This window comes from Protopterus annectens, chromosome 4.part0 (genome assembly GCF_019279795.1).
Source record: "Protopterus annectens isolate FY-2018-M chromosome 4.part0, PAN1.0, whole genome shotgun sequence".
NCBI classification, from domain to species: domain Eukaryota; kingdom Metazoa; phylum Chordata; order Ceratodontiformes; family Protopteridae; genus Protopterus; species Protopterus annectens.
The window spans coordinates 1072054115-1072126203 of NC_056733.1; positions in this window are offsets into that span (position 1 = coordinate 1072054115).

Here is a 72089-nt window from a genome sequence, read left to right on the forward strand (position 1 = left end):
AAGGACATAGTTAAGAAATCACATTGCTTTGCAATGGACGGTCTGCACCTGTCTCTCTTAGGCATCCAAATATTGGTTAAAACTTTATCCACTCCCTTAGGGAGCCTTTTTTAGGTAATTCCAAATTGACACATCTACCTACTCAGCAAATAAAACCCAAAGAAACCTAAAGTTTTTTACTGCTAAATCCTAAGAATCTAAACGGTTTACTATCAATTAGTTGACTGTAACACAGTTGAAAACTGATATTGTTGAACCAAAATGTTGAGTCGCACAACATCGAATGACGAAAATGCCAAACCAGATGTCCAAAAATGTCAATGTCGACATTTTCAAACTAAAAGCAAACTCAGAGACTGTCTGCCTCTCAAAGTTGCCAGACTACATTTCATTTTTGATGGGGGGCAAGCCCTCCCCCTGCACCCCCATGTGGGGGGGCTGTGCACCCCACACACCCCCTACCTATATATACAAACTCCGAGATCGCACTACAGTGAGGGTAAGGGTACATTTCCGATCACCACTATAGTGTGATCTGGCTTGTAATGTCGGAATTCACAACAGCGAATGCTGTATTGCATTCGCTGATGTAAGTTCCGACATTTCTTGTGTCAATGTTTTGAGTGGACATACGGCTCACTCGACATTTTGTAAATCGCACAAGTTGCGATAGAAAAATTGATAGTAAACCATCTAAACAATAATCTCCACACCCTACAAGCTCTAATCACTCTGGAGAATATAGACATCTGTGCTGTTACTAAGACATGGTTTAAATCTCCAGAAAGTACTCCCACAGTGCAAGATATCCATATCTTGCACAGAAAGGGATAAATGCGGGTGATGTCTCAATCTATATTAGTGACAAGCAAAGCACTTTGTTGGTTAGCAGGATGATGCCCTGGAATTTATCCACATGCAAATCACCATAGACAAAGTCTCACACCATATCCTAGTAAGCAATAGGTCACCCTGTATATTTCTAGAAACTTGCAGCTCATACCTAGACTTACTGGAGAAACTCACCAATAAACAAAACATCTTATTCATGGGAGACTTTAACAACCTCTCCATTGACTATGCACTGCCTCACACTCACAGGCACAATGATTCCTGGAGCTTATTAACAAACATACCCCTGACCAGATGGTGCACAAACTCACCAAAGGTTCACAAATATTGGACCTGGTACTCTCCAATATGGGAGAGTACTGCATCCACCCTCCCCCCAGTGTCATGTCCTCACCGGTGAGGTTGAACCACAAAGTTGCCTCTTTCAGAATAAAAATCAACTTGGTAAGCCCAGCAAACCCTGTTCACTTTCTACCCATCCAGAGATATCCTCACAGAGTGCTAGTACCTGTCCTGTAGGCAACCTTGTACATGGTGACCTCACAGACCATGGGCTTTTGAACTTAGTTGAGAATGTGGTGAAGCAGGTAGTGGAGAGACATCTTCAGCCTGTCCAGGATTCTCTTCATTGGGTTCAAGACTTGCAGCCCACATTTCCACCAAATGCTATACTACCACAGGCTTCCACCCACTCAATACCGGAGTCCTCCACTGAAAACTATGAGACAGTGAAAATGTCTAAGTTCCTGTGGACTGTGTGCCTCCGAAGCTCAACTCTTCTTCACCCTTACCTTCCCTAATCCTCTCTCCTACACCCGCTACCTACTTCCTACCAAGACTAATATCTTATACAAAAATATTTGAAAAATGCAGAGGGTCTATCCCCTGCCAAAAACATAATACCCCTCCTCTCCCACCTCCTCCAGCACAACTATATTGATGTGTTCCTCCTGTATTTCCTACTTTGTAATTTCTCTCCTTTTTCAATATTTCCAGTTTCCCATTTTTGCTTTTTACAAGAAGCCAACAAGGTGATCAAATAAGGAGACTCTTTATATAAAACATATAAAACCTTTACTTCTTTAAAAGTTAATAAAACTAGCTGCACTGCATGCTGTTTGCCATAAATCCTTCAAACATGATTGAGCATAGCTGCATTCATTCATAATACCAAAAAAAACTTCTGCAATTATATGAGCATTTAAGTTTTCATGTAGTAGTCTCTTACTTCATATCGTATTACTGTTTGTATTACGCTAACTTAATTTCTCAAAAATTGGTCAGTATTTCTACAAATATTAAATCATTGTCATGTATCTTGTATTTATTCTTAACCAATTTTTTCATGTTATATCTAATTTGGTATAGTTAATCAAACTGTATATGTGCTTGTATTATTTTTGAAATTTGTAAAATTGTTATTCTTAAAATGTTTTTGTAATACTTCGGAGTTTTTTCTCTCTGAGCCTCCATTGAAACTGGACTGTTACCTGTAATCAAATGTAAATAAATAAATATTTCACACATAGTTAAGGATTAACTTCAGCAGGTTTATGCATTTAGCAGACATTTTGAAACTGTTGCATTTGGTTTTCCAGCATGAATAACCTTTGATCACTGAATTTGCATACAGGTGAAGCGGCGGCCTTTGTAAATAACCACAACTAAAGTTCAAACCTTGTGCTTGCGCTACTGACTTAAATGCAGTCAGGAGAACTTTGGTTGAATAAATGCATATCAATAATTAATTTAAATGTAATGTTCATAGGTTCATAGGTTCATACTAGGCTATCTGCCCTAGGGCATTTATAAGCCTAGCCAGAATGTGTTTGGCTTTCGCCACCCATTTTAAATTTATTTTGCTATGCCCTTTTTCGAGGTTAGTATACTGTGCCTCTATCTAACAGTGACACAGAAGTGATACCCGGGGTAAACCTACGATCTCCCATCCACTCATCAAGATTCCTCTTGAAGAGAGTCAATGAGGGACTCTGCCTAACCTGGACTGGGATTTTATTCCAGAGTGAAGGGAGCCTCTGGGTTATGAATCTGTCCCTCCAGCATGTCCTATTTATTTCAGTGCTGAGGTTCAAGTCTCTCGGCCGTGGCTCGATGGGATTTGGATTTTCTGAGGTGCAGCATGTCCATTAATTCCGGGTTGGACATGGCTTTATACATCAGGCACAGATCGCCTCTGAACAGGAAGTATGCCACTGAGTAGAGCTGGAGTTTCTTTAACCGGGCAGCATATGGTATCTGTTTGAGCCCTTTGATCCTCTTGGTGAGGTACTTTTGGGGTCTTTCCAGTTGCTGCAGGTGTCTGGTAAGGTACATCCCAAAAGGGGCATTGTACTCAATTATGGGCCTGATGAGGGATGAGTAAAGAGGCACGATGACCTCCCCTGATCTAGATGTGAATCCCTTCATGATTAGGTGGGCTATATAAAATGTTTTTCTAACCACTTTGGCCACGTGGTTGTCAAATGAGAGATTGCTATCAACTTGGGTCCTCAGGTCCCTAATTACTTCTTCTGTACTTAATGGATTTCCACCTATGTGGTAATTTGTGGGCACTTTGTTTTTGCCAAAGGGGATGACTATACACTTTTGGCATTTAGCTTGAGGCCATGGCTCTGGCACCAGTTGTCTGTTTCTTTGAGGCCCTTTTGGAGGATGCTTGTGTCGGCTGGAGAGTCGATTATGGCCCAGTTTGCAGTCATCTGCGAACTTGGTCAGCCACAGTCCTTCCGTGTTGGCCTGTACCTCCGAGAAATATATACCGAACAAGAGAGGTCCCAGGACTGAGCCTTGTGGGACACCACTTGTAACTGGTTTGGAGTCCGACATGGCTCCAGCAATTCTAACCATGTGGGTTCTGTCCTTGAGCCAGTTTGCAATCCATCTAGTGACATAGGGGTTTATATTTAAGCTGGTGAGCTTATCTATAATGCCCGAGTGGGGTATTGTATCGAAGGCTTTTGCGAGGTCCAGGTAGGCTGTGTGGACCACCTTCCCTCGTCAATGGCCTTGGTGACTGTTTCAAAGAAATCAACCAGGTTTAAGAGGCAGGATCTGCCCTTAACAAAGCCGAACTGGGTAGGATCCAGTGTTTGTAGGTCCCCAATATCTTTATTTATGAGGTCCATGATGATCCTTTCCATAGCTTTGCAGACCAAGCTAGTCAGGCTTATGGGGCAATAGTTTCCAGGATCCGTTGAGGCACCACCTTTATGGAGAGGGACCACTGTTGCTGTACGCCACTCTTTGGGCACATATCCTGTAGTAAGGCTGAGATTGAACAGTAGTTTTATGTTTGGGTTTAGCTCTTCTTTGAGTTCATGTAGGACGCAGCCGGGACACCATCTGGTCCCATTGATGCTGTGTTTTTGCTTTGGAGAGGGCGGCTCTTACCTGAGCATCTGAGATGTCAGGGGCAGCACTCTGCTGGGATAGATATTTGCCCTTTTGGTGGGGGGAGAAGTTTGCGCTGAACCTGTCAGCTAGGATGTTGGCAATGTCTGTGGGTTCGGTGTATTTTGTGTCATTTTGGACTAATTCTGAGCATATCTGGGAATTACCACCCAGGTTCCTAACATAACTACAGAAAGCCTTGTGATTATCCTTAGTGTCCTGTGCAATTTTTCTCTCGAAGCTGGCCTTAGACAATTTTATGTGGGCCCGTAGTTTTTTGCTAATACTGATCAGTGATGCCTTCCCTTTTTGGGATTTTGCTTTATCATTTAGTAGCTTCCTCCTTCTATTGTATAGTTTGTTTATGGCTGGGGTCCACCAGACAGGACGTCTGCCTTTGGAGGATTGGGTCTTGATTTTGTTTGGGATCGCATGATCCATGCATTCCTGAAGGTGTTCATAGAATGCGTTTATAAAGGATTCTGTGGTCTGGGCCGTATTTTCCACAGGCCCGGGGGCTTTGAAGGATTCCACCTCAGTTTTGAGGAGTGTAAAATTTGCTTTAGAGAAGTTTTTCACTGTGGTTTTCTGGGCAGGGGGTGGGGTAGGGATGTGAATATCCAGTGAGATTAGTTTATGGTCTGATCTTACCAGTGAGGGATACACTTCTGGTCTGGAGCATAGAGTCTCCATGTTGGTGATGATCAGGTCCAGTATGTTTTCCCCTCTTGTGGGAGTGGTAACAAGTTGTTCCATAGCATTTGAGTTTATAAATTCTAGGAACCTTTGGGCTAGGGTGTTGGAGCTAGAGTAATGCTCCCAGTCTATGTTTGGGTAGTTGAAGTCGCCCAATATAATGGTGTTTGGAGAGACCTTCATATTTTCCAGTGTTCTCAGGAAGGCCAAGTGGGGTTCCTGGGTTTGGGCGGGTGGTCTGTAGCAGGCTATAAACTGGAAGGCAGTAGTACCCACTGTTAGTTGCACATGGATAGTCTCTGATGCTTCGTGCTTTGCCACCAACCTGGAGGTGTGGGTATCTTTGATGAATATCGATACTCCCCCTCCTTTTGTGGTTCGGTCCAAGTTTTGGGGCCGAAAAGCAAGGTATGAGGTATAACCTGGTAGTGCTGGGGTGCTCTCGGGAGCCCTGAACCAGGTTTCTGTTACTGCACAGATATCGATGTTCTCCATGCTAAGGAGAGTTTCGTGTGCATCTTGAGGTTTAGACTTCTGGCGTTGAGTAGCATTACTCTTAGTTTCTTATCCCTTGTGATACCTATGGAGGTGGGTTTGTCTTTTGAGCCTTGCCTAAAAAAGGCACTATGGGGGTAGCAAGAGCCTTTGCCAATATCCGAAAGCCCAGGGGTGACAGGTGCAAGCCGTCCCTAGCGAAGCATCGTGGCTTGTCGAGCATATCATCCCAAGCTGACAGGCATTGGATCCCCTTTGAATGACACCAGTACTTAAGCCAATTGTTGAAATTGATCATCTTGTCTTCATATTGTGGCATCATTCTTGGTGAGGGTAAGATGCTACTCAAGGTCAGGGTCATACCGGCCTGGGCTACATGCTCAAAGAGCTCCTTTATGTCTCTTTTCATGTAGTCCAGGGAGGTACGTCTCAGGTCATTCACACCAGCATGGACAATGACTGAGTCATATTTGTACTTGCCTTGGAGTGACCTGAGTGCTTGTGTTATGTGGCGGATCCTAGCACCCAACAGGCTGCTCACCGTGACCCTCTCCTTGTTCAGCCTGGTGAGCGGGACGTCAGTGTGCCTGACGATAGAGTCACCTATTACAAGTGTATCAGGTGTGTTGTTTAGTCTTAAGGGCTGTGACTGTTTGGCACACTGGCTTTGTGAGATATGTGTTGCATGTGTTTTGTTTTGGGGTAGCGGCTGCTTAGGTGTCTGCTTTGGAGGTCTCTGCTGCTTCGGCAGATCTTTATTTAGAGCCTCTGAGTATGTTTTTGTGTGATTATGTGTTTGGTTTGCTGTCGTGGTAGGTCTATGTGAGACTGGAATTGTAGTGAGTGTGGTTTCCTTCTCCTCCTGACTGGTTATGCCAGTACTGAGTTGAGAGAGCTTAGCCTCCAGTTTGGCTATATGGTTGCATCTCTCACATGTGTTGGAATTTGTTGGGAGGAGGAGAGGGTTGTCTGTGTACATGAGGCAGTTGTAACATTGCCTCAAGATTCCCAGATTCACCAGCTGGACCAGAGAGGAGATTGACAACTGACCTTTGGATATGCTAGAATAATATTGGGAATTCCTTAATAATTGAAAACTAAGGCCAGTGGGGAGTGAGGGTGTAGTGCTTTTAATTTTTAGTGCTGACTTATATAATTGCTTTAGTGAGCAAGTGCCAGGTAACTTAAGTGCAATGTGTTACAGGTAACTTAAATGCAAAAACGAAAAACAGTAACTTTCTTTCAAGTGAAACAAGGAAATAAGTACAGTAAGCAATGCAGATATCACTAGTGATCCACAGAAGCACTGAGAAGCCGCGTATTAGGTGGAATTAGCGTTCCAGGGAAATAACAAGCAAACAAACAACAAACATATAAACAAAGCTATATTCAGCAGGCCTGGATCTAGTCTATGCTACAGCACACAAGGTGTACCAATTTCAGTAAGATACAGTTCAAATATTCAGGCACTATAAACCTTTAACCAGAAATTCCCAGCTCAGAAGGGCAGAGTCCAGCCTCTTCTCCCACAAGAGTGCAGACCACAAACCTTCTTAATGTAAAATAACTGGCCTGAAGCCCAAGTGCTTAAACCAGAACTAATACACTTTAAGAATAACAGACACTGGGCTCTCAATCAGCAGTTCCCAACTTAGAAGGATGAAAGCTACCTGTCCTGCCACCACAGTGCATGCCACAAACCTTCCTAATGTAAAACAACTGGTCTGAAGCCCAAGTGCTTAATCCAAAAGACTTAGAATGACAGCTAAACTTTAATCAAGTTACTACCAAGCAGTAATAAATACAATTGAATACTTTAGAGAATGCCTGGATTAGTGCTCAAGTTACACAAACAAAGCTAGATCCAGCAGGCCTGAATCCAGTCTATGCCACAGCAAACAAGGCGCACCAACTTCAGTAAGAAGCAGTTCAGATATGCATGCACTATAAGCCTTCAATCAGAAATTCCCAGCTCAGAAGGACAGAGTCCAGCCTCTCCTCCCACAAGAGTGCAGACCATGAACCCTCTTAATGTAAAATAACTGGCCTGAAAGCCCAAGTGCTTAAACCAGAATGAATACACTTTTAGAATAACAGACACTGAGCCCTCAATCAGCAGTTCCCAACCTAGAAGGATGTAAGCTACCTGTTCTGCCACTACAGTGCAGACCACAAACCCTCTCAGTGCAAAACAACTGGTCCAAAGCCCAAGTGTTTAAACCAGAAGGCTTAGAATGAGTTACACCAAGCAGTAATAAATACAATTGAGTACTTTTAAGATGATGCAAAAGTAAAAAAAAGTAGGTAGAAACACAAGTACAGTAAAAGCAGATGAATTTTTTTTTTTTTTTTTTTTTTTCTGAACAAGTGCTGAGATCAAAGAAACAGATTTGAGTGCTGAAACTAGAAAACTGGCTAGTTATAGGGAAAAAAAACTAAGCTAGAAGGCTTCCCTCCAACACAGAAGGGCTTGGGGGCTCAGAAGCCTACAAATAGTCTATACCACTTAACAGGAAAGGCAGGAAACAAGCTTAATTTTTTTTTTTTTTTTTTTTCTGTTTCCCAGATGCTCTCTTTGTACACAGTAGGAGTGCCTGAAATCAGAATATGATCTCACTGCACTCAGTTGAGTGAGCAAATGAGATGGGCCCAGAAGGAGTATCCAAACACAAATTTACAAGAGGGGCGGGCAGCTGCAAGGCCACTAAGATTAACACCAAAACAAAAACAGGGAGGGTGGGTGGGACTAACTGAAGAGCAGAGTGAAAACTTCCAGTTCAGCTAATATTCCTTCCACACAGTTAAAATCAATTTAAATACTGTATTTTTTTGGGAAAAAAAAGCAGATAAAGGTACTTAAATTCTCTTATGCGTCCAGTTGAATATAGCAAGTTCTTAGCCGGCCAAAGCTGAGGTTTTTAAGCAGAAAATATTTCACACTGTACCACTTAAATAGGCAAGGACAGGAAATCAAAGAATGTGACTACCCCCACACCTGTAATTACTAGCAAATAACAAAATTCAGCAAACACTGACTAACTTCCAGTTCAGCTAATATTCCTTCCACACTGAAGAGCAGAGTGAAAACTTCCAGTTCAGCTAATATTCTTTCCACACAGTTAAAATCAATTTAAATACTGTATTTTTTGGGGAAAAAAGCAGATAAAGGTACTTAAATTCTCTTATACGTCCAGTTGAATATAGCAAGTTCTTAGCTGGCCAAAGCTGAGGTTTTTAAGCAGAAAATATTTCACACTGTACCACTTAAATAGGCAAGGACAGGAAATCAAAGAATGTGACTACCCCCACACCTGTAATTACTAGCAAATAACAAAATTCAGCAAACACTGACTAACTTCCAGTTCAGCTAATATTCCTTCCACACTGAAGAGCAGAGTGAAAACTTCCAGTTCAGCTAATATTCTTTCCACACAGTTAAAATCAATTTAAATACTGTATTTTTTTGAAAAAAAAAAAGCAGATGAAGGTACTTAAATTCTCTTATACGTCCAGTTGAATATAGCAAGTTCTTAGCCGGCCAAAGCTGAGGTTCAATATATATTTCTATGATTGAACATAAGGTGTTTTTCTTCAATGACTTGGACGTAACATTAATCATGCATATTAATCAAGAAACCCTTTAAGCACCTCAAAAGAACCTTGTTGCCTTTATAGTGAAGTATCTTTTCTCAGTGTTTTCTACACAGATATTTCCTAACAACAGACAGAAATGCTCAAATCTACCAGCAGACGTAAATAGAAGTACATGGCTATTTATTTCTATGAATCTCAGGCCTTAGCTACTGGCTTTCTGCCAAAAGTTAATGTGTGCAGTCATTATGGTTCATTTTAGACTATACAAATCTTTTAGAACACTTTATTGCTGGTATTAATTGATGTATCATTAAAAGTGTGTATTTTTTATTGCAGACTTTGTTACCTATGGCAAGGACATGTTTCATAAGACAACAGTAATCAGATTGTCTGCCAACTAATGTCAAGTGGCTGGTATTAACTCATTAGCTCCAACTACCATCTCATGGTGCCGTTGTGCTTAACTGCTAGTGCACTGTGAGACAATAGAAATTGCATGCAGTTACCCTTGTGTGCTTTCGGCAAGCACAAGTAAGTCTGCAGTCCAATTTCAGCTCCACTGTTGAAAAATAATTTGAAAAGGTAATTGAACTTTATCAGTCACCTTTTCAACTTAAGTTTCAGTGTGGAATTACAGCATGGTCATATTTGATCCTTCTGAGAAAATCAGCTTACAATACCCTCTGTATTTCCCCTCATAACAGCAAGCCGATTCTGTATGCTTTTCATGAAGCAAGTGGTGGCAGCCAATGGGATTCTTGCAATCCAAAACACCACTTGCATAACACTTCCACCCCACCGCCTAATTTTCCTCTGTTCTGTGCAAATAAATAGACGGACTAACAGTAGATATTCCCTTTTTTTACTCTCACATTTGCAGAATCTACTATTGGAGCCATCAATTTATTTTGTCTGCCAATCGGTTCTTGAAACATGGGAGTTCTGCCTCAGTCACGGTCTCTGAAAAACTGACAATGCATTTGAAAGGTTAGATTCATTTGGGTGAATGCATCATTTTGGTGATTGCACATACTGGGAAATGTTACTTAAGGGTCGTTTGGGGAAATGTATCATTTTGGTGCTTGTGCATACATCAACATTTTACTGAAGGGGTTGCTTGGGTGAACGTTTCAATTTGGTGCATGTACAAATGTTACTGAAGAGTCATCTGGCAAAATATTTCATTTTGGTGCTTGTGCATACATCAGCGTTTTATTGAACGGGTTGTTTGGGTAAATGCTTCACTTTGATGATTGCACATACTAGGAAAAGATACTGACGGGTAATTTAGGTAAATGTTTCATTGTGGTATCTGTGCATGCATCTCCATTTTACTGACGGGGTTGCTTTCGTAAATGCTTCATTTTGGTGAATGTACATACCAGGAAATGTTAATGAAGGGTTGTCTGGGGAAATATTTCATTCTGGTGCTTGTGCATACATAAGCGTTTTATTGAACGGTCAACATTTTATTGAAGGGGTCACTTGGGTGAATGCTTCATTTTGGTGATTGCACACACTAGAAAAGTTACTGCAGGGTCGTTTGGAGAAATATATCACTTTGGTGCTAGTGCATATGTCTGCATTTTACTGAGGGGGTCGCTTGGATGAATGCTTCAATTTGGGGAACGTACATACCAGGAAATGTTACTAAATGGTTGTTTGGAGAAATATTTTATTCTGGTTCTTGTGGATGCATCAACTTTTTACTGAAGGGGTCACTTGGGTGAAAGCTTCTTTTTGGTGATTGTGCATACTAGGAAATGTTACTGAAGGGTCGTCTGAGGAAATGTTTCATTTTGGTGCTTGTGCATACATCAACATTTTACTGGGTGAATGTTTCATTTTGTAGCATGTTCATACCAGGAAATGTTACTGCAGGGTCATTTGGGGAAATAATTCTTTCTGGTGCATGTGCATTCATCAACATTTTTGAAGGGGTCGCTTTGGTGAAGACTTCATTTTGGTTATTGCACATACTAGGAAATGTTACTAAAGGATCGTTTGGGCAAATGTTTCATTTTGGTGCTTGTGCATAGATCGGTATTTTACTGAAGGAGTTGATTGGGAGAATTCTTCATTGTTGCTGCTTCTTCATAACAGGAAATGTTACTAAAGTGTCATTTGGGGAAAAGTTTCATTTTAGTGCTTGTGCATACCTCAGCATTTTACTGAAGGGGTCACTTGGGTGAATGTTTCATTTTGGTGTTTGCACATACTAGGAAATGTTACTGAAGGGTTGTTTGGGGAAAAGTTTCATTTTGGTGCTTGTGCATATTTCAACATTTTACTGAAGGGGTCGCTTTGGTGAATGTTTCATTTTGGTGTTTGCACATACTAGGAAATGTTACTGAAGGGTTGTTTGGGGAAAAGTTTCATTTTGGTGCTTGTGCATATTTCAACATTTTACTGAAGGGGTCGCTTTGGTGAATGTCTCATTTTGGTGCATGTACATAACAGGAAATGTTACTGAAGGGTCATTTGGGAAAATATTTCATTCTGGTGCTTGTGCATACATCAACTTTTTATTGAAAGGACTACTTGGGTGAATGCTTCATTTTGTTGATTGCACGTTCTAGGAAATGTTCCTGAAGTGTCATTTAGGGAAATGTTTCACGTTGGTGCTTATGCATACTTCAACATTTTACTGAAGGGGTCGCTTGGGTGAATATCTCACTTTGGTGCATGTACACATTGCAAAATGTTATTGAAGGGGTCACTTGGGTGAATGCTTCATTTTGGTGATTGTACATACTAGGAAATGTTACTAAAGGGTCTTGTGGGGAAATGTTTAATTTTGGTGCATATGCATACCTCAACATTTTACTGAAGGGGTCGCTTGGGTGAATGCTTAATTCTGGTGATTGCCCATACTAGGAAATGTTACTGAAGGGTCGTTTGGGGTGAATTTTTCATTTTGGTGCATGTGTATTCCTGGACAAACTAATGAAGATGTTGCTTGGGGAAATAATTCATTTGTGCATCAGGGAAGTCCTTGTGCATACATAGTCAGACTGCTGAAGTGACCACTGGGCAAAATAGTTTATTGTGCCATTTTGGTGCTTGTGCATACACAACACAAACAACTGAAGGGGTTACTGGGGACAATAATTCATTAGTGGGTCAGGGAAACACTTCTGAATAATTATACAATCCATTTGGCCATGTTATTGTGCATGGAGCTGTCTGTGCTATAATACTGATTCACTGGCTTAGTTTAATTCATAGCATGGTGCCATGACCTGTTCTCTGAGCTGATTTGTTTGTTAGAATATTGTAGTACAAATATGGTGCAAAAAGCAAATATATATATATATATATATATATATATATATATATATATATATATATACATATTTGTTTTATGTATCTAGCTTTCAAGTGTGTACTTGAATTAACTGGGAATAAATGAAATGAGACTGGAATGAATATCAGCTTGTGATGAACAGGTGATGCCAGTCTCTCCTTTATTGGTCAAGTCCTTGTGTACTTTTCAGAATGAATTCTGCAAATGCTGTAGTTTGGTTAAGAATAATTTATTAGCTGTTAACAATATTAAAATACTGTCATCAGGAACACTGCTGATAAATAACAATCTGTGGAAATGATGGAATGCTAGATGACAGTAACAGTGCTGATAAATATATCCAAACGTTCCACACATATAGTTTGATTCTCCTGAATAATATCAACTGAAACAGTCGTTCTTTCTTTCTACTGAATAATGTTGGATATTTGACCTGACTTGTATAAGTGTATAAGAGGGTAGGCATAAGATAAAGTAAGAAAAGTGGGAACAAAAGGCCTCAGATAAAGTAAGGACATTAGGGGAAGAGACTGTTACACATATGTACTTTTTTGTAGTAAAATTTTTTTTAGGAGAGGGAGGATCAGATGTGCATACACAGATATGTGAGGATCAATTTTGTATACCAGTGGCTGTCTTTCTGGGGTAATTGTAAGGAAGAAACACCCTGAAATAAACTATCATATTGAATTCATTTCAGAGTTTTCCCAGTCTGACATTAGACCAGTATACAAAAAGTGTCTGTCATTTAGGGGTAGCAGTGAGGAAGCAACCTGCATATATGTGTAACAGCAGCAACGTGAAAAATATTGTGGACTTGTACTTTCATTTTCACAAGTATTTGTCTTCTCAATTTCTGGTGAACTGCTAATGTGAGAACTTTGAACATGACTTTTATTCATTTATTTATTTACTTTTTGTGTTTACCGGGCTAGTACACTGATCTCAGTGGACCATTTGCGGGCGCAGCCCAGGTGAATAGGATCACATATGATGTTCATAAGACATAAACAAAACATATTTTTAGATATGAGGATATGATAAAAAACATATGTATTTACAGACAAGAGTATGCAACAGCATTTAGGTCAAGAAACAGTACAGAGCATGTAGTCACCTACATGGGTTCCCAGGGCACACCTGTCCTCTTCAAACCAACCGCAGGAGATGGACAGGCTACTCATAGAACCTGTGTTACCTAGGTCATAGCAAAGACATCTGCAATAATGGAGTTGGTTCTAAAAATGCTCTAATAATATATGTCAAAACATGTTTGGGTGGGATGAAAGGTTTAGTGAGATATATGTTATTGCTGATTTTTCGGCATTGTTCAGATATTTTGGACAACATTTCTGCTTTCTTCATTTCTAACAAGAGAAACAGGTGAGATAAAATGAATTACTACTTTTGGAGTAATGGAGTAATTCTTACATGGATCAACCAGATAATTTAGATATTTCTGACTTTGATATTTCTGTTTCTGATTCTATTCAGAGGTTGGCTCAGTGAGATGAATGTTATTACTTGCATATTAGTACCAGCATGGCATAACCATATATTTTGGGCAATATTTCTGGCTCTGTCAGTCCTGTGTGGAATTTAGGTGGAAGGAAGGGCTCAGTAATATATAACTGTTAAAATACTTTTACTGAATTACTCTGGTCTTTTACTAACAGATGGTAATGAGTCCATGTTACATACCACCTGCTGAACCAGGTAATATAATGAATGCCTACTCAACAGGTTATGTGCATCAATTATCACCTGTATCTGAGCATGTAGAACCTTGCATTAAGGAAATGCAGTCATGATCACATTGTAACAATAAGTGTAGTTACAGTCCAACAATAACTCATTCTCACTTGTCAGGTAAAACTCTCAGTAGCTGCCACTGTTATTTGCATAACGAGAAGTCATTATCACATTAATTAATACACAAGCCAATGGAACTGGTACTAAAAACACCATAATAATATGATAGGTAAAGTAAATGTATGTAACTCAGTGCAAGAATTATTGCATTGCATTACTTCCCCCTTTGATTCCTTATGTCCATTGCTGAATGGACACATGTAAAGGGAAGAGGCAGAGGTAAGGTTGACTGCTGACACTGAGGAGGTTGTGAGACAGTGCTGGTATCAGCAGTCTGTGTGGGTAGCCAGCACAGGTATGGGGCACTTCAGATGCCCTTGTGTGCCACTGAAGTCCCATTCCTGTCCTGGGTTCATTAGTGGGTTCATTAGTGGAGTGGCTGTCCTTACCCTGCCTTTTCTCTTCGTGTGTCCCCTTTCTGTATCCCCTTGTCAGTATCCATTCATGCAGTATGTTGGCTACAGCAAGAATGCTTATGTTTACAGTGATATTTGCCTACTGCCAAACTGACAGTGTGATGAGTTGGTGTTTTCCTTGTTGTTAGGTCTGTACCTCTGCATCATCTTTACAAATAATGAACCTTAAAAAAAGAATAATGCCTATGTGGATAGGAGTGCAGATGTGAACTGGCAAACACTGTAATGCATATTGTATACATATATATGTAGTAGTAATAAAATAAATTCCTCAAGCATCATCAGTAACTGACTTGCATTCCTTCCCTGTGCAGGTTACTTCTACCTTGTGACAGTGACATGGCTTCAAGAGCAGGTGAACAACAAGTGAGAGTGTCGGTGTGTGGGCATTCCTATGTTCACTGGGCTGCCAGCCATGCCTCCAGAAGTGAGAATACTATAACCTGAGCTTCCTCACATCTAGCATGAAGGTACACTGGATTGCAAGAAGAGGTATGCATTGGGGTGGACTCCTGCAGTTGTTGGAGGAGAAGTGTTCCATCTACCCTGAGCCGGAGATTCTTGTCTTGCACATTGGAGGGAATGATGTCATCACTCATCCACTTGGAAAGCTGAGGTTTCAAATCAAAGTGATTTTTGAATGCATGCAGTCATGGTGGTCATGTTGTCATTTTGTGTGGTCTGACATAATTCCTCATCAAAATTGGAGACATGCAGAAAGCCATTGGGCAGCACACAAGGCCAGATGGTCACAGAATGCAATCATGTGTGGCTTGATGCATAGGGTCAGTGGATCAACAATCAGCCATAACAGCATTGCTGCAGAAGATGTTCGCCTTTTCAGAAATGATGGAGTTCAACTGAATGAAGAGGGCATTGACCTGTTCCTGACTGATCTGCAAAATGGCAGGATGACAGCAATGTATGATATACTGGCAACATGTACCTAGTAACAAAGGATGGAAAACAGCCATGGCCACGTAATACCACTAAGGTAAGTAAAACTATCACTACTTACAACACAGTACAATAACTGTAATTGTATGTTGTACTCAGATGTAGAGATATTGCATGTTATGACTCAAGTTATGAATAGTACAATAATTTTCATATGTTGATGTATAATTTTCATATTTTGTTAAATAACTGTAGTAGGAAATATTTCAACATGCTGACCAAGATCACATTTTGAAGACATTATTACAAAATGGTAAAAAGCTGTATCTATATGCTCTGCACATGTACAGATATCACAGTTTGCTTATGACTCAGGTTATGAAAATGATATTAATCATAGTTTGGCAAATAATTGTCTTTTTTGAAGACAGTATTAGTAGTTGCAAGATGGTAAAATAACTGTATCTGTGCACTGTACACATGTACATATATCACAGTTTGTTTATGACTTAGGCTATGAAAATTCTGATATATTCATATGTTGGTGAATAACTTTGCCAGGGAACATGTCAACATGCAAATAAGACCATGTTTTGAAGACCATAGTAATACTTAAGCAATGGTAAAAGCAGTGTATCTCTATGCCATACACATGTACAGATAGTGTGTTTATGACTCGGGTTATGAAAATTATGATATTTTTTCATATTTTGGTAAATAACTTTGCTATGGAAAATGTCAACTTCTAAAGTAAGATGTCATTTTGAAGAGAATATTAGTACTTACAACATGGTAAAAGAGCATTATGTGTATGCTGTACACATGTACAGATATCACATTTTGTTTATGACTTAGGTTATGAAAAGCATTACATTTTTTCATATTTTGATAAATAACTCTGCTAGGAAAGATGGCAAGGTGATGTGTGAGCTATCCTTTTGAAGCAGCTATCAGAATATACAACTTTGTGTGATAATATGACTTGCGAATATCATACATGAACAGCTATCCCAGTTTGTTTGCTTGTAGGTTTATGAAAATTAATATATCTGCCATATTTTTGTGAATATGTGTGCAAAGGAGTAAGGCATGGTCAGGGGTGAAGTGTAATATTCACAGCAGAGCAAGCAAACAAATCTCTGCAAAAAATGAATGCTGTTCTATGACAAAGATAGAAATAAAATACTCGGCTTATTTGTCACATTATGGAAATTAGGATATTTCTCATTATTATGCCCATATATTTACAAGACAATGGTGGCAACACACATCATTGATTGTTTTGAAGCTGACATTGAGCCACATGACTTGTACACTGATATGTAGTCTCTGTCTGTTACAGGTGATGAGATATGCTTTGTTAAATTATCAATTATGAGAAATATAATATTAATCACATATCTGTGAATATCTCAGTAATGGAACATCACACAGTAATGTTTAAGGTATAATTTTAAAGCTGACATTCATATAAACAAATTAATTACAAATTGTGTGGGTCTGCATGGTACGTTCACCAAGATATTGTGATTTGTTATACCAAAAAGGTAAAAAATATGCATATCACCATTCCTTGACAAATATTTAATAATGACTTAGACACATACTGTCAACATTTACATCGTTGGAAAGACCAGTGTCTGATGAACAACTTTCACATTTACCTTTTTAGTCTAGCTATTATGGTTAAAGAGTTATGAACATGTGTTTTCTGCATGGTATTACAAATGGATTATCTGAAAATGAGCTCAGGCTACACTACTGTTCCTATGGTGGAAGTAAGCAGGCAGCATTTCCTGAGCTGCTCTGGAGTGCAATAAAATGGATAATTAGGAGATCTCTGCAACTTTTATTATAACAAGTACAAGTACTGCAGTTAGTCACAGCAGTAGAAAGACAGAATTAAGTTAATAAGATTCAGCTCAAGGAAGACACAATTGGAGGGAAACGATTCTGGAATGCAGCTGTTTTTCTAAGTTATGGAGTATAGGCCTGCTCTTCAATAAAGATGTTTTAGTGCACTCACTGATTGTTGTAGATAGTTTGGTCTGTTCTTTTCATAGTATCACAGGAGATTACTAGGCTATCGACCCAGAGGTCATTTTAAGCCTAGCCATTTCAACCCAACGTAATACCGTAGAGGTACTAGTCAATACCCAAGATTACATTTAGTGATAAATGGCAATGTCCAGCAGGGTTGTGGGTGCTATCCCTGGTAAAAATTTAAGGTGTCCCATCTTCTCATCCAGATTCCTCTGGAACAGTGTCATAGAGGTGCTTTGTTTCACATGAATTGATAGCCTGTTCCAAAGACATGGCAGTTATTGGAAGATAAATCTGTCCCTCCAGCATGTCCTATTTAATTTACAGGCCATATTTAAGTCCCTGGAACAGGTAGCCCTAGGCCCATTTGATTTATGGATATGCAGTAAGTTCATTAGGTCTGGGTCTTGGATTGCTCTGTAAGGCAGGCATAAGTCTCTCCTAAGAAGTCTATATGATATGGAGTATAGTGACAGGGATTTTAGTTGGTCCGTGTAAGGCACATGCTGGAGGCACTTGATCTTCTTTGTTAGAAACCTCTGAGGTCTCTCTAATTGCTGCAGGTGCTTAGAACTGCACATGCTGAATGTGGTGTTATCCTCAATTATGGACCTGATGAGTGTCGAGTATAGAGGGGTTATAACTTCTTTTGCTCTCGAGGCAATGCCTTTACTAATCGTGTGAGCTACATGGAAAGCTTTCCTTACAATAGTATGAACATGGTGGTCAAAGTTAAGGTCACGGTCAACCTGTGATACGAGGTCCCTTACCACTTCATGGGTACTTAAGGTACTGTTATTGATTTGATAATGTGAAGGGAATACTTATTTCTTTCATTAATTGGGTGAGTGATCTGGTCTGGAGACCCTTTTCAAACATGACCCAGGCTAATGTGGCAAAGACAATACAAACAAATGCAATACAGAGCTAACTTTCAGTAATACAAAGATGAGACATTTATGAAAAGTATAAATAGGCTAAGCGAAGATACATTAAAGTATATATTGAAATGAAAGCCATTAGCTAAAATATAAGCAAAGATCTGATATGCACTAACTGGTGCTGATAAAGTAAAAAAATAAAATAGTGCAGGCTTTGAACATAGTAGTCAGTGATGAGGGCATTTCAGGGATATTTGAGGAAAGATAAAGACAGTAAGGAGATAATGGACTGGATTCAAAAAATTAGTTGCTGACAGTACAGGACACAGAAGGAAAACTTCAGCGTAGCAGTTGCGGATGTGATTCCAGAAGACATGCTGCAAGCAACCAAAGTACTTAGCAATTCACCATAGGATAATTATGGATTCCACGCATGACCATCAGATTTCAAAACACAGCATACATGTCCAAAGCAATGTAAATGTGACAAAATGCACCACCAACTGTTTCTGAACTCCTCAGTGAATTCTGTACAGCAATGCAAGGAAAGGAAGGCAGTCGTCTTAAACATGTGTCGATGAGTGAGTACAGGTAAGTAGCAGTCTATGTGTCTGCTATGCTCTTATCATGGTTTGCTAATATCCCGTGCAGAAAGGAGTATGTGGTTAGATGAGCTCTCGCTAGTGAAGGAACAGATTAATTGCTGAATATGTAAGTTGATAAAAAAGTTGCAGGTTAATTGTCTTTTCACTACTGCAGTCTAAAAAATGTCACTTGAGATTTTCATTGCTTTAGACCTAAAGCTAATAGTTAATCAAGTTTTTGTATAAGTGTAGCCAGTTTTTCTGGCCGTAGTGTGTTTGTTGGTGTAACAGATGCTTCAGTTCTTTTTTTCTTCAGTTTTTACGTTGCGTAATATATTAATGTTACAAATGTAGTAATGACGACAACGTTACTAGATGCCTTCATGCAGTACTGGTCAGTTAGCATTCACTGTGAAGTATCATAATTTGCAACAAACAGACAATGTGAGCTGCAGTTAGTCTAGATCTTGCTTATTTTTGTAAGTAATAACTAAGCATTTAAATATTAAACGGAAACATTTTAAGTGTCATCAGTACTCTATTTACTAGTAAATGCTACACAAATATTGCCAAGAGCAGCACCTTTTAGTGGGCTGATAGTGTAGTCATGAAGTCCTTATTAAGTATTATATTTTCAAAATGTAGCCCAAGCATGCATTCATTTGACAGAAGTTGTGTATAATAGAACAAAAATAATGGTATATACACTAATGATATATACTAACTGAATATTGCAAAGAATTTTGTATCAAGTTTTTTTAAATTCCTTTTTGTCTGTTGCTTCAGAAATAAATAGCGATTCTGCATTTAAAATCATCTAAGAAGAAACCAAAGTAATTTTCTGTTTCTTAAATGTTAATTCTGTCTTTATTTTCATAATTTTGAATATCAGGAGGACCATACGAAAACTGAATGTACCTAGGTCATCCGTTTTCAAAGTTCTAACTTATTGTGATTCTACTTTGACGCAGCCTGATAACTGTATGCATGTGCTTCCTGTTAAAACATTTCTTATGCGCTCTGCCATACCTTTTCAGATTCACTTCCACAGATCAGCATGGTCTCTTCATTACTGCATTATATTTGACTGGCTCTCTTTATACAGTGCTAGCTAAGCAATGGCAAGCATTGATTCTCATGACCAGGTAGTTAAATTAGCTTAGCCTGCATCACTGCATGTGATTTGCTATATCTGTTCAGTATTTGTTATTTAATCAGGGCTATGTCTTTGATTATATTGTTTATGTCTAAACTTGTTTTCCTAAATGATTGCTCTTAGTCATATAATTCTGTCATCACAGTGTATAATTTATACAGCTGTACAACAAACTAAATGGTAGCATGGAGTCATATAACAATATGAATGCTCTGTATTCTTTCCCTTACAGGTCTGCATCATGGTGAAAAGGGGCTTTGGATCAGCTCAATTACCTGATCAACAAAAAGAAGTAAATAAATAAATAGGGCAGACCAGCAAGGCATCAGGCAAAGTCTCTTCCTGGTTACAATGAGAACAAAGTTGTTCTGCATAACATTTATATTTCATTTCCCTCTTAACATCCAGTTTCCTTAAAAAAAGCCTCCACAAAAAAATCTACACACACCAACCATCCCTGAAATCTTTGCATCCTTCTAGCTATGCTCTGTTTGATATTTACATCAGTATATCTCCCTGTACTTATTAAAAAGAAATTCACAAGATTTCAAAGTACAAATATCTTCTTATTTTAGGAAAAAGCATCCAAAGAGAATTTTCGGTACCTAATTTTCTTAAAAACGTCCAACTGCTGTGCTATACATGAGGATCTCTTCCTTCTCTTACTCTTATCGGGGAATGTAAAGCATAGAAAACCACAAAAAATATAAAAATAAAGAATGCAAAAAAGTACAGGCTGGAGAAGCCCAGCACTCGCTCCTCTGCCTTATTATATGGAACACCTCTTTTCACAGGATGTAAATGAGATTCACAGATTACTGAAAATGAAATTAACTTTTTTTTCCAAAGTAGCAGGAAACAAGAAAATATTTTCCAAGTACGTGTGTTATTTATTTTTACTTCACTAACCCTTTTAATTAAAAAAAAAATTAGCTATTTCGTAAAGTATTCCTGTTAGAATTTGATTGGGGGGGGGGGGCCTTGGGAAACCTGGATTCAACAAGGGAGCCGAGAATCGAAAAAGTTTGGGAACCACTGTATCAATGTAAAGTATCGATAAAGAATCATGTACTAAATGGAGTCACCTATGGTTAGTAAAAATGTCAGACTCTTTTGGTATCAAAAGTCACAACAACCAGACAGATGACATCTTCAGTGGTCTGCACAGCAATTATCATCACCACAGGGTGAGACTGACACTACAGGACATACTGGATCAACTGTTAATGTTAATCTGACACAGTCTAGGGTGCCCACACTGATGGTTCACACCACTGTCCTGGCTGCCATTACCACGTATAGAAACAGTCTTCCCAGGTTGCTCCACAGAGGAGGCTGATAGGGTAATGCCAGCATGTGGAGACACACTGTGAGAAGAGACATGAGTGCCAGTTGACTATCTGATCATGACTGCTGGACCCACATGGGATTGGCCAGCAGCAGATGTGAGTGCATATTGCAGCATAGACATCAATGCCTAATGGGCAAGGGTTGCTCTACTAAGAGAGGGCCTGCCTCTCCCATGTGGCACTCAGCTAAGAATAGTCAGGGCATGCAGAACACTGCGCATACTATGGAACTGCTGTAGTACAGGTATAACCAGGAATTTAATGGACCATGCCACAGATAACATACATTCGTTCTGTGCATCCAGTGCCACCCTGACCTCATGGTGTCAACCATCCTGTTATTCTTGGAGCACACCAAGCTAGTATTCAACATGATTCATTGCATGAGCAAGTGCATGAATGCCACATCCAATATGTCACTGGGAATATTCATTTGTCTGTAGGAGTAGGCAGACACACTCTTACATTCTACCATACTGAGACAAATCACATCCCACATCAGGATCAGTGGATAGGTTAATGAAGAATGAAGGCAGTGGATGTGCTAAAATAAAAGGCAGATGAAACCAGCCACGTAAGTGTGCTTACATCACATGATGGATATCATTACTGACATATGCCACATATATATCACTACAATGTTACAGATGATGAGGAATTACCAGGAGGTTTTGTCTGGGTATGGCCCACGGAACCTATAGAGCTCCTCATATGCTGTCATCCCTTATTACAGTGTCCTGCAGTAGTGTTCACAGAATACTGTAGACTAAATAAAAAGTGTCTTACCTTCCATCTTCCTGATGACTCCTGAAAATACAATAAGAAAGACCTTTTCTTCTCCAGCCAGGAAATACTCCTCCATGGAAAAGAGCAGTCAATGCATGGTTAATACTTTTAAAATGTACCCATGAGTTACGGTTTCTCTACTTGTTTGAAATTAGCTATCTGGGCTGCTGTGTGCATACTAATAGAGGACTCCAGCCCTTTACTAAAACATGGTCAATTATAATATCAGCCCACCCATCAAGGAAGTATGCAAGTATTAGCATAAACCACACAGAAATATTATTAAACTATATTTAAGCAACTCTGCTTTCAAACTGAACATCATAGCAAACATGAAGTATGACAAAGGCAAGTTATAACAAAATAAAGTAACTTAACTGTCATAGTGGCTATGTAATAACCCCCCGAAAAACAATAAAATCTTCGTTTAAATAAATTGTGAATGCAAATCTAATTTTCTGATGTTATGAGAAAATAATCTTTCTCGTTAATAACATGGTGTAAGAAAGAGCTTAATTCTGCTCCTTTACTAATATATTAGCACAGAACTGTCCATGTCTTTGAGAAGCTTCAGTTACTTTTTGTCTTACCTTGAACATAATTCAACTTCATTGATTTTTTTTCTCTTATTACTTTGCCTGAGGTGGGGACCCACTCCTTCCCCTACCCTTCATCCATTTCCCGCCAAGTCCATTAATAAACTTAAAGCAAACAAACTCCACCCACACCTTCTCTACAACCAGTCACTGCATCCAACCCACAAGCATCCCTAGCCTCACTGCCTGTACAGGATATATGTGACCGAACTTCCTAAATTTTGGTTCTTTCTCATACGCACATTAATTTTATTTTAGCCTATCGTACTTAAACTCGTTCTCTTCTTTTCTAAATTACAACCTTTAGCGCACATTCCGCATACCTCCCTCACTTATTGTCAACTTCTGTCTTTGTTCTTGAATAACCTTTCATTACTATTCAACCAAACGCACCTCTTTCTTTCTTTCTCTACCCTAATCTAATACACCATGCTTGCATCTCCTGCATTCGTTCACAAAGTAATTACTATATCAAGTGCTATATTCCTTCCAGCCATCTGTCATTTTTAAACCACTCAACCTTGCACACTCTCCAGCACACCCTCCCACTCTTTACACCATGCAGTATGATAAACCTGCAACTAATCTGAATAATACTCTTCATCACACATGCACACATAACCAACTATCATAATTACATCTCACCCAAAACTACTTCACCCATCAACCCTCACTTACATACACCATTTATAACATCACTGTCCTTTTACATCTAACCCAAAATATACACTCTCCTCAACATCTTTAGTTACAAATATGTAAAAAGTAACCTAAAATCAATACATCTCCAGCTTAAAAATCCATCCAAATTTCAATGGTGTTCCAGTCTATATTTCTCCAAAATTTGCCTAAACCTCAGTGATGACATTCTTCCAAACCTGCTCCTGTTACTATGTCACAGACTGCATTAACATCCCCCTATCCCCCAAGCCTCTCGCCACTAAGTACCAACAAATCTGACCTAATACTACTTAATATTAATATAAGAAGCATTCCCAATAACCTCAAAGAATTCCATGAAAGCCTCACATTCTGCTGCCCGGATATTGTTGTAGTTACTGGAACCTGGCGGCTAAAACCACACATATAAGACAATGATATACCAACCCTGACATACAACATTTTCAGACTTGACAGCAAAAATAAATGAGGTGGAAATAGCAATTATATACAAACACTCCCTAGAACGTAATCACTATACACAACTTCTACCCATACTTAACAATGCAGAGTATCTAAGCAGTGTAGAACACCTACTGCAATGGCTATCTCACAATATACTCCCCAAAACAGTCCTAATAGGTGTCCTAAACATAAACTTGGGTCCATATTGTACAACCACCACGTTAATTAATCTATTTTGATTCTCTCATTTGATAAATGAGACTACAAGATTACAAAAATACACAAAAAAGGAATCCATCTTAGACTGGATCCTCTCAAATAATACAGATAAAATGCCCTCCTATGGCTACCTAGGCTACAGTATCAGTGACCACCTACCTACTTATGCTGTCAGAAGCCATCTAATGATATTCAAACAGGTAACATATAAACAGGTACTCAGTATAAACAACTTTCATGTAAACAATTTCATATCCACTCTCAAACTCTACAGTTGGAATATGTTTTAAACCATGCCACTAGATGATGCAGCAACCCCTTTCAATAATACGTGCACCACTCTGAACAAAGAGAGTCAGGTCAAACCCAGCAGCCTGGTTAACAAATGAAACAAGGCAGGTACTCCTTCAAAGAGATAATGCTTGGAAAGCATGGTCCAAAAACAAATCCCAATCTGGCTATCAACACTTTGGATATTTAAGAAATCTTGCAAAGAAATTAATAACCAGTATAACAAAGAAATCCTATTTCTCTAACCTCAAAATTTCACACCAAAGCAATCCCAGATTATTCTGCTCTTCTGTTAACAAACTTCTGCACCCTGGCCAACGAACAACTCCCTCACCAACAACTAATAACATAGATAATATAGTAATCTGATTCAATTCCTACTTTGTAAACACTATACTCTCTGTTACTAAACAAAACCACCCTGACTATGCCATCCTCACCTAACAACAATACAATAACTCTACCCAGCCCCGACAGCTTCCATAAAAACATTCACTAAACCTAAAACCAACAACCTTATCAGCTGATGACCCACCAACAGAATACCTGAAACTCACTGCCAATGCTTTAGTCTTACTTGTCTCAACACTAATTAATCGATCAATAACAGAAAGCCATTCATAATACCAGTACATAAAGAAGGAGATTCAACTGATCTGTCTAATTACAGACCTATGGCTATATTTTTAGCACTATCTAAAATTCTACAAAAAATGTTTCTCCTCTCAATTCCTCAAACGTCTTATACACAACAGTTTTTTGTCCACAGCCTAACATCGTTTCTGCCACAATCATAGCACAATAATGGTTCTTCTTGGCTTCACCAACATTATCAACCAAAATAGAAATAATAACAATCTAGTATTGGAATTTTTCTTGGATACATCAAAGGACTTTTACACAGCATCCATCAAACACTTCTCTCCAAACTCATATCTCTAGATCTTAATCAATCTACTCTCACCTGGTTTCATATCTATTAAAAGACAACAATCTCTATAATGGAAGCATGACTTCCCCCTTCCTCCCAGTCATAGTTAGCTTTCCACAAGGCTTAGATTTGTGACCACTACTATTTAAGATATACATGATCAATTTCCAAACTGCCGCCAAACTGGGAAACAGTTCAGTATGCAGATGATTCAACCATAATCTGCTTATGTTCCAACATTAAAAACCCTCAAGATACCACCAATAGTCCTTTTCCTCTGTATAATCCTAGCTAAGCACTGCAGACCTACTGCTAAATTAAAAAAAAAAGGATGTTCTTTATATCAAAATAATATAATGATCAGAAAAATAAGTTACACATTCTCTTATCTGACAATACAATAATATAAATTGTGACAGAGCCAGACTACCTGGACTAAACATAGATGACAAAGTCAAATATGACCAACATATTCATCAAGCTATCAAACATATAAACAGCTAGGGCCTCTATATGGAGTAAAGCAATATCTTACAGAATCCACAAGAATATTCATAGCATCAGCTTTCCTACTTCCACTCCATTGCATGCATGCCACATTTTCACAAGTCTAAACATAACTCTTGTGTCCAAATCTGAAATATACTATAATAAAGTAGTTAAATTTGCCACGTTCGCACCCACCAAAATCCATCATTGCACAGCACTGAAGGATCTAAACTAGCGGGAACTCCCAGACTAGCTAACCTACTCTCATCTCACCTCACTACAGACCACAAACTTATTAATAAACCAGAGTGATGCCCCTCTTAAAAAAAAAAAAAAAAACATAGTGCAATCATACAGTAGTAGCAGAATATTACAGTCCAATAACAAATTCCTACTAGTTGTAAACAAATCAAAAACCTCTGTGGTAAGCTCATTGTGCTCTAACTGTCTTAGAGAGCTATGTAACTGTAGTCCAGTACAGCTGAAATGTATAGAAAATGACAATTGACTTAAAAACCTGCTAAAACAGCGCCTACAACACTCCTGGCTCTGCTGTTGCCCTTCACCTGGCTAACACCTACCAAAGTAACTTATTAAGGTACTGTACCTCCGACACACTGTATGTCAACCTTCTTATCTCAGCACATATGGAACCCAACACGATGGTGAGCTTAGTACATTTTCCCTTTTATCTCCTGCTGTAAACAATCATTAATTCTCTATAATTTTTCTCTTGTCATTTTTACCTCCAGTTTGTAACTATAAAACTAAATGCAAATGTAAATGAATGCTTTTTTCCATCTGTTTTACTTTTTTCTTTCTGGACATAACATTTTCCTAAAATGCTATCATGTTTACTTGCACTGTATAATAAACCAAGACACAATAGTATCTGCAATGCAAAATAATGTAATAAAAATGTGCATGTATTGTGAATATATATATATATATATATATATATACATATGCATCTCTCTCTCTCTCTCTATAATATATATATATATATATATATATATATATATATATATATATATATATATATGGATCCCTATCAGATGATCGAATTTTCAGAAACTCGAAACTTATATGCTCGGCACCATATGATTAGTTTCTGAAAACTCGAAGGTTTTGATTGGAAATAACAGTACAGTGCAGATTGGAAAATGTACCCTTTTCCTCACTGTAGTGTGATCTAGGACTTGGTATGTTTAATTTGTAGGGGGTATGGGGGTGTAGGGGGTTTGCCCACCTGCAAAAATATAAAAAAAAATTAGATTTTCGTGTATTGTTTTGGATGTTTGAGTTTTTGGAAACTTGATCATATGAATTTCAAGTTTCCGAAAACTCAATCATCTGATAGGGATATATATATATATGTGTGTGTGTGTGTGTGTGTGTGTGTGTGTGTGTGTGTGTGTGTGTGTGTGTGTGTGTGTGTGTGTGCGTGTGTGTGTGTGTGTGTGTGTGTGTGTGTGTGTGTGTGTGTGTATGTATATATATATTTTATATATATATATATATATATATATATATATATATATATATATATATATATATTTATATATACCTATATATGAGTCCCCTTCAGATGGTCAAACTTTTAAAAGCTTGACTTTCATATGGCTGAGACCATATGATCAAACTTTTAAAAGTTTGAACAGTCTGAATGGGGATCTCCATAGAGAGTGGAATGGGAAGACTTCCATTTGCCGTAATGTAGTGCGATCTCGGAGATGGTATATTTAAATAGCGGGGGGTGTAGGGGGGCTTGCACTGTTTAGTTTTTATTTATTTATTTTTTTTTTTTTTTCACATTTTCGAACATTCAAATGTTTGATTATATGTTCTTCATGATTTTGTGGGGGAGTCTGCATGTCATCCCTGCAGTCACGTAGGTTTTCTCCCACATTCCAGACACATGCAGCACATGAACTGGACACTCTAAACTGGCTGTAGGTGAGAATGTGTGTAAGTGAGTGGTACAGATGAACTACAATGGCAGGGCTAGCCACCTGCCAGTGTAACCCTTGGCTCGAGATGATTGTCACTGCTGAAGTAAAATCCTGACCCCATGTACAAAAATGGGAAAAGGGGTTGAGGATGAATGGATGGATGGAAAAAAAAAAAAATATATATATATATATATACATATATATAAATATTACTGCATGCATTTATTCCACATGTTGTTGGCATGAGAGAATATATGCATAAGTGATCTGAGATTGTTTACGTATGACTCTTGCTTTTAGGCGAATGCACAGCTCTATTTATGTGTGATTTATACGGGGCCATTTTGTTTGATGTCAGCAATGCAGTCTGCCCATGTGACATACATCGGCCATTCACGTCAATGTAGTTTGGATTGACTTCAACACAACCATTTTCATTTGCAATGCTTCCCCTTGTATAGTGCTGTCCTGCTTTATTATTTGCCTATGTAGCTTTGCTGCAATGTCCTCCTTAATGTGGGCCCATGTGGTCCACCTCCTTTACTCCGCTGTAGATATGCCATATATCTTTCACATATGCATAGTATACATTAACCTTCCTTGGAATATTCATCAGTTTTCATGTAGCTGTTTTGTTAAAAGGTCAACTTGTGCCAACTCTATGGGCATTATACAGATGCAAGGTATATACACACAAGTTTCTGTCTATTGGTAGCACTACATCCCTGGTCTTGTTATATTTGTGTGTTACATATTAATCAGTGTAATTTGTCAAACCTCATGTACACAACTTGATAGTTGTTGTATATCATTAATCGTAGATTTCAGAATGTATTTTATTACATGTCATCAGTGTGTGCATGTGTATTGACATTGCTTTCCAATAGTTTCCTTTTAAGGCACTGAAAGTCATACATATTGTGTACATCTGTGTCTTGCCTTTCACATGGCATATGTCTGTGACATATCCAGTCTGTTACACATCTACTTGAGTAATTACACCTACTTGAGTAAGTAGCAGCCATCTTTTTGTTTTGCTACAGTACTGCAGTTTGGCATTGTGTTTGGTTAGCTGCCGTTCACATGCATGGTCAGAGGTTTTATTCCATCGTGCACTGGTATTCACCAGCATTCTATAGGCTGCATTTGCCAAACTGTGTTGTTTCTTGGCTAGTACTTTTATTGCTGACAGACTTCTTGGATATTGAATTCAATATCCAAAGTGCACTGTGATCTCTATTTTTAAACCAGCAGTACACAACTTCCATCGGTCATACACATCTAGGTACGACTGCCACACAGTTTGCAACACATCATAATTTAACAGTTGCATAGGTACATTTGCATTTCACCATGGCTGGTATACATCTCCACCTTGTTTTCTAACTTTCCGTTGCCATGTTGTAGAGTCCACCATCTGTGTACCTTACCATTCCTTAATGTTTATTTCTGACCTTTGTCATTTCTTGTGATACTTGTTATATGTGTATACCTGCAATGTTACCCTTTTCCTCATCTTTTCCTGCTTTTTTCCCCTTCTATTCTCCAAAAAAACAAATGGTGCCTAACCCCCCCCCAAAAAAAAAAATTGCCCATGCCCCTCTGACTGTCCCCCAGATTTTCCTATTCAGGTATGTTAGAATAGATGCATAATACAGCTAGTCATCCCATCTGGACTTTCCCAATAATGAAATGCTGAATAAATACAAGTAAATCAAATTTTAAATATGCATCCACGTCTGTTATGACTACATTATTCATATATGGTCTTGAGAGAGAGAAATTTGTAATTTTTGCAAAATCTTCAAAGAAATTTCCTTGGTTGGAATGGTGTTTGTCTTGGCCTCTTTGTATATTTTTGTCTCCTTTAATGTTGGTATTTTCTCAGAGCTGTATGAAGTAATGCCAAAGATATTGTGAGTAAAGTTCAAAATGGAGCATTTTATACTAACTAATTTGGTAACCACAGCATAATTTAAACATATCAGCATGAAAAGGATTACATACTTGGGCATATCTTGCATTTCCTGGCTGTGGGCTGCATTATAATACAAAATACTATACTAAATAGGTAGGTTCATAGTTAAGTCCTAGACATTCACTTTGTAGACCATTTTGATCCTAGCCAAAGAGCCCTGTTCAAAAGCTCACTCTAGCTTCAAGGTGAACAAAGCAAGATAGAGCGGGAGAGAATTTGAAGCTGCCCATCCCAGTATCTGGGTTTACCTTGAAGGTGGCAAGGGTGCTATTTTACATGAAATGTACAGGAGGTTTTTTCCAGAGGTGAGGGATTTGCTGGGATATGAATCAATCTTGCCAACATGTATTATTTATATACTGATAAAGGTTTAGTTCCTTTAACTGAGTATTTAACATACCATTAGTTCTGTGATGGAATAGGAGGTCAAACAGAGTTGGATCTTTAGTGGCAAAAAAGGCTAGATATAAATCTCGACTGAGGAGTCTGTAAGAGACTGACTGCAGAGAAAAGGCTGCCAGTCTATCCTGATAACTAAGGTTTTTGAGGCCACTGATCTTTTTAGTTATGATGCAGGGATGTGTAAATAGGCTGCCTATGAAATGCATAACAACTGTTCGATCTGTACTATGGGAGAGAAACAGCCTACCTAAAGGTTATATTTTCCATCTCAGGAGTCTTTCCTCTATTCCCATGTTTCCTTGACTCTCTCATGGTGCTGATCATTCATAACTGCACAGCGATGTCTCCCTTTGTATGACTTTTTATCAGATTCTTCCATGACGTTGCTCACAGTAGTTCTTCAACTGTCTGAGCATAACATTTTTTTATTCTTTCTGTCAGTCTTTCTGTCAGTCAATTCTTCTTGTCCCTCATATTCTCACATGTTGTATCATAAGCAAGTTAATAAATTGGTCCCTTACTGGAGAGTTTATAGACTGCATGGAAAGTTTCCAATAAACATAGATAAATATGCATATGCACAAGCAAGAGAATGCAGGTTGGCAAAATGCTATATAGTACGTTCAGCATAGAATAATTCAGTCTCTGTATATATCTATATGTATATATATATATATATATATATATATATATATATATATATATATATATATGTGAATTGCAGCACTAAATGGGATTAACAACCGGAACCTCCACCACAAAATAACTGTCCTTATGCACAGTTAATAGGAGTGGGGCCTCAAATGAGTGATACCTGGTGATGACTGCTATGTTGCCCCCCACCACAGCCATAATAGATATGCTGTGCAATCCAATATCCAGCACATGCAGTTCTTGACCCCAGGACCCTCTGCAACACAGCTACAATGGTCTAACAGTAAGCCACTACAACTGTATACAGTCAGGGTAAATATCTGAAACATATCATCCAGTCCAGTCATGCAACTGTACAGAGAATGTATACCATCATCTAGATGTATCTGTGTGTAACTATATTAATATCTACACTGATACAACATATCTATATATATGTATATATCTGTATATGTATAGCTTTCTAACACTATATACGTATATATTACTATATATGAACATATATACATGATAATGCCTACATCGACACATATATGTGTCTACACCTATATGTCTACAAATACACAGCAAGTTACATATGTGTATGCAGATATACATCTATGTAGGTATATACGGACATAGTTGTATATATGTCAGCAGATATATATATATATATATATATATATATATATATATATATATATAGATATATATATATATATATATATATATATATATATATATATATTTATATATCGGTATATATGGCCATACATCTGTAGAGAGTAATAGCAGATTAACAAGCTCACATATGTCCACATGCACCGTTACTGGGGTTGAGAGGCCCCACACACTATACGTCTTGTACAACTACACCTCCCTCCCAAGGCCAAACACATCCGCCCCGCAATACACTACCAAGTGTTGCAGATCCCATAACCAGGACATGACACGACATGGGCACAGGAAGTTAACAGTACAACATCCCACCTGTATGATGTCTGGCTGATATTGTTGACATATCATGCAGTACAGTCTGCCTCCCATAGGTAGTGTAAAATGTAGTAGCCATCAACATCCCCAGGATACAGATACACAGACACAGATATGCAGATACATATATATATATATATATATATATATATATATATATATATATATATATATATATATATATATATATATATATGGATATACATGTGACTACACATACACACTCATATATGTATACAGTAAGATGCATATGTAGAAAGTTCAAACAATATAGAACAGCCACTATGCCTACAGTTAAGTCCTGAACAACTGGACACTGTATGGGCCACCCATACAAATGACAGTCATTGCCTGCAACATATACCCACAGAGAGGTCATAGGGAAATCACCACACACAGGTTTGCAGAAATGGAATACCTTTCATTGTGTACTATTACAGTTCTATATGCCATGTCATATAGCTGCTCAGGCACTGACATCCATATAAACAGAGGAATGCAAGTGTGAAACAGTTACACTAATACAGTAGTCTGGAAAGGTTCACAACTGTTGCTGTCCAGGCCAAGCCCTTAAAATTGTATAATAGTGAGGACAGACTGGGCCACAGGATACCAAATGATCAACAGTATGTAATGCAGGTGTATAGTTCAGCAGCCTCTATCTACACTCGGTACAACAGCAGTGGGTGGTAAAGACGTCATGTGACCAAATGGGTTGTAACTGACATAACAAGGCATAACTGACACCATCACATGTACACTGACAAACAGAACAGTCTGTCTGGCAGGAGGCAGTAGGCTTGCAGTAACCGAATATATGTAAGTGATGTAAATGTAGGTGAAGTATATGGCACTTTACATCCAGATACCTTAAGGCAGCTCACCCCTGATACCCCCACATATTTAACAACCTAAGTCATTTATGGTGCCCCCCAAAGACTCAATAATACAGGGCCATATACCACTATTACATACACTAGCCTCTGGAGTGCATATTTATTTATTTATTTATTTAAATTTGTTGACCGGGAGTGTCCGACTGGATGTAGGTCCATTTTCAGCGGAGGCCCGGGGAGAAAAGCTCCACAGTTAAAATAAACAGACAGTATATATATTGGAATACATAGTGAATAACAATTTACATAGCAATTACTTACAACATATTTACAGATGAAGAACATAGTACATCAGTAGACAACTAGAATCTTTATCTGTGAAGTGCATACCAGACATTAACAAATGTTACAAGAAGAAGTTTGTGCTGTATAATAAGTACTGGCTTATGAGCATCTGAGCTTGCTATAATCAAAGTAGTTATTGGAGTGGAAAGAAAGGTAGTGGTTGGATGGGGTGGATGATATTAGAGTGGGAGTTGCAAGGGCATAGCCAGCATGTTTTTACTTGCGCTTTTAGTAAAGTTTTGAAGTGGGTGCATGATGGTATGGAGGTAATTGTGGGTGGCAGTGAGTTCCATAATTTGGCTATGGCGCAAGAGAATAGTGCTTCACCAGCAGAGTTATTGGCTTTAGTGATCTGCAAGTGATTTTTGCTGCTGGATCTTAGTGGTCTGGTGGTGCGATAGGGTTGGAGTAGATTCTGGAGGGATGGGACATTTAGTGGATGGTTTACTAGTTTGTGGGCGAGTGAGAGTTGATACCACTGAAGGAGGTGAGGGAGTTGTAGCCAGCCCAGTTCAGCAAGTGAGAGACAGTGGTGACTACGGTAGGATGCCCCTGTGGCAAATTTGGCGATTTTGTTGTAGCAAGTCTCTAGCTTGTTTAGATCACATTGCCTTAGGTTGGTATATATTGGAGAGGCATAAAGTAGGGTGGAGATAAGGTGGGAATTTGCTATTGAAATCTTTGCTGCTTTGGTGAGAAATTGCTTATTTCTGTATAATGCTCCTAGTTTTTGTGGACTTTTTTTATAGTCATGGATATGTGAATGTCAAATTTTAGTTTATTGTCTATTTCCACTCCTAGCAATTTGGTGTGTTCAGTTGGGTATATAGTGGTGTTGTCTTTTGCCGTGAAGTTAAAGTGAGAGTTGTTTTGAGTATGTCTGTTGGGTTGGAAGATGAGTAGTTTAGTTTTGTTTGGGATGAGTATTAATCGGGCATCAGATAACCATGTTTCAACAGAGGAAAGGCTTCCGGTGTGACTTTTTGCAGTTCTGGTAGGGACTGGGCTGAGCAGATGATGGTCGGGTCATCTGCGTATTGTATGAGTGTGCCATGTTTGGTGGCAGAGGCTAGATTATTGGTGTAAACAGAGAAGAGTAGGGGTCCAAGGATGGATCCTTTGGGAACCCCTGTGGAGACAGGTAGTTGGGGAGATATGTCATTCTGCCATACAACGGATTGTTGGTGGTCAGACAGGTAACTCTGAAACCAGTTGGTGACCAATTGTGAGAAGGATAGGTTATTGAGGACAGAGATAAGTTGTTTGTGTGGGACCATGTCAAATGCTTTATATAGGTCTAGGAATGTAGCAGAGGAGAGATAGCCATTGTTTTTATGCTGAAGGATAGTGTTAGTAAAGGACAGTAAGGCAGTGGTGGTGCTATGGTTTGGTCGGAAACCATGCTGAGTACTGGAAAGGAGGTTGTTAGTAAGGAGGTAGTCTGAGACCTGAGAGTGTATGCATCTCTCTAGTATTTTGGAGAGTGGAGAGAGAATAGCTATGGGGCGGTAATTGGTTAGTTCTGTGGAGGGTCCGCCTTTGTGGAGGGGAATTATATGTGATACTTTCCACAGTGTGGGAACGTAACTTTCTGACAGAGATCGATTAATCAAGATGGATACTGGGTAGGCCAGAGCATCAACTGTGATTTATAGGTATTCACTTGGGAGGCTGTCTGCTGTTAATTTGGTGGGTTTAAGTTTAGTTAAGAGTTTTTTTTATGTTGGAGGTAAGTACAGGAGAAAAAGAGAAGGCAGTGGGGAGATTACTAGTTGAAGGTGTGGGTTGGAGGGGAGGGGGGTTGTGTTATTTAGCTAGTGATAGTATGGTTTGGGTGAAGTGTGTGTTGAATGAGGTAGCAATATTTTCTGAGGAGTGAGGGATGTTAGGAGGAGGGGTACTGACTTTACCTGGGTGGAGGATGGAGTTTATGGAGGACCAGAATTGTTTGGGGCTGTGTTGTGAGGAGACTAGGGCAGACTGGTAGTATTGGGATTTGTCCTGTTTTATTAGCTTTTTGACTCTATTGCATAGTTCTAGGAATTTCTGTCTAGCTGAGGGGGTTTTGGTTTTGCGCCAGTGCTCCCAGGCTTTATCCCTGTTTTTCATTTCTGACTTAGTGGTTTTCTGTAGCCATGGGGAGGGTTGTGCTTTGGTTCTGGAGAATCTTATGGGGGCATGGTAATTAAGGATGTTCAGGAAGGTAGTATTAAAAAAATTAACTGCATCATCTAGACTGAGGTACTTTAGAGGATGCCAGTTACATTCTTTGAGAGATGAGATGAATGTGTGGGTTAAAGTTTAGTTTTTACGATTTGACGGTAGATGACAGGTTTAGCTTGGTATAGGTATTTTTGAGTAGGAATGTTGGGGAGTGATCACTGAGGCTATCTGATAAGCAGCCTGTTATATATGACTGGGGGCTCTTACTGACTAGTATCCAATCCAGGGTAGTGTGCTTGGTGGAGTTTTTATTTATCCTGGTTGGTGACTGGACTAGTTGAGTGAAGCCATGAAGGTGTACATGATGGGTTGGATTGTTGCCAGAACAGGATTGCCAGTCAATATTGAAATCATCTAAGATGATAGTTTCTTGGGGGAGATGGTGGGTAGACCAGCTGAGGAGGTTTTCTAGTGGAGGGATGTTTTGGCCAGGTGGGAAGTAGCATCCAGTTATGTTGATGGTTTTGTTTTGGTTAATTTTGAGGTTGGTATATATTATTTCTTCATTGCCTATTTGTGGAGCTGATGATTTTAAGATCTGGATGTTTAGATGCTGTTTAAATATTATAGCTACACCACCCTCTTTTTTGTTTAGCCAGGCTACTCTTAGTATGCCGTAACCTGTAGGGAGTATTTGCTCACTGGTAATGTAAGGTTTTAGCCAGGTTTCTGTCAGGATGACTATATCTGGGGAGTACAAGTCTATGGTGGCATGGAGTTCATGGACTTTGTTGGATATACTTTGAATATTTAGGCATAGTAGAAGGAAGTCACTTGGCTTTCTATTGGCTGTAATATGGGAGAAGTTGTGGTTTCTAGTCTGATTATGAAGATTGGGGTTGGAGATGGTAGGGCCAGGGTTGGGGTGGATGTCTCCACTTAGGGCTAGTTTTGATATGCATGAGATTATTAGTTTTTTCAATTTTTGAATGTGTTTGTTTATAAGGGAAACTTTATGATTGTGCTCTGTGGGTAATAGGTATGGTGGGAGGGTTACTATGTTAAGTTGTAGGGATGCTTTATGCTTCAGTAATATAGTTGGTAGAATATGTGGGGGGTGCATAGGGATGGTTCTTGAGCTGGTGGGAGGGGAGCTGAGTGTGGGTGAGACATGAGTGGTGGTGTGAGTAGTAGTACAGTGGTAGTGGTTGAGTGGGGAATGATGGAGCTTTGGTAGGATGTAAGATATGCAAGGAGAGTGCATGCAGTGAGCATAGGAAAGGTATGCTTGTACATGTTAGTTGAGGAGGTGTGATAATAGTGGGAAGATGGAGGAGGTAGTGTTGGGTTAGTGCTGTGGTTGGCTATTAGAAAGATGGGAGGGGTTTGAGTGCAATAAAGGTGGGACCACCGGGGGCGGGACGGAATAGGGGGCAGGGTGGGGAGCGAAGCGGGTAGAGTCCCTGTTAGTTGCTAGTATGAGGGGCTGCAAACAATCACAAAGCAAAGACAAGTATGTGTTAAGAAACAATCACAATTGACCAAGGACTGCTCTGAAACTGTAAGTCATTTCTTAATTTCTTAATGTCTCAGGTGGAAAAATAGGATAACCTTGTATCAGTAGGCTACTGTGGTCATAGTTTAAATTTACAAACACACAGCATTGATCAGTTATGGATACTATTTGCTAACAGAAGGGAAAAAGAGAAAGTGGAAGATGTGTGTGTGTGTGTGTGTGTGTGTGTGTGTGTGTGTGTGTGTGTGTGTGTGTGTGTGTGTGTGTGTGTGTGCGTGCGTGTGTGTGTGTGTGTGTGTGTGTGTGTGTGTATGTATGTGTGTGTGTGTGTGTGTGTGTGTGTGTGTGTGTGTGTGTGTGTGTGTGTGTGGTGGGGGGGCTGCTTACAACCAAAGCAGAGTGCTCTCCAGAGGAAAATGAATATTGGCTCAAACAGGTAGACACATACTCAAAGTTAACTGTAGCTGTTTGCAGACAGTTCAGACCCGGACTGCACTTTTCTTACAGGACTGTTAAAGGTGGTACCGCAGTTGAATACTTAAGAGTGGTGTTAGGTCTAGAAAAGAAGAGTACAGAGAGGAGTAAGTACTTTTGAGATGGTAAAAATATATTATAAAGATTATAAAAAACACACTGAGCAAATAGCTACCGCATGCAGGACAATGCCATGCACTAACTACTTTGTATATGCAGATACTGAGCCAATTGGGAGAACATTAGAAAAGAAACCCCAAACAGTTATGCAGTTACAGATAAAAATATAGTGAGCAGCAATCTGTCGTGGTTCTCTAATGTGATTCTATCCACCAGTAACAGCACAATTATATAGAAATAATTAGACACTAGTATGAGCTGTCTACACACAACACAATTACATGAATAACATTAGTGAACAAGGTGCAGCATATGAGCACACATGTATTGTCTAGGTGACGCCCGCCCATATATGGTCCCAGTCCCACCATATGTGTGGGGGATACAACCGAATTGGACTGATGGCAGCAATGGCAGTGTGTTAATCTCACAGCCCACAGCATGTCATATGTGCAAAGCTTGATATGTAGGTCATGTACTGATAGCACTCAACACACACACTGCCAGTGGAATATCTGACACAGGACCTGTGTAGTGGACAGACAACACATGATAGGCACACCTCTGGCCACCAAGTGGATAGGCCCACAGTTGAGAGCTATGCAGACAGACTGCATCCCAAGGTAAAATAGTATGTACACACACACCTTGTAACACCAGTACTAAAAAAAACGTAACACAATTTTACTCACACTCTGTCTGTAGTTCCTGAACCTCCTACAAATATGTAGCTGCCCTGTGTGTGCTGGTTCTCCTGTAAGAGGTATTGCTACCTGCTGTCTGTAACACTGATGCCCACACACACGTAGGACTGTACAAACATCCACAGAATGTCCAGGTTAAGTTCATCAAATATAACCCCTACTGTACATAATATGTGAAGCGGTCTGCTATCTCACTGGCTTGTTAGTGGATATGATGATACTAATTATCATGTACAGCACATACGCACCACGTCATGCATGACATATGTACACAGGTTGGCAGAGTTGTGGCTGGCAGCACATACACAGGGCCAATAATGACATGTTGCTGTGATAACCTCATACATTTACTGTTGTAACAGGGTTTGTGGCAGCATATGTCCTATGAGGGATAAGACACCAGTAACTGTCACGGCTTTCATCATCTACAGACTGCAATCCTCACCCTACTGTCTGCAGTCCGCAGATAGATGCTCCATTGGTAACACATGAAACCAAAGGCACAACACACTGCCCTGTCTGCAGATGACCCTGCAGATAGGGATTCCACATAAACATGGAACTGACATGGCAGGTAAGGAGACATGTAGGAAAGACATATCCACATACACACACTGTTAAACCAACAGTATGTCACATGCAGTATAGCAGCACTTACAGTCTGTAGGCAGGTCAGGCACACCCCCCTCCTGTGTGTTGCCCTGTTTCCACAGTGTATGTTGTTAGAGGTGAATTCCCAATCCAACTCAGATGCTGGTTGCCAACCAACAGATCTAGTTCCTGCTCACAATGAATGACAAGGGCCAACACCTACATGATGTTCCTAGATATCGGTGTGTGTTTCCATGCAATTGGCTATGGGAATGTTACCACAGCTGTTCCACATGCAATCAGCTAGGAGAGGGCTGTGATTCATGCAGAGGCCATCAGCTGATCATGAGTGTCACTTAAAATACACATACTGCTGCCTAAGCAAACAGGTGTAGGTCTCCACATCTACCAGAGAGGGAGTGGTATCAAACCCCTGACAACTATGTACTGCTGTCACAGTTCAATGCAGTTATTGGATGCACCACATGGGTTACCTGTTGTGGAGCCCTCAGAACATATCTGTGATGGTGAGTCACATCTGCAACAGGGATACAGTAGCTATACAGTAAGTGACGTACACATGCCTGTCCGCATGAACAGGTGCCAGCATCAACACAGCCACACTCTCACAGGGACATGTACAGATCGACACACTTGGCAGGGCTAGGAGTATAACTCATCAGTAGATGGATTGCCACAACACATCACTGTGCAGGTATCACATGCACCACATAGGTCATACGGAGGTTGTATGGGGAAAGGGTATGAGGAGGTGCCTGACATCAGACAGCATGCTTCAATATGCCCATGAGGGTTGTAGTGAGTGTGGATATGAACATATGCACTATACAACACACAGACAAACACACAGGGTGCCAGTACTGACATGCATGGGTGCATGTCTGCACGGGTGTGTGGTGGTTGACTGTGGCAGCAGGATATACAAGGGTAGGCAATGGGTATACCTTGGCATCAGGCCACATGACAAGGGTCTGCATTGTGTCTTAGGACTGTAGTTTCTACACTTGCCTTCACAGGTGGGTATTGAATCCCCCATCCAGTCACCTGGGTGACTATTGTGTGTGGCCAATGCTGTGCATCGCTTGCCATGTATGTGTTCCTTAGTACATAACATGGACGGTGTCTGGGATGTGCACACCTCCCACATGCATGTACAGTGACATGTGGAACTGTACCTGTGGTGTCTGGCCCATGTTGTGAACACAGATCGCCATCATATGTGCCAGTCTTGCCCACCTGTGGTGGGGACCGGTAATGGGCACCAGGTTTACCCTGCACCTACATTGATAGCATGCTAAAATCATTCCCTGGTGTCAGTGGCATCTGTCCATACAGAGCATGTTGTCAGGCATGCTATGTCCATCGTGGGACACATGTGATGGCACCACAAGTGGTATAGGTGTCCATTGGGGGACATGGGGGAGGTGCACTGTCAGCATGTACGTGCATATTGGACAGATGGACAGGGTGACATGCTCTCTGTAGCCCACTGCTATCACTCCATAGTTACTATCAGTGGCCAATATGCAGTGTACTACCCACATATTGGCTGTTGCCTAGGCATGTGTGTGTATGACACATGGGTTGAGAGTGTGCTCTGGGTAATACTGGGGATGCTAAATGTGATTGCCTGGCCTTGATGTCACATGTATGGGTATGGCTTTGCACCCCTGCCTCTCAGCTATTTCACATCTGTTATCCCTGTATGGTGGACATTGTGCTATATATTAGGGCCACCATATAAGAAATATGCAAAACCCACTTCACATTGGCCACAGGTGTCACACACTCATAACCACCTCTACACAGGATATGAGTTACAAACACACACGCACACCTGTCATGTCTGGGAGTAGAACCCCTACCTAACTAGTTTATTACACCACAGCACTACGCAGTTACAGTATGCACCATGCACATTACTGAAGTACTTCTTCCCCAAAGGTGTATTTCACAATGAGTGACATCAGCAGGATTGCCAAAATAGGCCATTTGAAATGTACTGCGGGTGACTACCCTAAAATGCATTGCTCCCTACACAGACAGTGAGACACACACAAAACATCCACAACTAACATGTGTAGGTATAGAACCCCTGAGAGAGGTCTATACCACACTACAGAATGGAGCTGTTATAGGACTCACCAAGGTGATTACTAGAGAGCTCCTTCCCTAAATGAATGACATCAGCAGGATTGCCAAAGGGGACCATTTGAAAAGCATTGCGTGTGACTAGCCTACAATGCATTGCTCCATATACAGACATCGACACACACAAAACATCCAGAACCGCCATGGGTGGGGATGGAATCCTACCACAGTTCTAAATCACAATCCAGCAGTACACAGTTACAGGATGCACTATGGAGATTACTGGGCTACAACCTTCCCAGAGGTGTATTTCTAGGTGGGTAACATCAGCAACCTTGACAAAGTTGAATATAGGAATTGTAAGGAGTGTGACTACCCTAAAAAGTATTGCACTCTATACAGACAGACAGCCACACACACTAACACACACACACTTACCATGTCTGGGGTTAGAACACCAACCTAGCTACCTTATCACACTGCAGCAGTACGCAATTATAGGATGTGCTATGGAGATTACTGAGCTGCAACCTTCCCAGAGGGTGTATTTCTAGGTAGGTGACATCAGCAGCCTTGCCAAAGATGAGTATATGAATTGTAAGGAGTGTTACTACCCTAAAAAGCATTGCTTTCTACACAGACATGCACATTAACACACACAAAAACACACACAGTTGCCAAGTCTAGGGTTAGAACACCTACCTAGCTACTTTATCATACTACAGCAGTACGCAGTTACAGGACACACTACAGAGATTAATGGGCTACACTTTTCCCAAGGATGTATTTCAAAGTGGATGACCTCAGCAGGATTGTCATAGTAGGGCTATGGGGAGGGCAGTGTGTGTGCATGGGCCATAACCCATTCATCTAGAGGTTGACACACCACATGCGGGCTCATGCAGGGTTATATTCCACAGGTACATGTATACAGCTGCTAGATGACTACTTCCTTGTACAGTCATGTTGCACAGCTGGCACTTGCACCACATAGTCCGTAATGCTGACAGATACCAGTGGCTAATGTCTACAGTGAGTGACATCTGAGCCTCATGTGGTTGTAGCCATTTGGCTGTGTGCTGAATGGGACAAGCCTCATAATGGTTGGCTCCTTGTCACAGTCACTCTCTTCCACACATATATGTACATCTACGTTTGGCTTATTATAGTGTATTGTCCTTGGATATATGCCTGTATTCCTATCCACTGTGTGTGCAAAGCATGAGTGGTGCATACTGAGGAGTGTCTGCACTAACATCTGAGACTGTCAGATACGTCTGTTTCACTGTTGTTTGCAGTCATGGGCTTCATTTGTTTGTGTGTGAGCATGCCCAGTATGCCCTTCTGTATAGAATGTGTGGATGAATTCCAGGTAGTTTGTACTCCAGTGCAGACCTTTGTGTTGTACACCTACAGGTAGCAAACTGCTTCTGTAGGGTATTCATCGATCATTTGGCAATATGGGGACAAACTGTGCAGGGGATGGTGTGTGCTGTAGGTGATTGTGTCTGTGCTGCTTCAGCTGCATGATACTGCTGTTAGCAGAGATATTCAGACATGTGTACTGTTATACACAGTGATGTTTTCTGTCTTCATGTACTGTCAGGTGTACATTGTTGCTCACAGTGATGTCTTGGGGGACAAGGGTGACTGCAGCTGTGTCTGGTATTGTGGGCAGACACCTACGTATTCATGGTAAGTTATGCCATTCTGGAGGGGGAGCTGCAGACACTTGCTGCTGGGTCTGTGTATCCGGTTCAGCACCTTGGTACAGTGCTGGCAGAGGATCCCATACTTGTACACCCATTCACATGACAGTATGGGCTTATCTTGCTGTGGCAATGCCTCACAGCTGTACAGATTTGCACAGGTTACCTAGAGGCAGGGGCCATGTGTCAGGACATTAACCCTATTGTGGTGTACAGGCAGGTGTGTAGTAACCCATTTATGTGTTTGCAGCCAGGGATAGTGTGTGCACACAGCTTGGTGTCAGACCCTGCATATTCCATGCTGCCCATGCTCATACCCCAACCCCTGTTATTCTAATCTCTTCCATACATTATGCATACATTCTCTAATACTTTCCCTAAGGGTATCACCCCATCACAGGTGTGTGTTAGTGTTGGTCCACAGTTCATGCAGACTTGTTACTGTGGTTTGACCACATGGCCTTGCACATGGCTTATTTGGAGTGTGTTGTTGTTATTTGGGTGTCCACGACATAACATGCATTGGCAGTACGTGTGAGACACATGCCTTTGGCAGAGGCCTGTGGGGCATTAGGTGTTGCTGCGGGCCACATGTGGCAAGCCATTGTATTCTGTCAGGCCTACAATCTCAGACCATCATACAGTATATTCCCCTGGGGTGACAGGGTAGGTGTGATAGGTGTTCATGCAAATACCTTCTATCAGTCTTGATCAGGTGGTGTGGATGCTGGCAGGGTGCTACGTACAGCTAGGGACACACCTGCATGTGACACCTGCACTGAATGCTGCATTCTTCCACTATTGCCATATACAGGTGGGGTCATACTGTACCCATTCCCCACAGCAGGGATATGACCAGAGAGGTACCTGTGGGTGGTGTTTGTGTGGGCTGGGTGCATGTGTGCTATGGACACTACTTGCATCTGACACACAGATATGCATGAGGCATTCCAGTTATGCTGGCATGTGCAGGTACATCAGCTGTTTTCCAATACATCAGTCCTACCTCCTTTGTGATCTGCAATTGTTCGGGCAGACATCACCGGTATCCCCTACTACAGGACCAGTTACTGTGATGCATATCTGTATGTATAATTCCAAGAGTGTCTCCATTTCTCCATTTCACAGTGACACAATATATACTGTATTTCTGGGGTACTTTCCCCTGTGTACTGTGTGTATATCTAGCCCAACAGCCATGCCATGTCAGTCTTTCAGATGGTGACACATATTACCACGATACATTTACAATGGTTCATAGGTTCATAGGTTCATAGATTAGTACTAAGCTAACTGCCCTTGAGAGCCATTTTAAGCCTAGCCAATTATCCCTTGTGAGACTCAAACCCTGCACCTTGTGTTTGAAAGGCAAACACCTTAACCATTAGGCCACCCTCCCAACCCCCAAGTGTTATACTTGTGGGAATTGTCTTTGGCACTGCAGTTGTGAGGGCTTATCCCTGTCATCAGCAGTAGTTGGCAATGGCCACCAGGTCTTACCTCAACATGCATACATACTGACCACTCCCACACAATATGAAACACACACCATCCTAACACACACACAGACCTGCATATTGCGCAAGTGTTACAACCTATCCTGCTACCTTGGCCACCTCTGGGCATCTCTGCTCCACTCGTATTATAACCTACTCATACATGTTACTACATTTCTACACAGGATTTGGGGGGGCACACCTGACTGTTACTACATTTCTACACTGGATTGGGGGAAGAGGCACACCTGACTGTTTCTACATGTTTACATATGAGTAGGGGGCACTCCTGACTGTTACTACATTTCTACATAGGATTGTGGGGGGGCACCTGACTGTTTCTAAATTTCTACACAGGATTGGGGGCACACCTGACTGTTACTACATTTCTACGCTGGATTGGGGTAGGGATACACCTGACTGCATCTACATGTTTACATGGGAGTGGGGGGGCACCTGACTGTTATTGCATTGCTATGTAGGATGGGGGGCACAAGTGACACTTGTACACATTTGCTATGACTGTACTGGTATGTCATGTACTCCATTTCTTTCTGTATTGCTAACTATCATGTTGACTAGAGGCACACCAGTGTACTACAGATCGTGGCTTTGGTTGCCCTACATATTATTGTCTGACGTCCTACCCTTCAGAACTAACATCCCACTGCCTGCCCTGCTGTGGTCTGTCCGTGTAGGCCTGGGAGTGGGGTTAACCATAGCCAACATTCTGGGGCCATGGCACAGGCCCTGTTTTGGTTTGTCTCCACCTGTCCTACTGGCTGCATTGGTTGTTGGGTATCTGAACTGTCCTGACTGGCATGTGTGGGTCATATGGGCACACATTTCACTCAGCACATTTCCTGCAGTGGTTTTTATCAACCTGTGTAGTACTGGCTACTATGGTGACTCCAGTATGTGTTACACATGTCAGGGTGCCACTACTGTCTGCTGCCGTAACATTCAGCCACCCAGTTCCCTTGCATGCTCACATCCATACCATAGCTACAGGTGACAACACAGTCTACTCCATTTGGCAATTGGTAGGTTGATTGACTTACCTTGTGAATGTGCCAGATTTGCGGATGGTGCTGGAGGGCTACCTATGTCAGATGTACATAATACACTCCCTATACATGGTTGAGCACAGGTGGTGTCATGTTTGGCATCCCTTTTACTGTATGTGCGAGTCAGAGAGAGGTGTCATTCCCTGGGACCCTACTGTGTCAGTGCATGTGTTATGCATTGCCTCTTTGCCAAGGCCAGGGTATGCTGGGCACGCCTCCTTCTGCCTACTGGGGCAGGCTTGGTTCTTCCTCCTCCGGGTCACTCTGTGCCTGTGCAGGCCTTGCCATTGGTGGGGGGCTGTGTGGCCCTGCCCCATGCTGTTCCTGCTGCAGCTGTTTCCACAGGATCATATTTTGTAGCATAGCACATACCATAACAATTTGGGTACATGTAGTTAGCCGCAGTGGTGCAGCGGTTAGCATTGTCGCCTCACAACAAGAGGTTCTCCCATTCGATTCTCAGCTGGAGCGCCTTCTGTGTCGAGTCTGCATGGCCTCCCTGCGGTCGAGTGATGTTAAAGATATGCAGATGGGTTTGAGCGTGAATGGGTGCGCCTTCATTGAAGATTGGGCAATGGGCTGGCAACTCGGCACCATAATATCCACTGTCAATCATGAGCAGACCAGAGTTCCACTGTGGCAACCCCTAACCAGGAAAAGCCGAAAGACTTAAGTAAGTAGCTGGTGAATGCTGCAAGGCTCCACTGGATGTGTCCAGACACTGGAACCGTGACCTGAGCATCCCAAACACATGCTCTATTATATGTCTGGCATGTGCGTGTGGCTCATTATGGCATTCTTGTTCAGGTGTGTGTGCATTTCTGATGGGTGACATCAGCCATGGCTCCAGTGTGTACCCAGCATCCCCCACTAGGTGACCATAGGGCATGTGCCCACTGGCAAATCTCTGCTACAGCTGTGTCAGATGCCATATGTGGGAATCGTCATATCTTCCAGGGCAGCCAGCACACACAATCATTATAATGCCCTGGGCATCACATATGACCTGGCAGTTGATGGAGGGTATGCCCCTACGGTTGATGTAGGCCCTACCCTGCTCAACGGGTGGTGCTTTGATGCATATGTGCATGCAGTCTATAGCACCCACTACCCCAGGGTATTCTGCTGTTTGGTGGAAGAGACGCATATTGCTGGTCAATACCTCACGGGTGTTGAGGAAATATACGTGCTCACTGGCATGTGCTGACATGGCATCCAGGAACTGGTGGAATGCTCTGGTTGCTGATGCCTGTGAGATCCCATGATATCCCCAGTTGTGCTTTGGGAGGTACCTGTGGCTAGTATACCTAGGCCTCACATACCTTGGTATCCACTTAGATGGGTTCCCCTCGGTCAGTTTGGTGTGTCAGGTGTGGCCGGCACAGCTCAACTGCTTGCTGTAGGAGGTCTCTATCCTCCCTATAGCGCTCCACTATCTCCAGCTCAGGTAGCCCCTGTTAGGATACCCTGGGTCTATACACTCTTCTCCATCTCCTCACTGTGGGTTGTTCAGCAACATGCAAATCCTCATCACCCTCAGCCTCTTGCACATGTTGTTTTATGTTGCCTGCTGCAGCACTCCTCATTTTGTAAGTTTGTTTGTTAAAATTTCCCTGCTTGTATACACCGGTGGTGTAGTGTGAGAAAAAACAGTGGGGAAGGTGTCTGCTTAGTTTATAGTAGTGTTCTGGGCTGGGCTGGGCTGCTGCCTGTGTAATTGGCTGCTTCTGATACATTTCACCTGCAAGATAAGCTAGTTTTCCTTGATTACCTTCCTACTGCTGTTTTCCCTTCCCATTGCCCTTCTGTTTGGGCCCGGGGCTGCGCCACGCAAACAGAGTACTCACATGTGCACACTGCTGCTGTTTCCTGGTTTAACTTCTTTTTACTTTCTGTAAATACCAGTGCGCGGCTCGCACACCCGCTTACACTTTGTAAAGAGTGCTAGTCAGGTTTAGACACACCCCCTAGCTTAGCTATGTTAAGCTAGGAGCAGACCCGAGCCACAGGGCCCCAATCAGCTTACAGTATGCCTGACACACCCACACATGATGTCACCTACCTCCTAGTCTTGCACTCAGCTATTCATACTCTTACACTGTTGGAACCTGCCTCACATGCTTGGGAAAACTGGGATTCACTATCCTTCCCCTCATTTGCATAGGATTGCCGCATAATGCATAGTTACATGTGTCACACTGTGCCTACCCCATTAGCAACACTATTCATTGGCCAGGTTGTCTTTTGCCTGCCATTGACTTGCATGGAAGAATACTGATTTTAGTTAGACTGCGTGTTTTAGGTTTATTTTCTTATATGCCCACCTATCCCATTAGCGCGCTGCTGCCCTATGCTTAAACAGCCGTGATAGGCGGAACTACAATAAAAGTTGTATTTTTTACTTTTTGTATTGTTTGCAATGCCAATGGTCTTATACGTGGCCATTGGCATGCTTCCTCCATGATATGCAGCCTTTATTTGGAGCAGAGCTGTTTACCTACAGAGGGATTAAATTGAACAGTCACACCATGAAGTTATGGGAAAGAGTAGTGGAAGCTAAGTTAAGAAGGGATGTGATGATCAATGATCAGCAGTATGGTTTCATGCCGGGAAAGAGCACTACAGATGCGATGTTTGCTCTGAGAGTGTTGATGGAGAAGTACAGAGAAGGTCAGAAGGTGTTGCATTGTGTTTTTGTAGACTTAGAGAAAGCATATGACAAGGTGCCTAGAGAGGAGTTGTGATATTGTATGAGGAAGTCGGGAGTGTCAGAGAAGTATGTAAGAGTGGAACAGGATATGTACAAGGGTAGTATGACAGTGGTGAGGTCTGCGGTGGGAGTGTCGGATGCATTTAAGGTGGAGGTGGAATTACATCAAGGATCAGCTCTGAGCCCTTTCTTATTTGCAATGGTGATGGACAGGTGACAGACAAGATCAGACAGGAGTCCCCGTGGACTATAATGTTTGCAGATGACATTATGATCTGTAGTGAGAGTAGGGAACAGGTGGAGGAGACCCTGGAGAGATGGAGATATGCTCTAGAGAGAAGAGGAATGAAGGTCAGCAGGACTAAGACAGAATATATGTGTGTGAATGAGAGGGAGGATAGAGGAATGGTGAGGATGCAAGGAGTAGAGGTGGCGAAGGTGGATGAGTTTAAATACTTGGGATCAATAGTTCAGAGTAATGGTGAGTGTGGAAGAGAGGTGAAGAAGAGAGAAAAGGCAGGATGGAGTGGGTGGAAAAGAGTGTCAGGAGTAATTTGTGACAGACGAGTACCAGTAAGAGTGAAAGGGAATATCTACAAGAGGGTAGTGAGACCAGCTATGTTATATGGATTGGAGACAGTGGCATTGACAAAAAGGCAGGAGTTAGAGCCGGATGTGGCAGAGTTAAAGATGTTAAGATTTGCACTGGGTGTGACGAGGGTGGACAGGATTAGGAATAATTATATTAGAGGGTCAGCCCAGGTTGGAAAGTTTGGAGACAAAGCCAGAGAGGCAAGATTACACTGGTTTGGACATGTATTGAGGAGGTATACTGAGTATATTGGGAAAAAGATGCTAAAGATGAAGCTACCAGGTAACAGGAAGAGAAGAAGGCCTAAGATAAGGTTTAGGGATGTGGTGAGAGAGTACATGCAGGTGGTTGGTGTGACAGAGCAAGATGCAGAGGACAGGAAGAAATGGAAAGAGATGATCCGCTGTGGCGACGCCTAATGGGAACAGCTGAAAGAAGATGATGATTTGGAGCTGTTATGTCTCCATTTTGGATTTTGCAGACCCGCACTTGGTTACTAACCGAGTACATTTCTGCAAATTACGCTAGTCCTGCACGCCCTGATTCCAGCTTCCAGGATAGCAGATTTACCTCATTTGCATGGTTTTCACCTGCAAATGGGGTAATTTGCATAAGGGGGCTGGGAACATGCAGGACTAGTGCAAGAGCATTTGTGCACGTCAAACGAGCATGTACATGGATCACTCGGCCTCCATATTGCCAACATTACCTCTTACACTAATCATGCATTCTGTGCAAGCTTTTGAGAATCCAGGGGTTTGTTATGAGACAATTGTTTGCTATTTTGTTTTTTCCAAGCATGTTTATACACAATATGTTACCACCGTTTAACATCACAGCTCATACTGCAAATGAAAATTACCTAACTGCAGCTTGTCATGTTATGTAAAAGGGTCCTAGTTATATGTTGCTTTTTAATAAATAAGCAAGAAAAATTACATCCAGTGTAAATATCATACATCTCAGAGTTTATATACTGTTAATTTAACACAACAGCAGCACTACATCATTTTATTTTGCATATTTGTCAAATAGCTGCTTAAGCAATTGTTAATGACTTAAAGCATATATATTAATCTGGTCTGTCTTTTTAAATCAGGACATCTCCTACGTTTTAATAGCAAAAGACTCTCTAAATTAACATGCCACCCATCTGCAAACAAGTTTGATGCATGGATAACATGCAGAAGCATTATTTACATCATTTGTAGGTTTGTTTATGTAACATTTATTTACCAGGAAAGTCCGACTTGGAACAAAGCTAATTTTCAACAGCAGCCCAGGGAGAAACACTCCAGATGCATGTCTTTATGACATGGGTGAAAACCGGAGTACCCAGAGGAAAACCATGTGAATGCAGGGAGGACATGCAGACTCCACACACAAGGCACCCCAGCCAAAAATCAAAGCGGAAAACCTCTTGCTGTGAGGAGATAATGCTACTGCTGCACCACTGCACTATCTGTTACAATACAGCTTAGAATGGAACAGATTATTTTATATGTGCTCTATAAACCAGCACTCTGCCTTTTCAAATCAGGCCACCATCAAGGCTTAATTGCAAGAAGTTCCTTATGGTACAGCTCTTCCTTGTTCTATTTCACATGGGAAAAGAGTTTTTGCACATTTTTTTTTTCAATTTGATTATTTAGAATTGGCCATAAGATTACCTTCAAGCTAGTACATTCATTTTTAACAATGCCGGGGTGACTTGTATGGACTTTCTCCAATACAAATTTTACAAGTCTCAGGGAGCTATAACTTTAGTATTCTATAACACAATCTATTTTAATGGAAAGGACATACCATTAAATATAAAATATTCGTAAACTCTAAAAAGTATTTGATACGGCTAGGATGAGCCAAACTGTCATCAAAATACTTAACTCCTGTCACAGTCCAGGTTCAATTCTTATTGTACAGTAAAATATGTCTTAATATGAATGCCCTAAAAGTATTCTTCAGTTAAATAATTCACATAATCTTACATTCCTTCTGTTGCATTTTCTTAAATTTGCAGTAACTGAACTGTAGTATCCACAACTTTTGCCATGACTCTGGTAGTATTCAAAAAGGTCTGTAATGCAGCTGTGAAAAGGTAAATAATTCAGATGTATTAGCATATTGTGACCCAAAAACTGGTCAGGTAAGTAGGATAGCTAGCATAGTGCTGACTGGTTAGGGAATGAGTCCCATAGTAAATTATCTTAGCTATGTTAATGGCAGCCTTCAGTGTACTGCAGGACTGTTCTGCATTGGAGGTCATTTGACTTTGGAGAGAGGCACAAGATGGTGGCAAGCCTATTATTCTGAGCATTCATGACTGCAATGAAGTGCCTCATAGCAGCAACATAAGAAATGTTAGCAGACCATACAGGGCAACAGCAGTAAAGTGCAATCTCAGCTCATCATATAAATGGGGACAACAGGGTAAAACAAAAAAGTCAAAAATGGGGCAAGAACAAGCAGAAGACCACACACAAGGGTGACACGAGGGCATGATATGTGGGATGAAAGGCATTTCTTTATTAGGACAGGCACCAAATTTCCATTTTTTTAAAGATGGGAGGGGGAATATCCAACAAAGAGATTGCACAAACAGGAAGTAGAGTACTAATGATGTTGCAGGGGCAGACAAATATACATTGAAGATAGACAAGAAAAGGGACATTGTGGACACAAGGGAGAGATGCACCAGATGGAGGAAGGACGACTGGTGATGGGCAGGACTAAACTATGCATATAGGCTGAAGAGTAACATATAAAAAAACAGGAACATTGTGATGATGCATAGGGCATGACAAAGTGGTGACTCTACAGGACACCATATTTGTGTTGGCACTTCCGTCCAGCGTGGGTGATGTCAGTGACATCACTCACTGCCCTGACAAGCTGGTGTCAGACATAGATTTTATATATGAGACATTATGCTGCCCAGCAGGCACTCTCTGTAATCCCTGGGCAGCAAATAGAGAAAGATTTTTGTCTTTTGCCAGCACTGGTTGGGAGCTCTCCTAAAACGGGTACGTTAAGAGGCCGTGTTTACTCTATTGGTCAACATTTTTAGCAAAACTGGAGCCCTGTGTGCAGAGCTCCATTCACTGGATACTAGTTGAAATTCATCATCAGGCAGCAAGATCACATGGTGTATCATATCATCAGTGTTGACAAGTGGAACTTCAAGCTTTGCAGTGCCTTTATTAAAATGAGTAAAGTGAGAAGTGGAATGTTTCTTTCTTTTTTTCTTTCTTTATATTGGGTGACAAGGTAAATGGGCTGGTCTATTGAACATTTTCAGCCATGAGCTGGGCTCAGAAGAGCTCATCAAACAAACAAATGAGTTGTATACACATTTACATATATGACAGTGATGCAGTGAGTTGCACCTAGCACAAGTAAGATATCATCACTTGTAAAAGAATACATTTTTGTAGGAAGTGCATTTGTATAAAATAATTAAAATACAGCAGGCAAAGGTAAATTAATGAAGGCTGAATGATTTAACCACCGTCTTTGCCTCATATACTCTGACCTTAATAAAGTAGATGCTTCCTGAGTTTAGCTTTAAAGTGCCTGCCTGTTTGTTTGTTTGTTTTTTACCTTATTTCACATGGTCCCAGGTGGCCGGGTTAAGCCTGGTCAAAACCTTTTCTCATTGTTGGTCTCTGTAGGAACTAGGAATAGATCATCATTGTGGTTGTTCATAATTCTGTGTAATTGTTCTCTAAAATGCAGCATTCTTTTTAATGGTGGGCTATGATTTTATATAAGGTTATTTGTATTACTAAAATAGACTAGCTTTGTACTGTAACAAGTTGAAAGCTTGAAGTAAATCTCAATGGTGAGTCCAAGGGTTTGTTAGTTGTACACATCTACAGGTTGTGTTTACTTCTGTTTTAATTGTTGCTGTTAATCCCAAATTATTAGTTATTGTTAGTATAGCAAGCCTGTATTCCAGCTTTGGTATAAGGCCATTTCTTGAAATTTGTTTGATGATGGAGTTAGAGGTGTGTGAATGGGTGTGCCTTCTTTGAAGATTGGGCATCGGGCTGGCAACTCGGCACTGTAAAAATCCACTGCCAATCATTAGCAGCCTGGAGTTCCTTTGTGGTGACCCCTAACCGGGAAAAGACAAAAGACATGGAGTTAGAACTTAAAAGATTTTGTAACAGTTTTAGTTGTGCTAATACATTATTGTGATTTGTTTTAGTTTTAACTGTGAAAGATAGTTGCAGCAAATGCTAGTTCTATGTGTTTTTCCTCTTCTACTACAGGAGCTGTGCTATTTGTGTAATCAAATATTGTTACTGGAGAACTAGTTTGCATTTTATATTACAATCCTTCTGTGGATTTGCTTAACTCCAGTAAAAGGAGGTCATCTGTGTAAATTGCTATATTGAGTATTGGGAGCTCTTAAGTTATCATTAACAAAAAGTGAAAAGAGGAGTGGTTCCAGGACTGAACCTTGTGAGGCACCATTTTTTAGTGAAGCAATCTCAGAAAGAGAGTTACTGGCATAGAATTGAAATGTTCAATTCTTTATTTAGCATGAGAACCAGTTCAGTGTAGTACTAACAAAGTTAAAATTTGCGTATTTCTCTAACAGTTCACGGTTGGCTGTCTTAAATGCCCTTGTTATATCCACAAATCAGCCAGCAGCGAGTAAACCATTATTCCTGTTGCAGTATATATCATTAGTTACTTTGTAGTGGGCTGTCATTGTTATTGAGTATAGTGGGTAACAGCCTGCAGTGAGTAGACCATTATTCCTGTAGCATTATATATCATTAGTTACTTTGTAGCAGGCTGTCATTGTTATTGAGTATAGTGGGTAACAGCCTGCAGTGAGTAGACCATTATTCCTGTAGCATTATATACCATTAGTTACTTTGTAGCAGGCTGTCATTGTTATTGAGTATAGTGGGTAACAGTTTGCAGTGCCATGCAGCCATATGGACAACACACAAGATGACTGATAACAAGGGTGCATGGAAACAAAGAAACAGCTACTAAGAGGTGAAATATGTGGGGTAGCACAGCACAATGGCATGACTGGGCAATCTTCTTCTGTGATAGCAGTGAGGGGAGGAGATTTCTTCCTGACAGAGTATAGAGAAAATGGCAGGAAAAGTTAGTGTCCTGTTAGGGGACATTTCTGACAGTGAAAAGAGCAAAGTGACATAACAGGTTACTGTCCCCCCATGGTTGGGGGTGCACCTTTGTTTGAAAATAAAGGGAAAAAGTATTTAGGGTAATATGAAACAAAGGTCTTTCCTAAGCTTATTCAAATGCAGTTTGGAACAATGGATGGGAAATCACAGACTCACCCATGGCTTATCACCTATGACTTTAATGGAAATGGGTAGTTTGTAGGAGCCCTAAGACACAAGCCTATACAAAAGCCATACTAGGCTGTGAGCATTGATAATTGGGAAAACTGTGGCATGAATTTTCAGGCTTAAAATGGTTCTGTGGCTGTTAGCCTAGTAACCTTGTATGATCCTATGATCCTATGAACTAGCTGTATCTATATATGGCATACACATCCTTGAAAAAGGTAAAGCAGGCAATTCTTTCTGGGAACAGATTTCATAATGAATGGTGCACAACATCAGTGCTGAAGATGGCCATATAACACAGCAGCACATGTGCATTACTCGGCCTTTGATATGATCCTGCATGCATTAGAGCAAGTGACAGAGTGCTGCTATGGAAAGGTGCACACCAGATGCTTGACTATCAACACAAAGACATCTCACAGAGGTAGAGCAGTTCCCGGTAACCCTTTTCAAGGTAAGCAAGAGAAACCTCATATCTGTGATTTGAGTGGACATGGGAGGAAGGCTGGTGATTGCTGCCTGAGCATGTGTAGGAGGAGCACTATCTCAGTAACACCATATTCGATTACTGGTATGGAGGAAGATCAGGTTGTGCATCCTAGAAATAAGCCAGCTAGACAGAGAGCCAGACAACAACTAAGCCAGCTCTTATATCAAGAAATCATTGACAGGTACGGCCTAGACAGACAGCTGGTGCAGTATGTTTGCCCCAACCATATCAGTGTGGACATTACAAGGCAACTCCATTCCTCTCAAAACAATAGTGTGCCTCAACCTTAGAGTACTGGCATCTGGATCATTCCAGTGACATATGGGAGATCATGTAGGAATGTCACTGACAGCTGCCATTCATATCCTCATACAGTATTCTTAGAGCAGTAGACTGCACCCACATCCGTCTTAAGACCCCTGTGCACCCAGAAATGGAAAGAAACATCAATAGAAAGGGGTGGCTGTTCCTGAGCTGTCAGGTGATATGTGCAAAAGATGTCAACATAGCAAACATTATGGCAACACACCTCAGGTGTGTCCATGGTGCCGCCATATGGAGGAAAAGTGGTCTGAGGGCTGTATTCCAGCAACATAAATTACCTGAGGCATTACACCTGGGTAAATACAGGAACACAGCCAACATGTAAGCTAAATATATCCCTGATGACATTCTACATTCTTTTTCTCCTCCCCACAGCAGGTAACTGTGGTTATCCACTCAATACCTTGCTAATGCCCCTGTATAGAGATCCTTCCAGCCCTTCAGAGGAGGCCTAGAACAGAACACATGCCACAACATGACATACTGTACATCGCACCTTCGGTGTACTAAAAGACAGGTTCAGATGTTTGCACACATCTAGAGATGCACTGCCATATACTCCTGAAAAGGCGGCACAGATGACTACTGTGTGCATCAGGCAACACAGCATGCTAACAACAACATGTGGACGTCTTCCTGACCCAGGAGTGGGTGATCTACCTTAAGAACCCCAGGTGTCTGAAGATAACATTCCATAATTATAAGAAAGAAGCAGGAAAATACAGGGGGCAGAAGAAACAGTCATGGTTTACGAAGCATGTGACCAAAAGTCCAGACCCAGGTGACACAGCCACATGACAAGCCATATGTACAGAAGTACACACATTAAATGGTGATGTTCAGGTGTTGCCCTGCCACAGCAACACAGATTGCATTTAATGGAAATTATCCAGTAGATGTACACACTGAGTATCAGACATTACAACATAATTCTACTGTATAAACATATAGAAATCTATCATGATAGGGATCATCAACTTAAGCCCCAAGTGACACAGGAATGCAAACAGACTCATAGTGCTGTATGTGTGTATGACATATAACAATGGACATACCTCTGTGAACCACATTCCTATCTCTCTGTTATAAAATGATGTAAACAGGAAACAAAGTATGGATATACTGCAAAATGGCTGACAATATCACAAGCAACATATATCAGTGTAAAGTACTGATGAAGTATCATGTACTAAATGTAGTCTCCTATGGTTAGTAAAAATGTCTGATTCCCATGACATCAGATGTTACATCAAACACAGACAAATGACATTTTCAGTGGTCTGCACAGCAATCATCATCACCACAGGGTGAGACTGATGCTACAGGACATACTGGATCAACTGTCACTGTTACTCTAACACAGTCTAGGGTGCCCACACTGTTGTCTCACACCACTGTCCTGGCTGCCATTACCATATATAGAAACACTTGGCCTAGGTTGATCCACAGAGTAGACTGATGGAGTGATGCCAGCATATAAAGACACACTGTGGGAAGGAGCATGGATGCAAGTTGACTGTCTGGTCATGACTGCTTGGCCCAAATTTGAATGGCCATTAGCAGCTGTGTGTTCATATAAAGGCATAGACATCAATTCCCAGTAGGCTAGGGTTGCTCTACTAAGCAGGGGCCTGCCTCTCCCATGTGGCACTCAGCTAAGTGCAATCAGTGCATGCAGAACCCTGCTAATACTATGGAACTGTTGTAGTACAGTTGTAACCAGGAATTTAATGGACCATGCCACAGATAACATACTTTCATTCTGTGCAGCCAATGCCACCATGACCTCACAGTGTTTGCACTCCTGTCCTTCATTCAACACATCAAACTGGTGTGTGACACAAACCATGGAATGAGCAAGTGCATGAGTGCCATATCCATGATGTCACTAGAAATGTTCATTTGTCTGTAGTAGGCAAACACACTCCTACCATGCCCATACACACCAGCTACATGCCTATGTGTAATGTTCTGGGCTGTATCACTGTGTGGTAGAGAAAGGTCAACATCACAGGCAGACTGTACTTAGCCTCCCCAAGCCTCATCCTGTCTACCATCTGATGTCCCAATATTGTCAAATGGCTGGACAAGTTTTCCTCCACATCTCAGGCTACATCCTCATCCTCATGACTATCACCATGTGGGAAAGACTGCATCACCACATCAGTGTCCTGTGTGCCAGGGGCAATGTTACCATACTAATGCAAATCAGATCCCACATCAGGATCAGTGGATGAGTTAATGAAGGATGAAGGCAGTGGATGTGCTAAAAGACAAGACAGATGATACAGGTCAGATAGATGTGCTTATATCACATGCTAGATATCATTAATGACATACCCCACATAAATATCACCACAATGTTACAGATGATAAGGTATTACTAGGAGGTCATGTCCAAGTATGACCCACAGAACCTATAGAGCTCCTCATCTGATCCCATCCCTTATTACAGTGTTCTGCTGTAGTGTGCACAGAATACTGTCGACTAAATAAAAAGTGCCTTACCTTCCATCTTTCTGACAACTACTGAAATACAAGAAGAAGGACCTTTTCTTCTCCAGCCAGGAAACATCCATTTAGGGAAAAAAACAGTTAACACATTGTTAATGCTTTTAAAATGTACCCATGAGCTACTGTTTACATACTAATAGAGGACTCCATCCCCTTTACTAAAACATGACCAATTATAATATCACTCCAACCAGCAGGAAGTATGCATGTATTAGCATACACTACACCGAAATATTACTAAACTATATTTAAGTAATTCTGCTTTCAAACTAAACATCATAGCAAACGTAAAGTATAACAAAGACAAGTTATAATAAAACAAAGTAAATTAACTGAGGTAGTGGCTAGGTAATAAAGCCCTTAAAAAAACAATAAAATCATCTTTTAAGTAAATTATGAACTCAAATCTAGTTTTCCAATTTTTTTTCAGAAAATAATCTTTCTCCTAACAACACAGCTTAAGAAAGGGCTTAATTCTGTTCCTTTACTAATATATTGGCACAGAACTACTTGTCTCTTTGAGAAGCTTCAGTTAGTTTTTATCTTACCGTAAACATAACTCACCTTAACTGATTTTTTTTCACCAATTATTTTGCCTGAGGTGGGGACCCACACCTTTCCTCTACCCTACCCCACATTTCTCAACCATCCCAATATTAAATTTAAACCAAATTACCAAAAAAACAGATGAGGCTCACCACGGCCGATAACACACTTTATTCAACTGCAGTATAGTTAGCGCTTTTACATTTTAACAACGCTTCTTCAGACTTTAAAACAGTTTATGACAAAAGCATGGTTATAAATAAATTTAAAATCAAGCCAACCAATCAAAGCTGCAGAACAATTAATCTATCATACATATTAAAGCAACAATTCACAAGTATAGTCACATATAGTCTTAAAAACAGTTATTTAATATTAATAATTGTTTTTTTGGTCTTATGAGTATTTCTTCTGAAGAGGCTCTTTATCCAGGACTGTTTGTTTTACTTGAATTAAACCAAATGAACTCTACCCTCATCCCCTGTTCAATCAATCAGTGCATCCAACCAACAATCATCACCAGTCTCACTGCCTCTACAAGATATACATCACCCGACTTACTACCTTTTGCATCTTTCTCAAAGCCACATTCATTTTATTTCACCCTATCATACTCACAGTCACTCATTTTCTTCTAAACTACAACCTTTACCAAACATCCCCCATAACTCCCTCACTTATTGTCAACTTTCAACTTTTTTTAATAACTTTTCACTGCTATTCAGCAAAGCACACATCTTTCATTTGTATCCTAATCTAGTATACCATACTTGCAACTCCTACCTTCCTTCGCACAGCACTCACTACATTGAGTGCTACACTCCTTCCAACCATCTGTCATTCACAAGCCACTAAACCTTGCACACTCTCCAGCACACCCTCCCACACTTTATACCATGCAATATGATAAACCTGCAACTAATCTCATTAATACCCCTCATCCCCCATACACGCATAACCAACTATCATAATTACATCTCACCCAAAACTAATTCACCCACCAACCCTCACTTACATACACCATTCATAACATCACTGTCCTTTAACATCTCACCCAAAATATACACTCTAACTCTCCACAACCTCTTTAGCTACAAATATGTAAAAACTAATCTAAAATCAATACATCAACAGCTAAAAATGTATGCAAATGTAAATTCTATTTCATTCTCTGTTTCTCCAAGATTTGCCTAAACCTCAGTGGTGACATTCATCCAAAGCCCGGCCCTGTTACTATGTCATTATGTCACAAACTGCATCAACATACCACCATCCCCCAAGACTCTCACCAGTACGTGCCAACAAATCTGACATAATACTACTTAATATTAACCTAAGAAGCATTCCCAATAGCCTGAAAAAAATCAATGCAAGCCTCACATTCTACTCCCCAGATATAGCTGCAGTTACTGAAACCAGGCTGCTAAAACCACACATAAAGGGCAATGAAATACTACCCCCAGGATATATTATTTTCAGACTCAACAGACAAAACAAATTGAGGTTCAGGAATAGCAATTATACAAAAAAAAATCTGTAAAACTTAACCTCTACCCACACCCTCTACCCATACGTAACAATGCAGAATATCTAAACAGTGTAGAATATCTACTGCAATGGCTATCTGACAATATACTCCACAAAGCAGTCATCATGGGTGGTGTAAACATAAACTTGGATCCATATTGTACAAACAGGTCTATGTTATGAACACGAAAGCTGTAAACAGTGAATACATCCACATTGACACATTACAAAAAGAGCGAAATACATAATTGGTGAAAATGAAAACGCCGAATGTATTTCGTCAACCAACAGTGCCATGCAGGTAAGTTCAAACTAACTAAATAAAATAAAATTAACACACTTTTGCAGGGCACCCCCCCCCATGTGGGGGGGCTGTGTCCCACCACACCCCCCTACTTAAATATACCAACTCCAAGACCGCACTACAGTGGGGAAAAGGATACATTTCCTCATCCCCACAATCACCCTGCTGGCCAAGCAAATATGTTTGGTGTTTTCATTTTCGACAATTATGTATTTCACTATTTTTGTACATCAACCTTTATGTGTCGATGTAGATGTATTCGCTGTTTTGAGCTTTCATGTTTATAATATAGACCTATACAACCACCCCATTAATGAATGTATTTGGTTCTCTCAGTTGATAGAAGAGACTACAAGATTACAAAAACACACAAATAAGGAATCCACCTTAGACTGGATCCTCTCAAACAAGCCAAATAAAATACTGTCCTCTGGCTGCCTAGCTGACAGTATCAGTGCCCACCTATTCACTTATGCTGTCAGAAGCCATCTAATCATATGCAAATAGGTAACATATAAACAGGTACACAATTTAAAGAACTTTCATGTAAACACCTTCATATCCATTCTCAAGCTCTACAATTGAAATATCCGAAAAACCATGCCACTAAATGATGCAGTGACCCATTTCAATAGTACTTTCCTAAATGTCCTAAACTTCCATGCACCACTCAAAACAAAGAATGTCAGGTCAATACCAGCAGCCTGATTAACAAAAGAAATAAGGCATGTACTCCTTTAAAGGCATAAATCTTGGAAAGCATGGTCCAAACACAAATCACAGTCTAGCTATCACCTGTTTAGATATTTAAGAAATCTTGCAAGAAATTAATGACCAATATTAAAAAAAATCTCATTTCTCCAACCTCAAAATTCCACACCAAAACAATCCCAAACTATTTTGGTCTTCTGTTAACAAACTTCTGCACACTAGCCAAATAACAACTTCCTCACCAAAAACTAATAACATAGACAGTATAGCAACCTGATTCAGTTCCTACTTTGTAAACAATATACTTTCTGTTACTAAACAAAGCTGTTCCACCACCCTCACTATCCCATCCTCATATAACGACAATATAATAAATTTCTCTTGCCTCCCAGTCCCAACAGCTAAAATGAAAATACTCACTAAACCTCAAATCAACAACCTTAGCAGCTGGTAACCTACCAAGATAATAACTGAAGCTCACAGCCAATGCTTTAGCCTTACCTAAGTCAATACTAATTAATCAACCAATAACAGAAAGCCATGTCCCAACTACCTGGAAAAAATCAATCACAATACTACTACATAATGAAGAAAATCCACCTGATCTCTCTAATTACAGAGTTATGGCTATATTGCCAGCACTATCAAAAATTCTAGAAAAAATGTTTCTACTCTCAACTCCTCAAACATCTTAGAGACAACAATTTTTTGTCCATAGCCCAGCATCATTTCTGCCCCAGTCATAGGACGACAACATTCTTCTTAGTTTCACCAACATTATCATCCAAAATAGAAATAATAGTAATCTAGTACTGACATTTTTATTGGCTCTGTCAAAGGCCTTTGACACAGTACCCCAGCCAATACTTCTCACAAAGCATTTATGTCTAGGTCTTAATAGATCTACTCTCACATGGTTTCATATCCATTTTACAAATAGACAACAATCAGTAAAATGGAAACAACTTTTGTTTCCACCCAGTCATAGTTGGAGTTCCAAAAGGCTCAATTTTGGAACCACTACTATTTAAGTATTTATTACCAACTTCCTTACTCCACCAAACAGGCAAACATAGTTCAGTATGCAGATGTTTCAATTATAATCTGCTATGTCCTAACTCTAAAAACTCCCCAAAAAACATCAAAGAGTCCTTCTCCTCTGTATATTCCTAGCTAACACTGAAGACCTACTGACAAATTCTACAAAAAATAAAAACAGAAAAAACAATCTCATGCTCTTTATACCAAAACAATATAATGATCAGAAAAATAAGGTCCACATTATCTTATCTTATCTAACAATACAATAAAATAAACTGTGACAGAAGCCAAACTACTTTGACAAATCATGAGAAAGTCAAATATGACCAACATATTCATCAAGTTATCAAAAAATATATATAGAAAGGTAGGGCCTCTACATTGAATAAAGCAATATCTTACAGAATCCACAAGAAGATTCACAGCATCAACTTTCCTACTTCCACTAATTTGCATGCATCCCCCATTTTCACTAACCTAAGCATTACTCTCGTGTCCAAATCTGAAATACACTATAATACTATAATAAAGTAGTTAAATTTGCCAAATACTCACCCACCAAAATCCATCATTGCACAGCACTGAAGGATCTAAAGTAGCTTGAACTTCCAAACCAGCTAACCTACTCTAATCTCACTACAGCCCACAATACCCTCTTTTAAAAAACATAGTGCAATGATACAGTAGTATCAGAATACTACACTCTAATAAAAAATTCCTCCTAGTTGTAAGTAAATAAAAAAAAAACTCTGTGGGGAACTCACTGTGCTCTTACTGTGTTACAGATCATGTAACTCCATTCCACTACAGCCAAAACTTACAGAAAATGGCAGTTGACTTAAAAGCCTACTAAAATAGCACCTACAATACTCCTGACTCTGCAGTTGCTCTTCACCTGGTTAACACCTACCAAAGTAACTTATTGAGCTACTGTACGTAAGGCAACACTATATCTCACCCTTCCTATCTCAGCACATATGGAACCCATCATGATGGTGAGCTTAGTACATTTTCCCTTTTATCTCTTGCTGTAAACAATCTAGTTTTTCTCTGTCATTTTTACCTCCAATTTGTAACTATAAAACTAAATGCAAATGTAAATGAATGTTTTTTCCCAACTGTATTACTTTTTACTTTTTGTACATAGTATTTTTCTAAACTGCTAACTACTGTGTTTACTTGCAATCTGCAATGTGAAATAATATAATAAAAATGTATATGTATTGTGAATATGTATACACATATATATAGATCCCTATCAGATGATCGAGTTTTCAGAAACTCGAAATTCATATGGTTGGGATACATTTGAACAAACTCTCGGATCACCAATAAGGAGCCACCATGGTGAACTTTGCCCCTTTCCCTACTATAATGCAATCTTGGAGTTGGTATGTTTAGTTAGGGGGGTATGGGGGTGCAGCCCCTCACATAGGGGGATATAAGGAGCGAAGCCACTCCACATGGGTGGGTTTAATTTGCTTTAGTTTTTATTTTATTTTGTGGTCCAGACAAAGGGGTTACTTACCTGGAGTTTTCAGTTGGTGATATGAGTGTTCATTCAAAGGCGGTTTCGGCAAAGTCTTTTCGGTCTTAAGAAAGGCAGGTAAGTGAGTTTTCTTTCAGATCTATATATATATATATATATATATATATATATATATATATATATATATATTTTACTGCAGGTGTTTATTCCACATGTTGTTGAACATTGGCGTATATATATATATATATATATATATATATATATATATATATATATATATATATATATATATATATATATATATATATATATATATATATATATATATATATATATATATGTATGTAAGTGATCTGAGCTTGTTTACCTATGCCTCTTGCTATTAGGTGATTGCACAGTACTGTTTGTGTGTGATTTATAACAGGCCATTTTGTTGATGTTGGCAGTGCAGTCTGCCCATGTGCCATACATTGGCCATTCACTTCAGTGTAGTTTGAATTGACTTCAACACCACCATTTGGATTTGCAATTCTTCCCCTTGTATAGTGCTGTCCTGCTCTATTTTCTGCCTATGTAGCCTTGCTACTATGTCCTCCTTGATGTGGGCCCATGTTGCCCACCAATGTCACCCAGTTTGTAGGTTTGTCATATATCTTTCATATATGTATGGCATACATTCACCTGTCTCTGCTTTTCATCCATTTTCATGTAGCTGTTTTGTTAGAAGGTCAATGTGTGCCACCCCTATGGACATTATACAGATGTAGGGTATATGCACACATGTCGCTGGCATTGCTAGCAGTACATTCTTGGTCTTCTTATAATTTTGTGTTATTTATTTATTTATTTTATTTATTTTACATTTGTTGACTGGGATAGTCTGACTGGGTACATGTCCATTTTCAGTGGAGGCCCGGGGAGAAAAGCTCCAAACTTACAAACAGATAAAGACAAGCACGTTACAGTATATGCACAAACATATTGTATTAACATACAAGTTACAGTCTCACATTTCAAGCTTATGAAGAATACAGTTTATATACAGAAATATATACAAGTATGTTATCAAACCTATAGGTGCAGATTATATACAGAGTATATGCAAAGATATTACACTTTTTTTTTCAAATATTTTAGAGTAAGAGGTTAGTTGCTATGAATAAGAAATTGCAGGGATATGGAAGTAGATGAGGCATATTTATTAATATTAATACGAACAATGTTACGTATTAATCAGTGCAATTTGTCAAACCTCATGTACACAACTTGATAGTTGTTGTATATCATTAATTGTAGATTTCAGAATGTATTTTATTACATGTCATCAGTGTGTGCATGTGTATTGACATTGCTTTCCAATAGTTTCCTTTTTGGCCACTGAAAGTCATACATATTGTGTATATCTCTGTCTTGTCTTTGACATGGCATATGTCGGTGACTTGTGCATTCTGTTACACATCTGTTTAGGTTGTGTACACCTACCTGAGTAAGTAGCAGCCAGTTTTTTGTTTTGCTGCAGTACTTCAGTTTGGCACTGTGTTTGGTAATTTACTTTTCATATACATGGTTAGAGGTTTTATTCTGTTCTCTGCTGGTATTCTCCAACATTCCATGGACTGCATTTGCTTAACTGTGTTGTTTCTTGGCTGACACTTGCATTGCTGACAGACATTTTGGATATTGGATTCAACATCCAAAGTGTACTGTGATTTCTATTTATAAACAAGTAGTACAAAACTGCCATCGGTCATACATATGCAAATATGACTGCCACACAGTTTGTAACATGTCATAATTTAACAGTGAATAGGTACATATGTATTGCTGAATTTCATCCTGGCTGGTATGCACCTCCACCCTGTTTATTAACTTTCCATTGCCCATGCTGTACAGTGGGCCATCTGTGTACCTTAACTTTCCTTAATGTTTATTTCTGACCTTTTTCTATCATGTCATGTGATATTTGTTATATGTGTATACCTGCAATGTTACCCTTTTTCTCCTCTTTTCCTGCTTTTTTCCCTTCTATTCTCAAAAAAAAAAAATGAGGCCTACCCCCCCCAAAAAAAAAAAAAAAAAAACATTGCCCATGCCTAACTGTCCCTCAGATTTTCCTATTCTAACATACCTCTCAGATGTCCCGTTTCTTCTCCTATACCCCACATCTGCTTTTCTATCTCCCTGTTTCTTTGGATGCGAGCATTACCTGTGTTCCTCACTCGTGTTCTGCATTCATTGTTACCTACTGTTAGCTGAAGTTATGTGGCCATGACTGTCCTTCACCTTTATTATTTTTCTATTAGAAATGTTATGGATTCCATTAGAATCCATAAGTGCAAGCAAGTATATTTTATTAGTATGTGACTTACACAGACATCCATAGTTGTCTCTGGGCTTACTGGAGAGATTGCTGAGGATATGTATTACTTATGAATGTCATTCAGCTTACATTGGGATAGTATAATTTCCATAACTTTGCTGATGTACATCAAACTGTATGAGACAGTTTCATGAATTATGGAGTGTTTGTGACTGCTAGACAGTGCATCCATGCTGCTGACCAACTCTGTTATGCACCAAGATATTTTAAGTCCACTGAGACATATTTATATATTACTGGCTTGTCTGCAACATTTGCACTGATATTGGTGAAATGTGCTGGATTCTGTGAACTTTACAAAATCTGGCAGGTTGAGTGTTATTCATAGTCTGGGACTTTGTAGCTACACAGTGGGTATCCACAAAGAACCCCACTGCATGTATATGTAAATCAGATAAGCACAGGTTATTCATGCTGACTAAGGAAAAATAAATGTGTTTTAAAAAGCACACCCACTTACAACAAATGTGCAAAGTACCTGACATTAAGCATTAGGCACATACAAACTTCCAAGCTGCATCCTGTCAGTGAGCTACTTTAAACATAACAATTCTCAGTTCATGTTTGTTGGTTTTACATCCAGCTTTTGCTCAACAGAGCTATCCCAGGTAACCCATGCAGGGCAACTAGACACCACCCACCACAGTATGCTTATTGACCAGGTCCTCAACCCACTTGTCACCAGTAACTACCCATGCCCATTTTTGGCAACATTAGTCAGCATGACTGAACCACCTACTGGCAAGCCCTGCCACAGCACACAGTCTGTAATCCATGTTCTCCTTCCTTGAGGATACTGCACATCACAGTAGTACAGCTCTTCCCCTATAGTGCACCATATAGAGTCTTTGCTGCTGCCCACAGCTCCATTCATTGGTGAGTTTAAGACAGAAACACTCAGTATGTTTTTCAGACATGGGAGAAACCCCACAGAGACACAGAGAACATGCAAACTCCAAACAGGAATTGGTCAGGATCAAACCTTGTATCTTGTGCATGGGAAGTAAAGACCTTAACCATTAAGCCATCAGGTCATATAAAGTATTACATGAAAGCAATATGTTCTGTTTAACTTCTTATGCATTCTAATACTGCAGACACATTCAGCTATGCACAGTCACACTTGGAAGACTTAAGGCAAGCTCCAGACTGTGCAGATTGCGTTATTAATGTTTTAAAAAATAAATGGGTTTAAATGTTTTATATAGGAGTATCCTTATGTGCACACCCTGATGGTTTCATTAAAGAGTGGAAAGGGGCAGATAGAAAAGATTGAAACAAAGGGAGAAACAGCAAAGACAGAGACACAGCAGGAGCTCAGCATGAGCCTTGTGCTGGAGGAGGTGGAAGAGGAGGGACACTGCTTTTATCAGGGAATAACCCCCCCCCATTTTTCAGGATGTTTAAATAACGCTATAATGTAGGTTAAGAAAGGATAACGGAAGAGGGATGATGAGGTGTGGTGACAGCAAGGGTCTCCAGTCCATACAGTATCAAACAGTTCCACTGCTTGATAGATTTGCAGTGGAGGACCCCATGTTAAGAGGGAAGGGGCCTGTAGTTTTACAGTGGTCAGCAACAACTGAGACAGTGTGTCCTGAACATGATGAAGAGAGGCCTTGACTGGCTGAATCCATCTCCCCATGTCTGTAAAATCCTTAAAGGCATATGCATAAACCTAAACCATTCTCTAGCCCTTAGGTATTGAAAATTTGGGTAAATCCAGGTAATAATGGTTAGGTTTGTGAGGGATCTTCAGCCGTTAGACTAGTAATCCTCTACAATGACATGGACCTCTGAACCAACTCCAGCATATCCTCAACCAAGTAACAAAGCCTCTGCTCAGTGGAGTTGGAAGGCTGCCATACATCAAGGTGCCTACAGGACAGGTTTCACATTCACAACCATGTGAAAACTTCCCTGGCATGACAGACAGTGTATGTTCCTTAATCTGGGCTGCTACACAGGAATTTGTACCTGTAAGAAAATTAAAATAAATGGAAGCTAAAGAAAATAAAAAAGGAGACAGGAATGCACAATTAAAATAAGAAAAAAATGAGAAAAAAAGGAGAAAGAGAGAGAGAGTGAGAGACAAAAGAGAAAAAATATGCGCTGTAAATTCTCACATTATGTTACACAGCATTCAATTTTTTCACTTCAAAACATTTTGATTTTTATGAGTCTTTATTGAAGTAAAATTGAATGAACAGGAATTCCTTATGCATCCATGGGACTATTGATTTGGGAAGTGGTTATTTGTATATGAGAAGAATGATATGGGAAGTGCTTATGCACGCTTTTGATGAAATGATATGGAAGTGCTTATGAACACTTTTGATGAAATGATATGGGAAGTGCTTATGCACGCTTTTGATGAAATGATATGGGAAGTGCTTATGAACGCTTTTGATGAAATGATATGGGAAGTGCTTATGAACGCTTTTGATGAAATGATATGGGAAGTGCTTATGAACGCTTTTGATGAAATGATATGGGAAGTGCTTATGCACGCTTTTGATGAAATGATATGGGAAGTGCTTATGAACGCTTTTGATGAAATGATATGGGAAGTGCTTATGAACGCTTTTGATGAAATGATATGGGAAGTGCTTATGCACGCTTTTGATGAAATGATATGGGAAGTGCTTATGCACGCTTTTGATGAAATGATATGGGAAGTGCCTATGTGTATGTGAGAAGAACGAGTGTATTCCATACTTCCCCATATAAACTTTATTTCTAACTTAGATAGTTTTAAACTTCTTCCTACAGAAAATATCTCCTAAATTTGGCTAAGCTCCTGCCATACCCCTGAGCAGTACTAACCTATTTCCAAAATACCCCACCTTTTCCTGCCTCTTCTTTTACTTTTCAACTTCACCCTGCTTCTCTCTCTTTAAGCCTATAACACTAATATTTATCTACCTTGTCGCCAATTAACCTCAGTGCTCAATATTTCAACAATGTAAACAAAAGCAAATCTAAGGCCTCCTGTTATCTCATCTCTTTAACTGGATGATTTTAGAACATATGCAATTATTTCTTATGCTTTTCATATCAAGTAAATGCAATTTGTAATACATGCTGCGACTTTCTATCCTTACTTTGTCACACACTTTATGCTGTTCTCTCTCTTATAACTTTAACTTTACTATATACTTTGTGCTGCATTGTGTATAAATCTTGGGATAATTTGCATCTGAATGAGGAGCTTTTCTATGTTGGCTTCCACTGAAAGGGGATACGCTAGTCATCCCATCTGGACTTTCCTGATAATCAAATGCTGAATAAGTACAAGTAAATCAAATTTTAAATATGCATCCACATCTGTTATGACTGCATTATTCATAAATTGTCTTGAGAGAGAGAAAGAGAAAAATGTGTAATTTTTGCAAAATCTTCAAAGAAATTCCTTTAGTTAGAATGGTGTTTGTCTTGGCCTCTTTGTATTAGGTTGTCTCCTTTAATGTTGGTATGTATTTTCTCAAAGCCGAATGAAGTAATGCCAAAGATATTGTGAATAAAGGTCAAAATATTGCATTTTATACTAACTAATTTGGTAATCACAGCATAATTTGAACATCTCAGCATGAAAAGTATTACATACTTGGCAGAGCTTGCATGTCCTGGATGTGGGCTGCATTATACAAGACTATACAAAATAAACAGGTTCATAGGTAAGTATTAGGATTTACTTTGCAGACGATCTTAATCCTAGCCAAAGAGCCCTGTTCAAAAGCTCCCACGAGCCTCAAAGAGAGCAAAACAAGATAGAGCAGGAAAGAATTTGAGGTTGTCCATCCTATTATCTGGGTTTACCTTGAATGTGGCAAGGGTACTACTCTACATGAAATGTAGGGGAAGTTTTTCCAGAGATGAGGGATTTGCTGGGATATGAGTTTATCTTGACAACATGTATTATTTATATAATGATGAAGGTTAAGATCCTTTAACTGAGTATTTAACATACCATTAGTTCTGCGATGGAATAGGAGGTCAAACAGAGTTGGATCTTTAGTGACACAAAATGCTAGATATAGAACTCCACTGAGGAGTCTGTAAGAGACTGCAGAGAAAGGGCTGCCAATCTTTCCTGATAACTAAGATTTTTGAGGCAACTGATCTTTTTAGTTATGATGCATATATACATAAATAGGCTAGCTATGAAATGCATAATAACTGTTCATTCTGTACTATGGGAGAGAAACAGCCTACTTAAATGATAGATACTTTTGCAGTTTTTCCATCTCAGGAGTTTTCCCTCTATTCCCATGTTTCCTTGACTCTCTCATGGTGCTGATCATTTATAACTGCACAGTGATGTCTCCCTTTGTATGACTTTTTATCAGATCCGTCCATGATGTTGCCCATAGTAGTTCTTCAACTGCCTTAGCATAACTTTCTTATCTTCCTGTCAGTCAGTTCTTTTGTCCCTCATATTCTGACATATTGTATCATAACCAAGTTACTAAATTGGTCCCCTTACTGGAGAGTTTATAGACTGCATGGAAAGTTTCCAATAAACCTAGTTAAATATACACATGCACACACAAGAGAATGCAGGTTTGTCAAAATGCTAGATACTTGATAGTAAATTTGGCAACATAGTATGTCCAGCATAGAATAATACAGTCCCTGTGTACATTCCAAAGTCCAGTATTGGCAAACAGTACACAAACATATATAGAGGCATTGTTCTCAGACTATCGTTTGATATTTTGGTAATTTCTAAGCATGTTTACACAAAATATGTTACCACAATTTTACATCACAGCTCATATCGCAACTGATAATTATCGAACTGTAGCCTGTCACATTCTATAAAAGTACCATAGTCATATGTTGCTTTTTAATAAATAAGCAACAGAAATTGCATCCAGAATAAATGTCATACATCTCAGAGTTTGCATGCTGTTAACTTAACAGAACAACAGCCCTACATTATTTTATTTTGCCATATTTCCTTTTGTTAAATATCTCCTTAAACAATTGTTAATTACTTAAAGCATATGCGTTAATCTGGACTGTTTTTTTAAATCAGGTCACCCCCTAAATTATAATAGCAAACGAGTCCCTACACTAGCATGCCACCCATCTGCAAACAAGTTTGATGCATGGATAACATGGAGAAACATTATTTACATCATTTTTAGGTTTGAGGTAGGAAATTAGTCTGGTACAATAAAACTTGGAATGGAACAGATTATTTTATATGTCCTCTATAAACCAGCAGTCTGCCTTTTCACATCAGGCCACCATCAGGTCTTAAGTTCCTTATGGTACAGCTCTTCCTTGTTCTATTTCACATAGGAAGAGTCTTTGCACATTTTTTTTCAACTTGATTATTTAAAATTGGCCACAAGATAACCTTCAGCCTAATACTTTCATTTTAACAATGCTGGGGTGACTTGTATCGACTGTGTCCAATACAAATTTTAAAACTCCAAGGGAGTTATAACTTTACTATTCTATAACACAGTCTATTTTAATGGAAAGGTCATACCATTAAATATAAAATATTCACAAACTCTAAAAAGTATTTGATACAGCTAGGTTGGGCCAAAATGTCATACCAATACTTAACTCTTGTCATTGTTCAGGTTCAATTCTTGTTGTTAGAGTAAAATCTGCCTTAATAGGGATGCCCTGAAAGTGTTCTTCAGTGAAAGAATTAATATAACCTTCTATTCCTTCTGCTGAATTTTCTGAAATTTGCAGTAACTGAACTGTAGTATCCACAAGCTTTGCCATGACTCTGGGCAGTATTCAGAAAGTTCTGTAATGCAGCTGTGAAAAGGTAAATAATTCAGATGGATTAGCATAACATGACCCAAAAACTGACCAGATAAGTAGGATAGCACTGACCAGTTAGAGAAGGAGTCCAGTAGTAAGTTATCTCAGTTATGTTAATGGCAGCCATCACTGCACTGCAGATCTGTTCTATGCTGGAGGTCATTTGACTTTGGAGAGAGGCACAAGATTGCGGCAAGCCTCTAATTCTGAGCATTCATGACTGCAATGAAGTGCCTGATAGCTACACAGAGGAAGTGTTAGCAGACTGTACAGGACCACTGCAGCAAAGTACAATCTCAGCTCATCATATAAATGGGGAGGACAGGGTAAAACAAGAAAGCCAGAAATGGGGCAAGAACAAGCAGAAGACCACACACAAGGGGAACAAGAGGGCATAATATGTAGGGCAAAGGGAACCTCTTTATTGGACAGGCGCCACCAAATTTCCATTTTTTTTAAAGATGGGAGGGGGAAGAGCCAACAAAGAGGTTGTACAAACAGGAAGTAGAGTACTAATGATGTTGCAGGGGCAGACAAACATACAGTGAGGATAGACAAAAAAGGGACATTATGGATACAAGGGAGAGCAGTAATGGAGAGATGTACCAGATGGAGGAAGGACAACTGGCAATGGGCAGGACTAAACTATGCATATAGTGTGATGAGTAACATATAAGAAAAGAGGAACATTGTTATGATGCATAGGGCATGACACACTGGTGACTCTGGAGGACACCATACTTGTGTTGGTACTTCTGTCCAGCATGAATTATGTCAGTGGTGTCATTCCCTGACCTGACAAGCTGGAGTCAGACATAAATTTTATATGTGAGGCATTATGCTGCCCCAGCAGGCACTCCCTGTAATCCCTGGGCAGCAAATGGAGAAAGGTTTTTGTCTTTTGCTAGCACTAGTTGGGAATTCTGCTAAAACTGGTGTCTACTCTATTGGTCAACATATTTAGGAAAACTTGAGCCCTGTGTGCACAGCTGCATTCACTGGATACCAGTCAAAATTCATTGTCAGGCAGCAAGATTATGTGATGCATCATATCATCAGTGTCGGTAGGTGGAACTTTGAGCTTCACAGTGCCTTTCATGACCTCACTGTGCATATGACCTCACAGCGCATGCAGGGGCAGGGCTATGCATAATAGCACTGACTGGGACTGGTAACTAATCATGTTTTAGAAACTATTCAGAGAGAATCACAGTAAAGCACTTCACTGCCTTAATTATGCACTACGAG